Raw genomic sequence first — 71,360 nt, forward strand, 5'->3', positions numbered from 1 at the left:
AGTATTATAGGTGCTTTGTTTATAAAAGGTGCATTTTTCCATTTAAATACGAGTTTATAATCGTGCACAATTGTTTGTCAGAATTCAAAACACAAGAAAAGTTTTATGTGAACAATGACTTATAGAATTAGTATCGTTCAAATATTAAGAACAGTGCAGCAAAAATATGAGTTATGTTTTGTATTGTACCATTTATCCTCATTGCATTATCCCAAAAAACAACAAATAGTTTCTTCCTAACAATTTCTGCCTTGAAGCTGTCATCCTTCTGTTTATTTAACTACATAAGTCATGTGATTAAGACATTTGGTTCTATTTTCTCTCCAGATAATCCCACATCCGAGTTTATCAGATTGAGACAGCTGGAACAAAGGTAGAATGCTGCTTCTAGCAATGAACTGGTTCGTCCGTTAACGGTGAATGCAGTCTGTAGAAAAGGTTATGTAATAGATTCTTCAAGAAAACCAGGTCCTGTCAAATCTGATATGTGGATAAAGATGGTCGTTAGGCTGATGCATAGATACCGATACGCAGTCCTCAACGATTTGGCAATTATAATGTATCAATGGGGTGATAAAACAATCGTATAATAACACTTCCAGCACATAAAGGAACTCCATTAATCTTCCTATAAATCTTGTAATTCATTAAAATAACACCAAATTATGTATATATGTCATTTTACGTATCTGTCGTCACATTTTCGTATCTAAAAATGTACTGAAAGTTCCGTATGCATTGTGTAATATTTGTTTGGAGCATTGCTTATTGAATTAAAACCATAATGATTTTTTTAATAACTGATTTTAATTTTTTGTTCTGTTGGTTGGTTGATAAATATCGTGATAACAGCTAAGGTCATATAAGGACAGCTAAGGTCATATAAGGACAGCCAAGGTCATATAAGGACGCTCTCTCCTGTATGCGGTGTGTACTTGTAGTGTGATTTTGTACTATGTGAATATGTCTACTGGTAATAGGAGAATGAACTCTGGAGAGCAAACCATGCCACACTGCCTTTTCATGTTTAGAGATTCACACCAATTATCGCAGCAAACAAACACATTTGTAAGGAAGAGTTTTCAAAGACATGTATTGAAGGGTTGATAGATGAAGAGAACGGTGAAATTCGTGATGATGATGATGATGATAATGATGATGGTGATAATAATTAAGACTTAAACTGTTGCTCTCTCTTGTTCGTCACATTTCATATAATATCCACATCATGAGTTACATTATATACACTTACAAGCTATCTGGTAAACCAAACACTACCCCCGAAGTCGGAGATCTAAACCAAACACTACCCCCGGGGTCGGAGATCTAAACCAAACACTACCCCCGGGGTCGGAGATCTAAACCGAACACTATCCTTGGGGTCGGAGATCTAAACCAAACACTATCCCCGGGGTCGGAGATCTAAACCAAACACTACCCCCAGGGTCGGAGATCTAAACCGAACACTACCCCCGGGGTCGGAGATCTAAACCGAACACTATCTCTGGGGTCGGAGATCTAAACCAAACACTACCCCCGGGGTCGGAGATCTAAACCGAACACTATCCCTGTGGTCGGAGATGTGACTCGGACGGCCAAATGTATCGTGACTATTCTCTCCAAAATATAAACTTAATGTTGGTCAATGTGTTAAATCCGTCAATTGATAACATGTGCATACCTTTGGAATGTTCATAAATTTTATAAACATATGTTGCTTACAGCTTACTTTGCATTGATAGGTTTCTACAATAAAATCAAATTGCTCGTCAGGGCGGGTGTCACTTGAAAACGGTCACAAATGAAAATGCCACACGGGCACTCGACAACGTGGAAGCTCATTCTGACTACATCAAAATTATCACACGTCGATTGTTAGTTTGATGAGTAACACAACTCGAAATTCAAATACTGTATAGATAATAACATGTTCGCTTCAAATTAATCGTAAATCATGCCCTACAGAATTTTACACCTGCACGTGTAATGTTCATAAATAAGGCATGTGACTTTTCTGAACGGAATCTGAATACATGATAGTTACAAAATATAGACAGCCCACAGCTGCCGAGTCAGATGCATAATTCAAATATGATACGAAGCAGAATACATCAAAATATTAAATATTAAACAACAGAATATGTTAAAAGGTAGATTGTTAACATTGACGGTTGAAAGTCTGTATAGGCCATACATATGTATGACTCTATGTAAGGCCATGGTTGTGTTATTTTCAGTTTTATGTCTCGTTGGTTTTCTGAAACCTATTAGCCAGCAAGGAAAAAACACATACACCAAATTCATTTTCACAAAAAAAAAATTCATAGCACATTTTTTTTCTATTAGTTCAATTGCAAAATGTTACAGAATACAATGTATGTGTACATTGTTTTCCAAAAATAGTTGATTTCAAATTGCGATTTATCATATTCAGAGAAAAAAATATTTTCCCTGTTGCACATTGTCTTTTATTGTTTACTTCCTAAAACAATATTTCGTTTTTTAACCTAGGCCCTTAAACATAAGCACACGGACACAAAAACACACAAATGGTTATATTTTATGAACATGTGTTACGATCGATTTACATTCAACGAGGCAAACTGGTGGCTTAAATAACTGTATATCATATGATACAATTTGTAAACAATTATCTTTGATTTAAATGTTTATATATATTTTCATAATAGGGTAATAATCCCTTCGTAGTATCACTTGCTGTTTAAAGGCGTTGTTTGATAATCATTGGGCATTCATGGTGCTATAAATGCAGGTAATCCTGGGCTGATAGGTATATTGATCCGCTAGTTAGGCCAATACAGTCAGGATCAAACACAACTGACTATCGACACACAATGAACACAAAACAAAACATATTTAAAATTGAATAATCCATTAGCCCATTAGACATTTCGTGTCCAAACAAATGTTGGCGAAGTTTCCGCCAAGATTTTAAATGTGACGAAGACTAAAGCCTTTGGAACATTTACCGGTAATCGGGCAGGTGTTGACGTCATATTAAATGGATAAGGTACCCCCTACCAATATTCACAGCGCGCGGCGAATCTGTGTCAGTGTGGGGCGAGTATATACACATGTACCTACATGATGTAAGCGATATGCCACCTAGTTCATAATACACATATGTGCACCCCCTACCTGACGTGTATGTGTACTAACGTACAAACCAGAAAAAGAAACAGTCAGATCTCGGCTACACACACCACCACACGTGCCTGACTTGGAGACTATGCACACTCAGGCTGTGGTTTTATCTGTTGATAGCCAAAACAACTAACCCTAGGACGGTGTGAACTCTACAACGTGTGTTTAAAGCTTAGCGGTGGGATTCACATTTAACATTGAAATGAATATTTCATAAAAAACTATTCAGCATTATGCAAAATCAAAATGCACTCATCTGAATAGAACATTAGTCAAACACTTCCATATAACCTTGAATTACAACAGAAGGTTACAAAACCAAATGTCACCAATGAAAAGAGCATTTCAGTTTACGTATTTGGCATAGCTGTGTATTGGAAGCCGGAGTGTGTTCCAGAAGTCATTAATATCCGGTGTAGAGGGACGTTCGGATAAAGGAATATTTTCGGCGGATGTATACTACGGTTTAACGGTGGCTTCCCTAGGCGACCTTGAAAGACTGTTCGGTCGTGAATTGGAAAGTCTAAATATAAGTGTTGTGAATAGACCTTCCCAGCCAGTGGATACATCTCGAGATTGGATTACCTCCCCTCAAAGTCCCTCCCGCCAAATGTCTAACTCCCATTTCACCATTTCCCCCCGGGATGCCGGGCGCTTGGTGCAGTCTCATCGGAAAACAGAGGACGAACAACACTGCTTTCTACTTCAAATATCATTCCAAACAGTCTACAGTGATGCAGATATTCCAAACAGTGTCATCAAAAAGCTGCCCCGCCTTGTGAACGGTATTCCCCTTGGAGCAGGACTCATGGCTCGGGACCAGCTGGGCAGCATCCGCTGGCGGTATATCGAAGGTGGGCGTAAGATGCATACGTTTGTGTCAAAACCAATTTGTCAAGAAGATGCAGAGGAAACGAAAAGAGCTTTAAAAGACAGGCTTGTGAAACAATCGCATGCGATATTTGGTGACATTACGGTAAAAGCTACCGTCATTTTATCTCAGTGTTTAAACTTTGATGACGATTTTATCATTAATGATATAGCTATACCTTTAGACGAGGGTCTACACTTTCGAGATTAGCTTATCTGTTATGCTATTTATAATGTTAGATGTTTTTAGTCGAGGGTTAATTTATAATGTGTAGAGTTGAATCAGTTTGAGTATTGCTAGTCATGAATCATTAATATGAATCTCAATGAAAACGGAGAAAAGGTTATTTATCTTGGATAGTAATGATATACAGTTGTGTGTGTGTGTTATCACGAACATATGTGTTGGGCGCGTGTAAGATGTGTGCGTTTGCGTGAAAGTGTCTTTGTTGTTTGGCGTGCGTATGTGTCGAGGAAGTCCGAGATCCGTAACTGCGTTAGTTGTACAAGTATATATTTATTATGAAATTCTATACAGTATACAAAATACTTACAAGACGTTGTAGTTCATTGTTTCTTTGAAGAGGGCAAATGTCCAATAGGGGATTTGGTTTCATGCACGTGCGTGGGAGAGCGTTTCTCTTCACAAACATATGCAAAATGTATTGTTATCTGTAACATATTTGTCTACCAAGTCTTTCATGACCTAAATATAATCCGTTACCTGTACGGCGTTGTATATCACCTAATTACTATTGATTGTTTCCTGGTGTGCGTTGGTGTGTGTTTGTGATTACCGTTAATACACGTGCATCTGGCACACGAAACATAACTACGTGTTTGTGTTATTAGTAGAGGACGCGGAGAAGGTTGTGTTTACATCTCTGGCGTGGATCATAATACACCATCCCACACAATATTTACATACATGGCGGCGCGAACATAGAACATACGGTACCTCTACACAGGGACCTGTTGTCTGACAGTTCATTGTATTATCTTTGGATTAATTTATTGATTTATGGGTTAAAGCCAGAACCCTCGAAGAAAACCATCTACCAACTCTTACTCTCATTAACTGGAAACTTGGGTCTACATGGCTTTCGAACCCACATTTGACACAGGTGTTAAACATCTCACATCGATCCTGAAGATCTAAAGTTACACAACAATATACTAGATAAACGATATAAGAATATAATTCGATTGAAAGATAAATCGAATAACACAGGGAATGATACTCAGTATCCCAGATGATCCTGACTGTTGATATGACGTAAATATAATAAACTAAACTAAACCCTGTGATTGCAACCAATAAGCTTCAAGTGACGAGGCTGAGGTCCATTTTGGTACAGTTACAAAGTTCAGGGTCGATTTTTTTCCCGTGAACTTTCGCAATTCAAACATGTCATGTTTCTCATAACCATAGGTAATGTTAGCTTATAAACATCGACCGATTATCAAAGAAACCTCAGCAAATGTATTGAATTACATGATAATGTATTATTCGTGCGTGCATTGAAGCCATGCTATTGAGATAAAACTAATAAGATGATTTGTCCATAACTATACACCTGAGTTTGCCACATTTAAGATGACACAAGTGGAACATTGTACTCGTACTGGGCTCGATTGAGAGCCACTTAGAGAACGTCGGTACCGATCGTTCAACGATTGCCTTTGTGTACCCATTGAAATCGGCCGCTAGAAGGCACACAATGTCATTTATTTCAAGGTCAAGGGCGACTTTTGTTAGACTTATCTCAACCTTTGAATATACAGTGGAATTAGTCGACACAGAGACACATATATGGCTGTCTGTTGTAGCTAGATCTGTGGTCTGAATATATATATACAGAATGTCAATAACACAGTACATCGTTTAAAAGTAATCTATAACATAAACGTACTGACGTGTATACACGGGATTAAAAGTATTCTGATGTCTATGAGGACAATATTTCGTTTTGTTATAATAAAATGTACATTCTATTTCCCGTGGTTCGAATACGTATCAACAGAAGAAATCCAAGATTATTGGTTTTTTTTTTATTTGCCCTCATATTGAAGATTTAATACATAATAAAAAAGCGTACATTAAATAGCAAAATACAGGTACAAATTACAACACATTAGCTGAGGACAAAATAAATCCATCCTCGGTTAATTAGATAATACTACTACTAATAATAATTAATAAATCAAATTATACAAATAATAGAAAAGGATACGCATTAACCACAAACTCAAAGAAATATAAGACACCTAATATGATAATTTGGAAAAGATCCGTTTCATGTAACTACCTCTAATGTACATGAGTATATTACAGTTTACTAAAATTATGTACTATCGTTCATCTTATTTATAAAATATAAAGAACACTCAGTTAACTTCATTCTATCAGTAGAATTCAACTGGAAGTGTAGAGTTCCTCCTAGAAGTATATGAATAGGGTTAAAATCTGGTTCAAAATCCGTACAAACAAGAACAATATTTTTAAGTTATCATATCCTTACGATGCGCCCATGTTATTTAGCCAAGGATATTCAGTACGATACTTTCTCGTTTTAGTTTGGTGTTCAGTATGATACTTTTAGGGGTAGCTTTTTGAACCACGAGTTTTCAGTACAGTACTTGTCTGTTAAGTATATTTACTTCTCTGATTAGATTATTTAGTCATTATGGTGGCTGATTACGGCCATCTCGTGTTGTTGTGTTGTCGCCTTGTCGTGTTGTCGCCTTGTCGAGTTGTCGCGGTCTCAAACTGCGACAAACCGAGATTTAACAGTTAAAATGTCGACTTGTCGCGTTTTCGAACCGCGACAAGTCGACAACACGACAACACGACAAGTCGACAACACGACAAGTCGACATTTCAAACACGCTAATTAGCGCGTACAGAATCTCGTGTTGTCGCGGTAAAATGTCGACTTGTCGTGTTGTCGAGTTGTCGACTTGTCGTGTTGTCGCCTTGTCGTGTTGTCGACTTGTCGTGTTGTCGAGTTGTCGACTTGTCGCCTTCCTGTTACACATGCGCAAATCATATGAAATAGCCACTATCTTTGAATATAGAAAACTGAAGTCAATGCTTGTGAATATTTGGTGTGTTTGTAATATATTCGATGTACAAAATTGTTTAAAAATTATATTTTCCCCATTGTTAACTCTTTTGAAAAGTATTATACTTAACGGAAATTATAATATTAAATTAAATAAATATTAACAAAACAAAGGATGTTGTCAGAACACAGAACAAAAATGTTTGTATAATGAACAGTGACAGAGACGACAAATGTATATCAACTTAATATTGCAAAATATCCTTTTAAAATATTGTGTTATTAATCGGTTAAGACTTATTATTCAATTTGAAGAATTGAAGAGAACACGGCTGATAAGACGAAATATTATCTATTATTACTAATTACTGTACTAGGTTATGTGTGTAGTACATCAAACAATAACCTTGATTTAAAGGGTTTGTGACACAAAAAGTGATAAGTTGTCTATAGATTGGCTAATAAAGAATTTGATGCAAAACGATTAGAAAAAAAATCATAAAAACTTTCATTTAGTCCAAAGCGTTATAGAACAGATAAGGTGCTGTGCCCCATCTTTCTGGTAATTAGTTCATGTATTTTGATCATCAGCATGCATTACAATGTACATAATGTAAGTATTTTTTATAGAATTTATATATTGTACAGTTAAACAGTAAGATTTACCCTGGAAAGTTTGAATGTGTAACTCGACTGCAGTAATTCATACAATAGTATACAAATGCTGGAGCATAGATACTTCCAGGGGATATCAATTTAATGGAACTCTGCATGCAAAAGAAAAGTACACAATTAGTATTTCTGGGTCTAGAAATTCCTAATACACAAAACATGTGTTCATTTTACGAAGTGAATATCATAATTATATAATAATCTTTCTCAAAGCGATCAATTTGTGGTTAAGAGAGGCTTGGCTAATTATGATACATTCAAGTGTAATTGACCTGTGTTAATATGGTCCGAATATGCTAAGTCAATAACAGCAACTCAAGTTACATTACGCAAACATTGCGTTCTTCAGGGTGGTGTCCTATGGTCAATGCTTTTTCTTGTAACTAACATGCACATTAGAGATACATATCTAGTACAAAAAATAAGGACCTCAGTTTCGGTTCATATGGTGTTATACCGCCCTGGTATAATTTAAAATAATGACATCGGGCTACGTACGGCCTGGGTTATTATTTATTCTACCAGGGCGGGATAATAACATATATACAGCCTTATACACTGTACATGTATATCTTATTATCTGCATTGCTTTTATCTTTATATTCAGAAATTCCGTTGTTATTTTCGATACATTTACCATTATTCTCCGTCATTATATCGAGATATTCGATGCATTTTCCTTTATAATATGTAGCTAAAATTAAACTTTATATTCGGTACAATTTCTTTTAATTTTGGACACACTTCTTTATATGATGTGCAACCTTCTTTATATAATGTGCAAACATTTATATGATGAAGATCAAAGCCGGCTTATAATATATGCATAATTTTTCGGCAGCTTTCGTCTTAGTGACAGCACTTTGTATAGTTGTGTAGGATTTTGAAAAGAAAATTATTGCTCTTACCAACGGTAGTAACCTTTTTTGTGAAGACTTACTAGGAATATGATTTTAACCGTTAAAACTACATGTAGATGGACTAATTTCCGTTTGTCTCGGGATCTATCCATTCCTTCTCACAATATATCACCATGTAGATTACGATTTTACCGATTTTTGTATTTAAACTCATAAAACGTCTAAAATGGTCTATACATGACACTCCGATGGGTCCAAATTATTGAATCGCCATCTACATGTAGACAATTAATCCTGTGTCTTCATTGGATAATCAGTATAAGAAAAAAATGATTTTGTTTTAATTTTTGATGTGCTACTATTTTGTTAATTCATATTATGAAAATGAAAACAATTAAGAAGCAAATGCTAATTGAATTTTTCGTTTCGGAAAGGTACATGTAGTGGGTCTTTAAAGCATTATATACATGTATGTGCCGTAATTTTCATACTCACGAATCAAGAGCTTTTTGATATTTTATTCACCATCAACCTTTTGAAAATTACATTTACTAGTATGAATAAGTACTGAAAATGATTTTGACATTACGTATGCGGTCAGGCTATGAAGCCAAGATGTGGTCGACAATTTCATTTTAACATTTTTATAAAATAATAAGAAAATAAAAAAATGATTACTGCAGGTATGCATTCATATTAACATACATAAGGCATAAATTCTGACTTGTAAATAATGTTTACAAGGCATCGTATATGGTTTTCTGACCATTTGAATGATTATCACACCTTAAAACAACCTGATGGTTTTCAATAGTTCCTGAAGAAAAAAATACATGCCCAGTTACGGCACATATAGCTTAACCAATCAATAAATAAAATCGGGTAATTAATAAAACAAAATGTTCCCAGCCGCCATACAACATCTATGATATAGGTACATGTATATATTATCCGAATAGCGTATATTGAACTTTGATTCCTAGGCGTGGCAACATTATAAGATTTTTCAAATATCTACATATATATGTAGATCTGCTACCCTGTTGAGATCAGCCGCTTGATTTTTACACTTTACCTTATCCTAAACATGTTTCCTAACAGGTTTAGTTGAATTCGGACCAGTTGAGAAGATTATGGAATTGTTATGTTTATGGTGATAGAAGACAAATGAAAATGATGTCGATAGGTCACCTGCCTGGGTGACCACCTTGTCCTTAAGGCTTAATAGTCCGAAGGCCCGTTAATCTGAACGTCCCGAACGACCGTTAGTCCTAAGGCCCATTAGTCCGAACGTCTGATAGTCCGATAACCGATATAAATGTACAGGACTCAGTAATAAACTTGCTAAGATATGTGTAACTCTAGATTGACACCATCTTCAGTGACCCACGGATGATGGCACTACTCTACGCTACATTTATCACAAATGTAGCGTAGGGTCATCGACAAAAAGCGAAATGTGACTAATTTTAACAATTGTGAAAAAAACATAATCTTGCAATACATGTATGTAAACGTATCCGATATGAAAGAGTGTATATGTACACTGCAATCCTGGCTATTAGTTTCCCAGAAATTACCATTATGCGAACCATTTTCATCATTGAAAAAGGGGAGAATAAACAAGTAAAAGGAAGAAGAAGGAAACACAAAAATAAGTCGCTAAATACATATTTCATACATGTATGGAGGTTAGAATGGGTGATATATCTCATCCATTCATGCAGCCATGTTATCCCTATGACCATAGGACACCGCCCTGAAGAACGCAATGTTTGCGTAATGTAACTTGAGTTGCTGTTATTGACTTAGCATATTCGGACCATATTAACACAGGTCAATTACACTTGAATGTATCATAATTAGCCAAGCCTCTCTTAACCACAAATTGATCGCTTTGAGAAAGATTATTATATAATTATGATATTCACTTCGTAAAATGAACACATGTTTTGTGTATTAGGAATTTCTAGACCCAGAAATACTAATTGTGTACTTTTCTTTTGCATGCAGAGTTCCATTAAATTGATATCCCCTGGAAGTATCTATGCTCCAGCATTTGTATACTATTGTATGAATTACTGCAGTCGAGTTACACATTCAAACTTTCCAGGGTAAATCTTACTGTTTAACTGTACAATATATAAATTCTATAAAAAATACTTACATTATGTACATTGTAATGCATGCTGATGATCAAAATACATGAACTAATTACCAGAAAGATGGGGCAAAACACCTTATCTGTTCTATAACGCTTTGGACTAAATGAAAGTTTTTATGATTTTTTTTTCTAATCGTTTTACATCAAATTCTTTATTAGATCTTAATCAAGGTTATTGTTTGATGTACTACACACATAACCTAGTACAGTAATTAGTAATAATAGATACTATTTCGTCTTATCAGCCGTGTTCTCTTCAATTCTTCAAATTGAATAATAAGTCTTAACCGATTGATAACATGTAATATTTTAAAAGGATATTTTACAATATTAAGTTGATATACATTTGTCGTCTCTGTCACTGTTCATTATACAAACCTTTTTGTTCTGTGTTCTGACAACATCCTTTGTTTTGTTAATATTTATTTAATTTAATATTATAATTTCCGTTAAGTATAATACTTTTCAAAAGAGTTAACAATGGGGAAAATATGATTTTTAAACAATTTTGTACATCGAATATATTACAAACACACCAAATATTCACAAGCACTGACTTCAGTTTTCTATATTCAAAGATAGTGGCTATTTCATATGATTTTGCGCATGTGTAACAGGAAGGCGACAAGTCGACAACTCGACAACACGACAAGTCGACAACACGACAAGGCGACAACACGACAAGTCGACAACTCGACAACACGACAAGTCGACATTTTACCGCGACAACACGAGATTCTGTACGCGCTAATTAGCGTGTTTGAAATGTCGACTTGTCGTGTTGTCGACTTGTCGTGTTGTCGTGTTGTCGACTTGTCGCGGTTCAAAAACGCGACAAGTCGACATTTTAACTGTTAAATCTCGGGTTGTCGCAGTTTGAGACCGCGACAACTCGACAAGGCGACAACACGACAAGGCGACAACACAACAACACGAGATGATCAGCCACCATAAGTCATGGATATTTATTACGATACTCCCTCGGTCTAGCTTATTTAGCCAAAGGTGTTCAATACGATACCCTCTATTTAGCTTATTTAGTCAAGGGTATAGTACGATACTCTTTTCGTTTAACGTATTTAGTCAAGATATCTGGCTTATTTAGCCAATTTATTTCAGTAAGATACTCTCTATTCAGTACGATACTCTCATTAGTTAACTTACTTACCGAAAGTTATTCGATACTGTATCAAGGAGAATATCGATTGTACTGAATAGCCTTGGCTAGTACAGTTGGGCGAATATTATCTTAGTTTTGTTCAATTTATACTGCCAGTTGTTATACTGAAATACAAATTTATTGGATCTGTTTGTCGGTACTAGTAAACTCGAGCTCAATTTTAAAAAAAAAAAACCTATTTAAAAACGTATGAACGTCAAGTTTCAATTGTCTTCTTATTATATGCATTGTAAATAATCTTTTTCGGTTCATTATAAAAAACGTTTTTAAGATAATTTTGCTTACATGCAATGAGATGCAAAATCACGATGTATGGAAGCCCAGTCTGCGTTAGTGCCACTTGGAGTAAAAATATATCTCGTAATTCCGATAAAGTATGCCGTAATTACGACTTAGGTATCTCGTATTTACAACAAAGTTATCTCGTAATTATGACAAAGTTATTCGTAATCATGAGATTTTTGTTAATTCCACGTTGCATTAACAGATTTCCGTAACGATGAGATCTACATATTTACTGAATACAGCCTCAGTACCAAAATCATGCTGGTATAATATGTTACAACAATTCATTGTAAGCACTAGCAAGTCGTGGATTTTCTGTTATGTGGTTAGTTCTTGTGAAAGATCCAATACGCTTAAAATTGTTCATAATTTACGTAAGAAAACATCTGGATTTATACATTTTTTGTACATATAGATTTATGCCACACACATATGGAGTTATGTCACACATGCAAATGGAGTTATGCTACACACATATGGAGTCATGCCACGACACATATGGATTTATTTCATATACATATGGAGTTATGTCACACACATATGGAGTTATGTCACATACGCATTGAGTTAATATTATGTCATACACTTATGAAGTACATAATTGGGATATGTCGCAAAAATATAATGTTATGCTACACATGCACTCGTGGAGTTATGCCACATACATATGGAGATATGTCATTATGCTGCACGCAAACACTCGATATATGTTACACATACTATGTATACGGCAACCCTGGTCAATACTAGCCACGATATACCAGAGCCAGAAGTCCTCAAGTTTGATCCCTAGCCAGGGGCGTAGGAACCGGGGGGATATAAACAAGTCTTTTTGCCCCCCCCCCCTTTTCGCCGAGTGAAATGTTATAAAAATGCACATTTGAAAGAAAAAAAGGGTCGTCATGCACATTTTACGTACTTCATTTTAGAAAATTTTCCGCTACACAGCGCGTTTCCTAAAACGTTCAAGCACTTAATGTTCAAACCTTAATAATATAATAAAATTCAATGCACACCAACTAAACTATCCATCAAAGGATTATACTATTTCAAAAAATGTCTCTTAAAATATTAATTTGTATATATGACTTAGTAAGAAAAATAATTTATTATGATTTTGATTTATATATAACAATGTGTCTATGGTGTGGATCCGGTATGTTCAGATCGAGCTGGGTTGGATAATGGTATGACAACATTCACAGTTATCATTTCTAAATGCATGTAACTTTAAATTGAAAAATCACCATGTTAAGAAAGTTTTTAAATAATTAAATTACATGGTAAAAAATCATCTCAGCCATTCCAAATCGTAAAATTTTCCCGGACCCCCAAACACCAAATTCATCAAAATACATGTACATTGTAAAACTCATCTCAGCCTTTCTTATTCGTAATATTTTTCTCCGGAGGGGACCCCGGACCCTCCAAAAAACAAAATCTCGCGCCTTTGGCGCTTGCAAATTCACCAAAATGCATCGTAATATTTTCCGGGAGGGGGGGATCCCGGACCATCAAACATCTAAACTCTCGAGACTTCGGCGCTGGCACGCTAAGTTGCGTATTCATTAATTTCCTTTTAGCGACGCCACCGTCTATAGATGTGTACAATGATCTAAAAATATAATATGTAGGCCTAATGATATATGAAAAAGTATATATTTATATTATATAAAGTATCTCCTGTGGGTGCAGGGCGCGCGGGGGATCCGGAATAATACTCCATGATTCTTGCAATGAATGCAATGAAATCGCTGTGAACCCTGGAAACTCGATGACGAATATATTGTCAGTTTTCGACATTAAAATGAAAACATTTCAGATCAGAGAAATTGGTTTAGTGTAAACAACTTTTAACCAAATTTCTTAAACATGTTTTGTTTGTTGTCCGGATGTAAATAACCATTTAATATTATTTTACAATGAAATTTATTTTGGTTTTATATTTGCTACATGTACTGTAGAAGTATAATTCTGTATGTCAAACAAAGCGGCGTAACTCTTGTAAGAAAAGTTCCATGTACTCAGTACTTACCAGTTCATAATCCATCCTGGAATCATTGTTGGCTAAACATATAGTCCTACATAATACATGTTTCTGGTCTGTGTAAAAAGTCGGTGACTTCGAATACTTTTTGTCATATAATTTATTATTGCAATCATTTGTTTATTATTGTTTCACGACAGCTCAGACAGCGGGTCAGGTACGGGAACGGCATACGAGACCCATCTTAATTACTGCCCTTTATAGGAACTCTTCTGTGTGTCCTTCACTTTCCACAGGACGACCGGTGAAGCTCCGACAATGGCATACGTTTTGAGACAGAGCTCCAAAAGGGTAGATATATGTGGACAATTGATATTTTGGACAACAAATTCTTTTGAAACGAATCTTTCTGTTCTGTAATTATTCTGCATAGGTACAATTGCTTGAAAATACTATGTAATAGATTTGAAATTCTGACCTCAAATTTCATTAGACGTAAACCAGGTTTAAATATGTATGATTCAAGCTTTAAATTTCCTGGCATTATAAAGTGAATTGAATATTATTCAAACACGTGAAATTTTATTCCTATTTATTATCCTTCATTTCATGTTTTGATATTTTCCCCAAATCTTTCGGCTAGTCTCATTTTCCCAAGTTCAAAACCTCATTCCCAAAATAGTGAAAAAAGTCCTGCTCTCAAAAAGATACTTTTAAGACCACTGATGTTGTTGTTTGAAGACATGATTTCATATATTTTATTTGAAAATAGTAAACTTGCCTATTCAATATGCATTTTAGGTTAAAATAAATGTATAGAATTGTGAACTGTTTGAACATTGACTTTTTCTAAACGCTGGTCAGTTAGCTACAGTCTACAACTTAATTACATATTACTCTATAATATGGCCCTGCGGGTAGGGTGTCAAAATTATAACTGTTGCACTTATTGCATGATTGTAAAGGGTACATCTCTTCTTCCTAACACCTCCCTTGACACTGCCTCACTTTTGGCCTTCAGTAGAGCGCTCGCCCCTGTGATGAAGGCATGCTTCCAAGGGATATCATTATAAAAAGTGCAGCAGTTCCTCTATTACAAGAAGACACAACACAAATATACCAAAATCTCCCAAAACATGCACCACTCATGTTCACACGCATTTGCAACACACCACATACTTGGGAGGGAGTAAGTCCTTGAATGACCCTGGCTGTTTATAGGACATATAAAACAAATGATACTCAATATTGCTATGATAACAGAATTTAACCAAAAATATTCACATTACTGGTCACATTAAAACTTACAAAATTGATATAAGTTCCCACAATATTATGTTGCCAAAATCTGCTGTTGATTAAGTCTTAAAGGCAATATATATAATTAACAATTTTAATTTTATACATTTGTCTAATAGTGCTTACCTGTTTCAGGATTTAATATGGTATGTGTTGTCATGATTTTAAAATCTTGTGTTTGATTTCAGGCCTTTGGCCTTTTTGGACAAGCAAGATTTATTCACACATCACCAGCAGCTTCACAGGTAAAACAAATAAAGTTAAAATTTCCTCACACTTCAACTTTCAATATTTAAGTCTGTTAAAGTTATGTGTGTCATAACTGGGCGAAAATTTGAGAATTCTAATTTTTTTCTTCAGTTATCCTCACTTTTTTAAGCAGTGAAAATATTTCAAAATACAAAAATGTTTGATGCCTTATAATAAGTTGCAACACAGAATGTTTGCACTGGAATGTTTCCTGTTTTTATTCTAAATAATAATAATATGTATGTTTAGATGAAAACATATCTGCATAAGTTACATTAAAATTACTGATTAAAGACACTCCACCACTGACACATTATAAATGATACTCATCATTTGAACAATGATTGGTATTAAATTGTGTGTATATATGTCTAATTAACACAAAAAGTAATATAAGATGAATCATTGATTTTACTTATGATGTATGCACTATCAGCACAATTTATTTCATATAGGATATAGATATAGTGCTATGGAATCTTTTCAGAATGCTATAAATTATTTTTGATATTTTTATCTTGAAGTAAAATTAGAAGTTCATATTTTTCAATGGTGGTAATGGTGTAGAGTAAGTAACTTTTGTAACCAAAGAAAAAAATACTAATTTTTCTGCTCCTGTTTTTGATAGAGGAAAAATACCATTTGTCAGCGGTGGAGCATCTTTAACACTATAAAATATGAGATTTTAATATAATGACTTGTAACTTGGCTTCATGGTTTGACCGTATGTACTCATTTCACTGCAATGTAGATGTACATGTATATAATGATTTTTGGCAGAATGGTCCAAATTACATTGGACATTACGGCACATATAACCTTTACAGGTTTAGTCATTTGTGATATTTATAAAAAAAACATATCTGCTGCTTTAATGACATGAAATCTTAGATAATTATAAGGATTTTGTCTAAATTGTATTGTTACAGGTTGCGATGAGCAAGTTCGAGCAAGACAAATTCATTGATTATGACAAAATGGATTTCAATATGAATACAGTAAAAACAAGGTAAGTGTTTTTGTATTGCCTGCAACAATAATTCACAAAGACAATAAACATTACTTTTCCAGCGGCGGCTTATTCGTCAACATTTCACTTTAAAGTTTTGCGTTTAGCGCTGTTTCTCAAACTTTAAACACAGCTAATGACATCATTATCACCTCAATACACCTAATTGTTACAGGATTCATTTCAGGGTGTAGGATTCATGCAAACCAACACATGAATGAAATATTCTGTATAAACACACCCTGACACATATTTAAATTCAATTTAGAAAAATTTAATCAGACTTATGCATACTTGCCAACTTTCCCGATTCTGTCGGGAAATTTCTTATTTTAGACTCCCTATCCTGTTTCCCGATCGTATTCTTCAAAAAGACAGTAATCTCCCGATTTTGAAAGTCGACCTATCAAAACCCAGTATGAAACCCCTAATACTTGTCCGCTAAGCACATGTTCAGTTAGTTGTCCGCTAATGACCTGTTCACTGGAACCTAACGATACCTGACACTTCATTTACTGTAGGTATGACAATACCCTGGCTAATAAAAACACATTAATTTTAACCCAATGAGGCTCTGTTATCGATAAAGCAAAGCAGTCGGCTGTCGAGGGAAAGGTCAGTCATGGTTATGTTAAGGCTTTATGGCTTCCCATTCAAGTTCTTTGAAGTAACTGGCATAATCGACAGTGATTTACACAGGGGAATTTTGGACAGAGAAAACATCAATAATGCCAATTAAAACAGACTGATCTGATACAGATTTGCTGGTCAACTAATGGGGTCAGTGGATTGTTTGTAGATGAGATAAAAGTGAACAGTATCTGTTTAATTTAAAAAATTTATGTATGGTCTGTGTAACATTTTTTCCTAGACTAACGATTGTGAGTCCCAATGCAATCACGACAAGCTGTCAATCGTCCGCGTGATGCTAGCTATAGGGCTATGCATGATTCAAAAGAAGCATCATCAATTCTAAATTGATATAAGAGATTACAGATATTTTCCGGTTTTTACTCTTGAGTTGTTTCATCATTTTCTGTTGTGAATTAATTTGATTTTGTGTTCATATAGTCAGGATTAAACACTAAACATGCATTAGTAATTGGTTAATAATAATAGATACATTGTATGAGCTTACTCTGGAATTTGATCTAAAGTTCATGCAGGATTTAATTACATATAAATTTCAAAAAAAAAAACTGAAATATTTGTACCATTAATATTGTACTATGCAGCTGGATTAACTAATCCGATGTATATGTATTTAACATTTAATAAAAAAAATCAATTTATAAAATAAATTGGACCATGGACCATAATTACAACTGATTCTTTAATAAAATGATACAATTTTTTAGTTAAATTGTTTTGACTGCTTAATTTCTAGCTTATATTTGGCAGACTAATATTTTCAAATAAAAAGACAGTACAGAATAACATATGTATTTGCATACACTGAATTAGATAGAAAAAAGAAACAAAAATGTTTTCTTTAATAATTAATATTATCTCCCCTTGATTTATGCTAAATTTGTACCGCGCACAACGCATGATTTGGTTGGAAAATGTCGTTCATGCACTTTCTACCCCATGAGAAGTTGGCAAGTATGCTTATGGAATGTACTGTTACAAAATTCATTTCAGCCTGTGATATTAGATACTGAAGGACATTATTCTATCAAATCTTTTCAGATGCTGTAGGACATAATTATGCTGCATTTTGCTTTTCCTTCATTTTGTTTTACTTTCAGGTGTTTTTAAATATTCCTTTATAGTTATGTAATAAATAAACAGTGTGGTACGGACGATACTTATGATTATGTGTAATTCTTGTTATACTGTATATGATTAAGATAGACAAATTTATAGCTGTACTTACGATTTAACTTGAACTATAGATATTTACAACAATTTCATTTGCCTGAGATGAAGAAAATGTTTTATGAATTAAAGCAAGAAAAACGTGAAAAATATAATTTAAAAAAAAAATGTATATATTTCAACATGAATTTGTGACCATCTTATTTCCTTTTTTTTTTTAGACTTGGTCGTCCCCTCACACTCTCTGAAAAAATCCTCTACAGTCATTTGGATGACCCCAAAAATGAGGTATGTCTAGAAATTAAAATTTGAGGGAAATAATGTCATTTAGTATTTGCCCTTGATATTTGTAAACTTCTTTGTAACCATATTGTATCTACAGATGATCTAATGAATACTTTTTAGATAAATATGAACAACATTATAGATATTTTGAACAAATACATATCTTATGTAGGTGATGCAATTTTGTGTAATTTTACCAATTTTTAGGTGATGCAAAGGATCTTATAAAGTTTTTGATCCTTTACAAATGCTGCCCAGCAAAAGGTGACTAAATTTGGGACTTTTCTTCTTTGCCAACACACCGAGAAGAAAGGCGACTAAATTTGCATCCTATACCAATGCACACTATATATATAAATTTCGCCACACATTTGACGTCACACGTGGTACACTTTCCAGTCATCGCTCATATTTTAGCGTTCTTCCGAACAGCATGGATACATTTTTGTAGATCCAGCCTTGGGCTGCCATTTGCCGAAGGGTAAATTGCGCTTCATTGTGCTGTATAGTTTAATATTTGGCCACTTTGTCACGCATTACTGTTCCTATCCTATTATGTAATCGTGTTCGTTTTGTATGTCTTGATAAAGGGGCAGATCGCCTCGAAAATTTGACAATTTTGTTTTGTCCACACGGTTGGAATTACTTCCTTGTCCTTTATTTTGTAGGTGATAGAGAGAGGTGAAAGCTACTTGAAACTTCGCCCAGACCGAGTGGCTATGCAGGATGCCACAGCACAGGTATGGCTGAGTTCAATCTCCTGTCATGAATCAGCATTTAAGTTTTCCACTGATAAATTACTCAGATTTCTAATTATTCTGCCGAAAGAAGATGTATCAGATTTTGTCCAGAATGCTTCAGCAGAGTGTTTTTATCTGATCTATCATCCTTTGATGGAGGGTCGGTCCTAGTTATAAAGTATACAGATTTTTTATATCCATCCCATAACATCACTGTGGTCAAAACTGATCTCATCAGATTTTGATTGCCAATTTTCATAAGAATAAATGGCAAATACATAAATGTCCTTTTCTATTTAAAAGAAAATTCTAATGTGCAAGGCAATTAGGAAAAAGGTCGGACAGGTTTGTTTTGTTGAGGAATTGTTTTGTTGCTGTGATTGAGAAGCAGGTGCTGGTAATATAACCTATAAGTGGTCCAAGCTTGACTATGTATCCATTTCTCCACAGATGGCTATGCTTCAGTTTATATCCAGTTTATATCCAGTTTGACTATGTATCCATTTCTCCATAGATGGCTATGCTTCAGTTTATATCCAGTTTATATCCAGTTTGACTATGTATCCATTTCTCCACAGATGGCTATGCTTCAGTTTATATCCAGTGGACTACCAAAAGTAGCGGTGCCCTCAACCATCCATTGTGACCATTTAATTGAGGCTCAACAGGGAGGTGACAAAGACTTGTCTCGTGCTAAGGTAACACATCACTAGTCAGAATTAGCAGGTCCTGTTACGATTGTCTGAGCAAAGTTTTCTATTGTAACCAAAAGTGCTATTTTGATATCATGTGACATTTTGACATGTTCATTAAAAGTCTGGTGAATTAATGATTTTATTAACATTTAAATGAACCTAAATTTTAGTACTTTGTACATGTATATTGAATTCATGAACAAGGACTTATCTAACTAAGACCTAGCACACAAATGTTATGCTTAGTTTAACATTTTGCTGTAACTTGATTTAACCACATTTTACTGTGTTTGATTGTCTCGTGTAAGTCAATTGATGCTTCTCTACTACAGGATATCAACAAAGAGGTGTATAACTTTCTGTCCTCGGCCGGAGCTAAGTATGGAGTTGGATTTTGGAAACCTGGCAGTGGTATTATTCACCAGGTAAGTTTTGGCAGGAGATGTTAGGTATCAAAAGTATATTGAAGAATTATTTCCACATTTATGTCTTTGTTAAATGTTGTTAATGTTGTCACTGTTTTCAAAAGTCAAAAACTAATTTGATGTTGCTCTGAAAATTGTCTTCTTCACATGGAGTAAATAAGGTGCGAGATGTATCGATGGCTATGATGATGGTACATGATACCGTAAACCAAATTTTTTTTTGTGTCATTTGCTTTCGTGAATTTCGCCATCCAAGAAAATTCACAAAATTTAGCTTTATGAATTGATTTCTACATTATTGAAATATTCATAGTGAGAATTTCAATTAAAATTTAAAATCTGCGAATGTTAATTTTCACAAATTTGTTTTGAAATGGAAATCACAAAATAGTAGTAGCGACAGAAAGTTGGTTTACAGTATATGTCAGTCTGGTACTGACTAGTGGACGGGCTGTATATCTTACAGCTCCCTGCCCTTCGAAATTAAAGATGTCCACCACTAGTCAGACCTACAGAAACAAATCTGCAGTTTAATGGTGTGGGCTGGCTCAAGTTGCCATGTCCATGTATGACACTGCATACAGACTTATAGCCAAATACAATATAATGTTGTTTGAATGGTTTAAAATACTTAAATGATAAAAAATGACAACTTTGCATTATAAAAGGTCTAAATGCCCACCCTAAGATTTTTATTATCATGCATATCACTTCATTAAAATGGGTTGATTGATGATCTTAGTCTCGCATATAATGGTTTGATTTTTGTCAAGCATCTTGCATTATTTTTCAACTTTATCATTTCAATATATATATATATTACATAATACAGTGGAACCTCCCGAAACCGATCATGGTCGGTGCATATAATTTCGGCCGGTTTAGAGAGGGTTCGGTTTGGAGAAGTGAACCGAATACTGATCATCACGATCCGGATTTAATCGATTGGAAGTCGTTTTTTACATTAGTGCACCGCATGTATGCCTAGTGTTCGTTAAAACCGACCGGTATTGATTGTTAATGTGAATGTTATCACAAAAGAGAGAATCATACGTTTAAAAGGAATGGATAACAGCAAACTTGACTTTGTTACCGCTTATAAAACGTAGTTTAGTGAGTTAGTTGCGTGAATGTTCTTGGGGATGTTCTCGTCTGCAACCTACATACGGCCGATCGCTTCCGGTTACGTCAAGAATCAAATTACATGTATATGGTCTAATTACACGATGATCAGTCGATGCCGGTCATTATATGACATGGTCATTTTCTAAAACAATACATGGCTTTGGCTTCTTCATACAGATAATTTACGTTATCCGACAGCTAGGCCTACATATGTAAATAAAAAAAACCTGTGTGATTTGAATACGAAACTTTCTCTTTATTACTAGCTCTGCTTGTTTTCCTACAGTAAACAAACCGCATGCACATGGTAGACCTTCGTTAGATATCTAAACAATAGGCATGAGTAAATAATTACACCACCATCTCGGGTATAATTACTGTGTACCTATAGCCTTCCCATCGGTATACATGCCCAAGGACATGGCATGCAACAACTATGGTACAGGTATGTGTGTATTTCACGGTCGGTTGATCAGACCTCAATGCAATCTATCGGTATCGCTCAGGTAAGGCCGGTTTTCAGAAGTGTATTTTAGTTACATTTGACTATTCCGATCTCAAAATCGGTCCGGTATTCGGAATTGGGAGGGATCGGTTTTGGGAAGTTTTATATACTATTACTAAAGAGGAATTCATTCCGTACATGACATCCATGTTCGGTTTCTAGAGGAGATCGGTTTTGAGAAGGTTCGGTTGGGAGGTTCCACTGTATATGTCAGAATATCAGTCTTAAAGTCACTTTGCCATGGAAACATTCATACTTGAGGATGTGGCTGTGGCATAGTGATGTAAGCTGTATGTATGTTTGGCTATGCAGTTGGTGCCATATACTGTGAGTTCAAGGACCAGAAAAGGATACATATTAATTATGTTAGGTAATATGTATCAAGAGGCATCATTACTACCATATTATTCTGGATGTCCTTAGGTGTCTTGAATTTAAGGTGGTAGATGTTTCTTACTTTGATACATGTACAAGTTCACAATTGTTTAACTAAGTGTGTCATGGACATAATGTTTTGTCCTCTCACAGATCGTACTTGAGAACTATGCCTTCCCTGGCCTGCTACTGATAGGAACAGACAGTCACACACCCAATGGAGGTAGGGCACTATGCTTCTTATTGTAGGAAATAAAAAACTGCAATCTTCACTGCATCTGACTTAAAATATATCTATTGTTTTTTCTTCCAAAGTAGTCATTCAATTAGCTGCTTGAAGTTGATTAACTTGAGACTGTTCCTAAGATTTGTTATATAATCATCCTACCCATAACAAAATAGATAAACTCATGATCATCTTTGACTTGATGTAATGCACATTAACAAAACAAATTTAAGTTGATATTGAAGAAATTTCAAAGAGTAATGTGAAACATCTCCCCTGTTTGTGACTCCTTTTAGTGAATCTTGAATCTAAGATGAATTGTAACTCTTGTTACTCAGTATTAGAAAAAGGTTTGTCCTTTATCAGTATATTGTGACCAGCTTGAGTGTAAGTAGTATACTTTAAAGTTTTCATAAATATTGAATCTCTCTAAACACACAAAACACAGACTTGTATATTGTGGTACATATTGTACTGGGTATGAATTTTATGATCATGTAACCAATCGATGATCGATTGAAATCAATTATATTTTTCTTTGGTCCCAATGAAGACTGCATATGTTTTTCCAGGAAAATAGAAAAAAACTTTCTTCTACATATATTGCCATGCTCATGTTTTCCCAACTAAAATCATTCTCCTCTCAATGTTTACATTACTATATATGTGTATGCGCTCTTCAATTCATTTAGACGCTTGATATTTGAAATGATATGAGCGAAAACACACAGAAGTGATTGATTACAATAAGTTTTCTACGACATTCTTGCATGTTTTACTGGTCGGCTGATTATACCCTTTCGTTTATCATGATGTCCGATAATTCTGACAAAACTCGATTACAGATTTCGTCTACTCGTTTAATTGGTCAAACACCTCAAACTAACAATACTCAAAGAAATTGAATAATCATAACACCACTGGTGATCATAACTGTTTTTAGGACATTCACAAACAACAATAGAAATCAAACCAAATTGTCTTCTGAATGCTGTACTTACCACTCATTACTGCTGTTTATAGGTGGACTCGGTGGAGCCTGTATCGGTGTAGGAGGAGCTGATGCTGTAGATGTGATGGCTGGCTTACCATGGGAACTCAAATGTCCAAAGGTACATTTTTAAACTCTTTATCATTTTGTTGTGAGTTGATTTCATTATTCTTATGATTTGACATGAAATTGCAAGACCTTGGTGCGTGAAAATTCAATATCATTTCAAGATTTATAATAACAAACCGCTATGATGGTCAGCTTAATTATCGTGTGATATTTTTTTACAGGTGATTGGTGTGAAATTGACTGGAAAACTGAATGGCTGGACATCCCCTAAGGATGTTATCCTTAAAGTGGCCGGAATCCTGACGGTCAAGGGTGGTACTGGAGCTATAGTAGAGTACTTCGGACCTGGTGTTGACTCAATTTCATGTACAGGTAGGTAGAAACATACATCTGTCTGACCATATGACAATTAAAATACTGATACATAAATTGCTTCTATCATCATGAATTTTCTTTCTTTTTCTTATTTGATATAACTTACCATTTAAATTCTCATGGTGGGATGGATAGTATAACCAAATAAATCCAAATATGTTAAATTCAATAGTTTTAACTAGAAATTAAGTATTAAGATATTCAAATACCTAAGAAGTGTGAGGATGATTTCTGTTTAGGAATGGGAACAATTTGTAACATGGGAGCAGAAATTGGAGCTACAACATCAGTGTTCCCATACAATCACCGCATGCAAGATTACCTCAGAGCTACAAACAGGGGAGGTAAGTAGAGAGGAAATTAAATTAGACTTTCTTTTTCAATATCCCCATAATAAGTTTTCAGGCTAACATATGATGACAATGTGATTTTGATTCAATTTTGATGATATGTGAGCATGGAAAAAGTCATTTTCACCTCAAATTTTTGTTATGGTGATATTTAAGTAAATTACATAAGTACAATCTTTTTATACAATTTTAATTTGAATTTGAAATCTTCAGTATCATATGCCTACAGTGCAGTAAATGACCTTTATGTAAAATTTGAACACCACAACGTTATTTTTGTGCTGCCATAGATTTGTCAGCTGATGATTGTTGATGTATATTGTAACATATCAGTTTGTACTGTTGATAGATATTGCTGACCTCGCCAACAACTACAAAGGACTGCTGTCTGCTGATTCTAATGCTCATTATGACCAAGTCATTGAAATTAACCTGGATACAGTATATATACTACTACTAAATCAGGCTGCAAAATCTATTTATTTCTAGCTATGTCCATTTTGATAGTTGAAAAGTTGTAATAATATTTGAAAAGATTATATTTCATAGTTGAAGAGTTGTAATAATATTTGAAAAGATTATATATCAAATACAGAAATAAAGATGCAGGCTATATATATACTTGAACTTATTTAGCAATGTAAGAAATGTGACACAAGAGCTTATTGGCTTTGTATCAATAACCTGATAGGAAAACCTTAAGCATTAAAATTAATCTTAATTGTCTTTGAGCATTACCTTTGATGTTCTAAGAAAACTTAAGATCACCGAATCAACTGTAAAATAATTGAACAAGATTTTTTTTGTCATGCTTGCCTCCATATGATACTAAATAGATGTGTTGTTTTGTTATGATTTGGTTCTATCTGTTACAATTTTATCCTCTATGTGTTACAGCTGGAGCCACATGTTAACGGGCCATTTACTCCAGACTTGGCCCATCCCATATCAAAGCTGGGAGATATCGCCAAACAAAACGACTGGCCCAATGAAATCAAAGTGGGTATGTATGGGATTACCAGGATACATTTTGTTCTGCCATCATCATTTCCTGACGTCACATGGCCATATTACAATACATTATTAACATATCAAAATATTACGGTACATGGCAAACTAGTAGACATTAATGGAGTTGATTATCAAAATCATAGGTTTTATCAAATAAAGGAAATGGCAGTTTTGGTGCAGTACAAATCTGGTGTAATTAGTTTGTTTTATGATCAATTTGACATTTCTGTTGTTAGGATTGATTGGCAGTTGTACTAACAGTAGTTACGAGGACATGAGCCGAGCTGCTAGTATTGCTAAACAAGCCCTGGACAAGGGAATCAAAGCCAAGAGTGCTTTCACTATTACTCCTGGATCAGAACAAATCAGGGCCACCATTGAACGTGACGGACAGGTAAAATGTTTGAATTATAAAGGAACTTTGTGGTGTATTTAAGACTAGTAAAATTAATTGTAATGATAGAAAGCATGAAGTATTGATTCTTTATAAAGTATCACTGGCCTTTCTAAGTCACTATATGTCTGTCTGAAAAAAACTTGTGATGTTGCTGTTTCTAGAGATATTAAGGTTTTCATTCAACAATGGCTGATCAACCAGATATAAGATTGATGAACATCATGTTCATGATATATCACAATACATGTCAGACGATGTGATTCCTTCTATAGTAGAACACTCGGGTAAGGATGAAGCTACTACTAGACAAAACAAGATCACGTCTTGATAAAATGGCGAGTTACAAAACATGGTATGAAATCGCAACATCTAGACCAGATCTATCTCTCAAAGTCGTTACAAAAACAGGGTATCACTTGGGTCGGAAATATCTAACCATAGGTACTCATCTGTTTTTGTTATCTCTTTGTGAAAACAGCACGGTGGATTTCATCGGTCTGCTTAAGTTAAACATGACATGTTTGTATTGTTTTGTGATTTATTCATTATTAAGTATATCCACATTTAAGCTTTTTGAGACTTCTTGAATGAAAAACTGAAAAACGATTCAAGATTGTTTCAGAAACGTTTGTGTTATTTCTGCTTCATATGCGTTCAAATAAAATCTTGATACATCATTGAATGTAAAGGTAACGATACATTAGACCTTTCGTAAGGTATTAGATATGTATATACATTGTAACATGACAATACTATCATATAATCTGAAACTTGATATTTGTTTTAATAAACCTGTGCCAGGATTAAAAAAAAAAAAACCAAACAATTCTAACGTCCTACCTGCAATTTTAACGGGTTGTCTATTGGGCATTGGGAAATATTCAAGTATGAACATTTAGAATATGTCATCTTACTTAGTGGCTTATATTTCAATATATTTCAATATATGCAATGCGTCACAAAATGCCATGTTAACACAAATGTTGAAAATTCTCTCAAATGTAATTTTCGGAACGGCAGGTATGTAAACACAAACAAAGCTTTTATCATAACGCTCACATTCATTGGTAATAACTTAATTTTGTATCAATCATTCGTTAATAGTTTATTTTAGTATGAGTTTATTGTTTAGTTGCATCTTAATGTGCAGACTGTCTAGTAAATTCGACTATTATGTTTACATGGTTAGAATTACTTCCTAGCCTCATATTTTCTATTAGAAGTAATTTGTATATATTCGTTTGTTTGGATCTTGTATTTCCCAGAACATACAGTAGATATTACTTCTTAGACCCAAAAATGAAGTCCAGTTATTAGGCAAAAAAAAGGGGGGGTTTTCATTCAACATTCAAAGAGTAAATGAATAATGTCTATTGCAAACAAAATGACACAGTATAGCTATAATGATACATGGCCCTATTAACCTTTTGCTTGTAAATAATAAGTAAGAACAACCATTTGTTCTATGAAACACCACCAAACTCACAGTTCAAAAATCGAGTAATTTTTGCTTCACTTTAAATAATGCCAAGCGTGGAGCTATTTTTCACTGACATATTCCTGGTCTTTGGAGTGTTTGTATACTCACTGTATTGCTGTAGGCTGCTGTTCTGAGTGATATTGGAGGTGTTGTGTTGGCCAATGCCTGTGGACCTTGTATCGGACAGTGGGACAGACAGGATGTAAAGAAGGGTGAGAAAAACACCATCGTTACATCATACAACAGGAACTTCACTGGTCGTAACGATGCCAATCCCGCTACACACGCGTTTGTTACTTCTCCTGAGTTAGTTACAGCATTATCCATCGCAGGAGAGCTCAGCTTTAACCCAGAGACAGACAGCCTTACAGCCGCTGATGGTGAGTTAATGTACTTGTGAAAATTAGAGTCTATATCAATATAAATAATGACAGCGAATGTGAATTCCCAATGCTGTTTTGTGATATAAATTTAAATTGTGTATGAATATTTGTTTTGGATTTTATTTCTATCTAAATCAATCAAAGTGAAGAAGAAGAAAGCAGAAGAATTATGTGAAACTTTTCTATGTTTGTCCACATAATAGCATAATAACTTTTTGAACCACTCTGTGAAAGACATACACTTGCTTAACTTGTGATATTGGTTCTCTAGGTGGTTGATGACTCATCTATTATATTCTTGTATAACAACCAGAAATCTATAAATACACTCTACTTTCAGAAGGAAATTTTCAGCAGATGTTATTGGGTATCCTGTTTGATTGTAACCTGTTTTGGCTTTTAAAAGTTCAGAGCTCTGTAAGATGATTATGAACTTTGTGTTGTTTTTCAGGGTCAAAGTTTAAGTTTGAGAGCCCCTTTGGTGATGAACTGCCATCCAAGGGATTCGACCCTGGTATGGACACTTTCCAGCCTCCACCCGCTGATGGCTCCAACCTCACAGTGGACGTTGACCCAAACAGTAACCGTCTCCAGTTATTATCTCCCTTTGACAAGTGGAACGGCCAGGACTATCTTGATATGCCAATCCTTATCAAGGTAAGACTGTTTACTTCAATAATCCTTACGATAAATGTACAGCACAAGGCAGAACAATACTAGATATTCCAGTAGCAGGTAGTCAAAGAAATACATGGTACTATCTACAGATACTGAAATGCAGGATACCAAACACACTATTGTGAAAAAACAACATCATAGAATAAGATAAAAACCAAGAATTAAAAAAATCATATGACAAAGTTTGCATTGCTAAACCAAAATGGAAATATAGGGAATCAGTTGCTTAAATCCCAAGATTATATTATATTCCCGAACCATTTTTGAAACAATTTCAGGTGAAAGGAAAGTGTACAACTGACCACATCAGTGCTGCCGGTCAGTGGCTTAAATACAGAGGTCACTTGGACAATATCTCCAACAACCTTTTAATAGGGTAAGTATTTCAGATTGTCATGACAATTTGAAAATTGTTTGAATAGGAGTATGATACAGGCATTAAATGACTGTCATTGTTTGTCGAATTTATATCATTGAACATCAATTTAGCTACTATGCTGACCCAGTTGTTATTTACAGCAAGCTCATTCTACTTATTAGGTCACCTTAGACAAAGTCCCAGGCGACCTATTCTAATCACCTTCTGTCGTATGTCGGTAAACAATTTACATTTTTGACTTCTTTTCCACTCATAGATGTGGTAGAATCAAATATTCTTCATAGATAGAAAGGTCTTAAGGTCCTTTACAAAAATTGTGAATTATATGACCCTGGGGTCTCAAATTACCCCCTTGGGAGGGGTTTAATTTTACTATAGATTATGGAAAACACATATTTGAGCATTATTTGGTCAGTCGAAATAGAAAATGAGTCAAATGTTAGAATTATCAGTATTAGATGACCATTGGATCCTATCAAATACACTTCATAGTTGAAAAGGCCTTAAGGCCCTTTACAAAAATTATGAATTATATGACCATAGGGTCTTGCGTTTCCCCCTTGGGAGGGGGTCAAGTATATTATAGTTTATGTTGGAAAAACACCTTTATGAGAATTATTTGCTCAATTTTCTTAGGAAATGAGTCAAACTTGGTTTAGAATTAGAAGCCTGAGATAGTATTATAACATCATATCCATATTGGTCATGGCCTACTTCTAGGGGCAAAATGGCGGGGTCAAAAGGGGTCAGAATGGCTAAAATTTCAAAAATCCTCGGAATTCACAGATTTGATGGAACCAAATACTCTTCATAGATTAAAAAGTCAAATTTATAAAATCACTAGCTAACTTCAAGGGCCTTATGAGCCAATATTTAGTGTTTATATTATATCTTTGTTTAATTTTGTGTCCGAACTCAGGTGACTGTTAAGGCCAATGGGCCTTTTTTATTTTATTATTGTTGTTTTGGCTAATTAATGTTCTATACCCTAAACTGAAGTAAACTGGGATGGTATGGAAAACAAAATGTAATGAGAACTTCTTCAAAGCAAATTATACTCATTTACCGTTTATGATCTTTTCAAGTGAATGATCTTGATTTTCAATGAAATTAAATCAGACAGTGGTTTTGTAAATCGATGATTATTTTGTCTGCAGTTTCTGACAAAAATGTAATCAACGCATTTCTTTCAGTGCCACAAATGTAGAAAATGGTGAAATCAACAGTGTGAAGAACTGCATCACAGGAGAGTACGGAAGTGTACCTGATACTGCTAGATATTACAAGGTCAGTGTGATTATAAAAATAAGGATCATAATTAAATCAAATCGGATTCACCAATGAAAAAAAAAAATAAACAAGTCTTGACCTGATATTGCAAAAGGAATACTAGAAATAAAAATATTTAGATTCTAATGTGTAGCACAAAGGAATAAAATTAGAGAGAGCTCGTTGTGTAAGAGTTATCTCCCTTCCTGCTTTATTAATCTAACGTTCAGTTCTTGCTAATGGTAGGTCTATATTTCAAAAATTGCAACAAAATATTCCTGAATTCAAAAGTTAATATGGTCCATCAAAAATACTACAACCTCTTTATGATATCATTGCTTTGGTGATTGTCATAATGTCCAGACGGCCTCATGTAGTGAATTTTAATTTTTCAGTTGAAAAATAGTATATAATTTCCTAACTATACTGAAATTAGTGTAGGTTTTTTTTTTAATTTTCAATAAGGAAATTTACTATGATCTTATCATCCACTATAAGTTTTATTGGCATTGTTTTGATACAGGCCCAGAACCTGCCCTGGGTAGTTGTTGGTGATGAGAATTATGGAGAGGGAAGTAGTAGAGAGCACGCTGCCCTGGAGCCTCGTCATCTCGGTGGTCGTGCTATCATTGTCAGGAGCTTTGCCCGTATACACGGTAATTTTCTGAAAACCAGTATAGACAATATTAAGTTATCGTCTCTAGAAGGATGAATGGAGTTTTTGGTCAATGTTAAATGTTCAGAGTTTAAAACTGGACACATGTTCTGTGAGATTGCATGTACACATCTAACACAGTTTTGTTTCTTCTACCTACTTACCATACTTTCAGCCAATAAATATTGGTATAACAACAGGAACTCTATAACCTGAGGTGTATTTTAAATTTCTACTTAAATACTTTTATGAAGCTTGTTTTTATCTGAGAAATTGTTTCATTTTTTTCAGAAACTAATCTGAAGAAGCAGGGTATGCTTCCCCTAACCTTTGCGGATCCAGCTGATTATGACAAGATTAAACCTGATGACAGAATTTCTCTTGTTGGACTCAAAGATTTAGCACCAGGAAAGGTAAGCTTATGTGGAAAAAACGCCATCTTTAAACAGGAGAATTCAGAGCACAAGCTTTTACACTACTGTAAAACCAACTTTCTTTTGTGGCAAGTAAATTTCACAATTTCCATTTAAAAACAGACTTGTTTTTGAATGATGATTCCTATGAATATAGAGGATATAGATATTAATTTGGGGAGATTTACTTGGATTACAAAATCGCACAGGACTGAAAGTTTGTTTACAGTGTCTTTGAAAATTTGATATTTTATGAATGGGAAATCTTTGAAAAATATTTAAGTTTGATGTTGAATTAGTAATTCGATGATGCTGAATGAAATATCTCTAGCTAGATATGAAATTGAATAAATTTTCCTTTCTTTGCAGCAAGTAAACTGTGAAATTAAACATTCTGATGGATCACAGTGGATTCTATAAAGTTGAACCAGTCAATGAACGAAGGACAGATCGCATGGTTCAAGGCAGGCAGTGCTCTTAACAGGATGGCGGAGTTAAAATAGAACTAAGTCAATGCATACTCTCCCATTAGTGCTAATTAAATACCAAAGTCATCACCAGGACTTAATTAAGACTGAACATTGATGGCATAATAAATATGATAATGTTGCCATATATATCTATTAAACTTACTGTTGTTCTCCGGATTCACAAAGATGGAATGGATTCTGAAGGAATATCGGAAATTGAATAATAGTTACTGATATAAGTCTAATGAAATAGTCAGGGTTGTTCTGATTTTGTTTTTCTGTGTACATGGAAGTCTCATCTGAATCCTGCTGTGATCAATGTGTTGCGATATTCAGAGCAATGTTAAATGTTAATTTATAAATTTCAACTGCAGTACCATATAACCAGTGGGTTTAGGTTTTGTTAAGAGGAAACTATTAATCAACAACAAACTTTACATGCATGTACACTGTATATTACTTGAGAGAGTTGTTCCCCATTACCTCATTTTCCTCATCAAATGCTTAATTTACAATTTAAACAAAAATATTTTTCATATGATAGATGTGGATATACATGATTTAGTGATTAAAAGCTTTGTGCTATGATTCACATTGTGATAAGTTTTATGATAAGGTAGATTGTATATATAGGTTTGCCATATAGCTTGATGTTTCTTACTGAGTAACAAATTAATTTATAAATTGTCACCACCAAGTCAGTTATAATAAACTGATATATACAAAATTTACCGTATGCGAGTTGTTTTTGAATGTCAGGGATAGTTTTCAATCAATCTATATCTGCAAATCTAGTTCTTAGTTAATAGAACGTACAAGGCCTACTGTACTTTTCGACAACAACAATATCCACCTAAAAGTCTTCAGAGCTAAAATATTTTTTGGATGATAAATAATAACGCATGCATCAATCCACTTTTAGCTTGGTTTGATATCTTTTTTAATTAAAAGATACCATAGAAAACACAAAGGGAAAGACTATCAACACACACGAGTCTTTTTGTATCCGGAATGTCATTTTAAAAGGGATAAATATATGTTTACTCCTTCTACTTGACGCCCACCATGAAATAGATTTAACATCCGTGTAATCTACAGAAACTGGTGTACATATAAATCACATCCTTTCATCAAAATTAAAAGCATCCAAATCTGGCGCCAGAACCGACAGTGTTTGACCAAACAGTCCACGACGCTGTTCTTTGGCCCGACATTCGTTTTCACGTAGTATTTCCGACCGTCGCCTCTCCAACACCTTATCCTTTCTTTCCTGCCCAGACAAAGCCGCCACTTTGCCAGCTTTACTGAAATGGAGATCTTTGATTTCGTTTGAATCTGATTTTTCACGCGTGTGGATGATCTTGGCCATGGCTTGGTCCCTGTGGCATGTTTAGGATAGTGTTTAGAGGTTTACGTTTGAACCTCCTTGCTGCTGTCACCACTTTGGCCGCGCGTCTGAACGTGGCCAACATGTTGGCGGTCTTGCCTACCATCGCTTGACCTTTGCCCTCTCCTTTTTTGCCACCTGTAAGAGACGCCCAAGCATCCCCGGTGGCTTTATTTGAAACTTTAGCTGCATCATCTGTAAATAGATGATTAACAATATGTGACCAGCTAATACTGTTAACGTACACGTACATATCGCCGCGGTTACTTTACTGTCTTCAGCGCATTTTTTTAGACATATGTTGTGGGTTTTTTTGCGATAAGATATGGTTGTGCTAGTTGCTTTCTTTGCGATATTTTTTGGATTGCGCTAATAAATTATCAAGTAGGCCTATAGCAGTGATTCAATACACATTTCTTTAAAACGTTAATAGTCACCATGTCAAATGCTTTATGAAAAGGTGCAAAAGACATTCCATGAAAAATGTGAGTCAATGATTAAATATTGAGACAAAGACTGAAACTAATACTGTATACCAAGTCCGAGCTGCTGACTAAGCTTCCTTCCTATTGGTCCTGCTACTCCCGTTACCATAGCAACAGTTGATGCCTTATCTTTGGGAATCGATACTTTCGTTAGATCAACTGAACTGGTTCCCGAGCTGTAAAATAAAAAAATAACAGAAAATGCGTTAGGGAATTAATTCATTTTACATTTTTAGACCTAGGATTTTCGGGTCCTTCCGAAAACGATTTTTTTTGCATTTTTTTCATAATTTGACAAACAAAAGGAAACAATAAAAGACATTCATATATTGGAATTCAAAGTAGGGACGCTTTTTGAGAAGTCCTACCTGTGATTTTCAGCGACAGTACGTAAGACGTCCGTAACTCGGGTTCCTTTGTAGACATCGTCGTGGAGATTACATGAAAAACCGTGTTCGGCGAATGGGTCGTAATCTGAATGGGGGCCGTGTGTGTCTGTCACTGAAAAAATGATTGCTGAAAGTTAGTATATTAGATCTTATTCGATACATGTGTGATCTTAGTTATTTTAGAATGGTTCGTTGTACCTACCGGCTGCCACCGACATTGATGGACATGGAAGAATCTCCAGTAAGCGGCTTACACATCCAGTTCATCTTGACTATGGCGCTGATGGCAGGTCTATCCCAGGGGTCATAGGAAAGTAAAGACCGGACCAGATGTTCTCGGCGGTCTGTTGGGGAAAAATGTATGCATTGAAAATAGGATAGCAGGTTTACTTATTGACAAAGACATCGCCAGAGAGGGCGGACCAAAAGCTACGTTATCAATGATTAGGTGCAAAAGGACTCGGTAATTTTGTAAGTGTACATGAACATATGTATATATTTAAGGCAGTATGTTTTCAGCGGGGTTGGCATGTCAACGTTGGACGAGGTGTTTCGAAGTAAAGTGTGAATTGGCAAGAATGGGAGAACATTTCAGTCTTCCAATACTGATGTCGTCCAATAGAGAACGCGCGAAGTGTTCTGACAGCGCGCGATATCTAACTGAGGTGAAAGTACTTTAAGAATTTATGGAAATGCTGACGCCATGAGGACGATAGATATTACGGGGACATCATGAGATATTCTGACGCTAATAACTGGGACCCAAAGAACAGCTAGAAATGTTAAAATGCTCTTGACGTTAATGCTCTCAGGTTTTTGCTCTGTAGTGATATATTTATACGTCCTTTCTGTCTATGCTATCACCCAAACTTCCTCTTGTTGACAGGATACTTTTACCCTTTGAGACAGTATTTCCGGAATAGTGAGCTTTTCTTGCATGGCGAATCGCATTACTGCCAAAATCGTCAGTCCCGGTAAGGCAGACGGCCGCACAGCATAGCATATAGACATTATACCTACAGTAAAGAGACAAATGAGATGCGTCAAGATGACACTTTTAACATTTTCTATCTATAAAAATTAATTTACTAAAATGCGAAATAACATGGATTACTGTTACATGAAACATACGATGGTCCCCTGAAACCAATTCACGTCTGATCGGAAAATCGAACTCACTCGTCTGTTTATGTAAGCAAGGTTATGTGTGGGGGGTAGAATTGTCGACCGACACTCCAATTATTATATGTTAGTACCCATACTCTAGTATATAAAGAATACTTTGTTAATATGCTACAAATGCAATATCCGATGTTCCTTGTGTAGAATTACCCATGCTCCATATATCAGCCTTGACTGCATCATATTTCGGTTCTGTAAGTATTTCCGGTGCGACGAGTAGACATAGGAGCCCACATCTGGTGCTCACCATGTGGTTCTTGGGAAACATGCGCGCAAATCCGAAATCTGAAAGCATTTAGTAAATCCATTATATGAAACTCAACTGTATAATTATGATTCCCCGAAAACCACAAAAAGTAGCTAAAACTAGAGTTTTTTTCCTGCTAATAAGTTCCCATTGTCCTATGAGTTAGTTTTGAAATAAGTCTTTTCAATGCAATACACCTTATAGTAACATCTTTATTTTGTGCAACAAATATTCTAAATATACTAAAAATAAAGCCATGGATCAGGAGGAGCTTTATTTTCACAGCGCCAACTTGATGTTGTAATGCTGAGATCCAGATGGATGTTGTTTTCACACTTGATGTCGGCGCGGTGGCAGACGGTCATTCTCGTGAAGATAGCTGACAAATATCGCCAACAGTTGTTTAAATATACTGGCGGGCCGTCTGGTTCCGATAAAGGTGACCAAGTCATGTTGACGAAGCCCAGGAGGATCATCCGATTCGGGGCGTACTTCTAAGTTCAGTACCATGTAATAGCAAGAATCACTTGCTGTTAGACCGAGTTAGAGATCCTGCTGAAAAACAAACATTCAACGAAGATTGTTTTAAATTTTTAAGATTTGCTTTTCGCAGGAATTGACGATTTTTATATTTTCAAGATAGAACTCCTACCAAATTTTATTCTAATGAGTTTCTCGAATAAATAAATTAGCTAAATGATATAAATGGAAAAAAAAGATGAACGAACTTATCTCGCGACTAGCCTTTCGATGATTTCAATGATTGACAAACGACGAAGAATAAAACAACAAGTATGGCTTTTCACTACTGCATACCACTCAACTCTCGAGTTGGCGTGTTGACCAGAATTTGTTTTCATGCGTGCACAGGTCGCGTCCGAACACAATAATCTGGTTGGTATTTAGAATACATGTAATAAAATCTTATGTTCTAATCTAGTCCAGTAAAAAACTTCATCGATTTAGGGATACAAGAACGAACTCTTTAGTTTACCCAGACATTTGTTTGCATAATCAACGGCAATAGAACACAGCATCACACGCACATAGTCCTCTCGAATGATCGAACACTGTTATCCCCTCCGACCAAGATTGAACACTCACATATACAATCGGATATTTTACTACAAACTTCAAAGTCTGATAATTTACATCGTTTACATTGAATTCATATATATGATGGATTACATACATCATCAGAATGAACGGGAAAATCTAACTAAAAAAGACTCCTAGTCTACTCACCTATTGGAATGCACTCATAATACTCTGCCACAACGCGCCAACCCAAATCTTCCCCAAAAAACCCTCGAAACAGCCCTGGTTATCGCGTCCTTCTTCTAAGAAAAGTCTATATTTACAATATTGAAATATAACAAATAATTAAGAAAGAAAAGTAAAACAAAGTGCGCAAATACCCTTGGGTTCAGCAATCTCATTCGTAATTATGCATTTTTCTGTCTACTCAGCCACCGGACTTATATCAACATGACGGACAAATACAGTCCTTATCGGTTCCGGTGTAGCTACTGTTTAATAATCTCAAGCAAACAATTTACATTTTTGAAGTTACAACACACGTTACTTCGGTTCATCACCACTAACCCCCACAGCACCATTGCGAAAAGGCCCATTGATATGGCTTCTACATTTTCACTATCCCAAAAAAAAAATATAAATAATTCTTGCATGACAAAAACTTCATTCCCTAGGACTGTACCCCCCCCTATGGAGGCTATCAAACGTTTTCAGTTACTCATTGGCACATGCATATTTTCAAATTGGGAACAAAACATGATTTTGATTTTATAACACGAATTTTTATTAGGTTAATAAGTGGAAACTTACAGTGGAAATGTACATAAATACTAGGGGCATTAATGTACTAATGAAGGTTGTTGTAACAAATGATTATAGGAATCAAATGATATAGGTTTAGGCTCCACAACCTACGTACTGCATCTTTAATGTTTTATACTTAAGGTTGACCACTAGATAATTCGATTTAAACACGCCTGACCTAATTGTGGCCTAACATTGTTATATTATTCATTTGATACCAGTCTAATTGACCATGGTAAAAAAATTTCATTTTCAAAAACTTCATATTTCAATTGAGCCGACGAAGTAGATTGGGTGGAGTATATTTTTTCAACTGTGGCACGCCTAAGTTTAAAGAACCGAATTGGTAACAAGGATGTTTAGAATTTTGTAATCATCGTGCGCATATTTATTGGGGGGGACTTTGTTTAACAATTTTGTTGGCCACGACAAACCGTAGGGAACACTTTTTTTTTTTTAAGGTTTTAATTGTTTTAGGTAACCTTATGGTAATCTGGGCCCATTTGGTAGGGGTTTTATTTGTAAGTGATTGGTAAATTAGTAAGGATTTGCAGAGAAGTGTATGAAAGAATGATAATTGGATTGTGTTATTTGTGATGTTATTTTGTAAACTATTACCAATGTTTTTGTGTTGACGGGCCACGATGTGTTCTGATAGTTTTGTTATTGGTTGTGGTTAATTTTTAATTGTACGGAGCCATCGATCTGAAGCTATTGAGGTAGAACACCCAGCAGCTAAAGATTCTGGTTAGAGCTCGCTGAACTACAGGACCAGGAGGTTGGCGATGGTACGACTTCTGTGGTGAGTATTGACTTCCTTCACTTCAGGTCTAGTTACAAACTATCTGAACTTCAAGCGTACAAGGCAGAGGTTTCATAATTATCTTTCAGGAGAGGCTGTACAATTTTCAGTTTCAATTGCAATTTCAGGGGGTACTTTTCGTTACCATCTGTATGCTATCTAATGTAATTTAGCCCAAATCAGACAGACTATTGATATTGATAAAACCCTGAAAAGGTATCTAGATTCAAGGTCTATGTAAAAGTTCCATTTCTAATTGCAATTTTTAATGGAAATAATTCATGTACCATGTGATACCTGATAACGTTTGTGCGGGACTATCTCCAGTGGTGATGGAACATAACTCTTTGTATTTTTGTTGCTGAAATGACGTTAGTGTGGAGTATCATATTTTAGCATCATTTGATCACCAATAGAAACATTAGTCTCAGACAAACTTATCAGGTGTCATGTGGTATGTAAGTTAGTCCCATTAGCATTCAAGCAAACAAAATATTAAGGAAATGAGCAATTTGACTATTTTATCAGTGATTATAAATAGGACACATTGCTTGGGAACTTGAGGTTTGATTAATTTGTACAAGCAACTTTTGTTAAGAAATATCACTTTCTACTGCAATGACTAATCTTTTGTCTTTGATATACAGGTTATAATTGCTGCTGAACTGTTAAAGAACGCCGATGACTTGGGTAAAATGTAAAATACACCCTACGTCCATAATCAGTGGCTACAGATTAGCATGCAAGTAAGTAATAAAAAAAGTCCAGATCTATAGATCTCACAATTTTGTCGTATGATCTGTAAGACTAAATACCTAGAAACCAATTTTCCAAAAATATTTGTGTTATGGATAATTCCCATTCATCTTCTTTCCTGTTTCTGTGAGCTGGAGGTGCAGTTGTTAAGATCTATAGATTTCACAAGTTTGATGTAATGTAGCCTGTAGGACTAGAAACCTACTAACATTGTGAATAATTCCCATTCAACTTCCCTCCTGTTCCTGTGAGTTGGAGGTGTAGTTGTTCCTGTGAGCTGGAGGTGTAGTTGTTCCTGTGAGCTGGAGGTGTAGTTGTTCCTGTGAGCTGGGGGTGTAGTTGTTAGATCTATAGATTTTACAAGTTTGATATGATACATTCCCATTCAACTTCCCTCCTGTTCCTGTGAGTTGGAGGTGTAGTTGTTCCTGTGAGCTGGAGGTGTAGTTGTTAGATCTATAGATTTCACAAGTTTGATATATGTAGACTGTAAGACTAGAAACCAAATTATGTTTGTGAATACATTCCCATTCAACTTCCCTCCTTCCTGTGATCTGGAGGTATATACAGTGGGAGATATAAAATCTGGGTCCGATTAAAAATTTGATCTCATTGTTATTAAGCTAGCTCGTTAATCAGACTAGGACAGCCAAATCAACTTTATTGTTGATCAGGCTAGGACAGACAGAAAAAAATGTTTATAATAGAAGAGTGAATTTCCATTTAAAAAGTGAAATATGGCAATTAGCAAGAATAGTTTTGTTACATATGATATATCGGCAGTAATTATCGCCCTCACATCATAATTCCATTAGATATTGGATTTTTATATAGAATCATGTTCCTTATTATTAAAATAAAAAATTGTACTATATCAGATCATAATATGGAAAGAATTGTGTGTTTGGTGTCTTTCTAGAGAAGCCTGTAAATATGTCCAGGAGCACCTCACCATCAACGTAGAAGAACTCGGCCGAGAGTGTATCATAAACGCAGCCAAGACCAGCATGTCCAGCAAAATCATTGGATCGTATCCTTCATACACTCCAGGATTTATATCAGTCTATAAAAGTTGTAGTTTCTGCTCCTACTTAGCACTCAGCATAACAGGGAGTGGGACGACTGGTTTGCCCGTTGTCAGTATAATGTGACCAGGTGTGGTGTGTTGCTTGGTGTCCTTTGGCGGCATGCTTCAGTGGTATAGCACTATAAAAAGGGCAACAATTCCACTATACAAGAAGACACAACACGAACATACCGCAGTCTCCCAAACCACGCACCTCACACAATACACAGACAACACACTGCATACATGGGAGGCCGTCCTTACATGACCATAGCTGTTAATAGGACATTTAATTAATCAAACAAACAAACGATATCTATTTTTTTTTTTTTTTTTTGGCAGCATAATTTCGATTTTAGCTGAAATGTAGTCTTGAACCAAAATAGTACAGACAAAAACATTTAATTGTCACAGCAAGGATATCTACGATTATAAGGAACCTCTGAGAACCAAAGATGCACTGTTTGGTCTACACATATCAAATTCACCTTTAAGAAACCATATTGGGCGATGAAAATTTATAGGACTGAAACGATTAGTAAATTTTGTATTCAATTATTCAATCACATGTAATCGATTACTAATCGATTAATCACTTGAATTGAAGGCAACTAGATAAAGTCTATATTGTCTCACTACTGACTACTGAAAACGTCCGCCATGTTTTGGTATCGAAATGACAGAGCACATGCCTTACATAATATAAGCCTACCAATAAATAAGGATGGATTTAATGACAAAATAAACATATTTTATCCCAAATAAGTCCCAAATTCCGTTCCTGTATCATCTTCTGTAACATTGTTTAAATCCAGTCTGCTAACACCGCTGCTTTGACGTGACCTTCACACGTACGACTAATCAACCAAATCAGGATCGCCACGGAGCGACATCACCAAATTTTTGTCAATGAACTTTTATATTTCCATGATCAAAAAAATGAAATAAATCAACAACTCTTATCTTCTATGGAATATGAGCAAAAATATTCCTTTTTTATGAAAAACACATGCAACAGTAAAATTAAAATGTTCATGACTACTGCTCCTTCCACTCCCGAGCGTCCCGGCGGCAATTAGTCCTCCCTGACGTAACAACATGGAGCATTTGCTAGTGTAAAATTGTCAAAACAGCGTGTTGTCAAGCTTTCTTCCTCATGAAAATTTTAAAAAACATTCACTTTCTCATTTTAAACTTTCAGCAGAGACTAATTTCTCACATCAAAATGCATTATATGCTTTGTTGGAGTTTCACAACGTGTACATAAACAGATGAAACTACAGCTGGATGGCTACCTCAGAAATCCATGATCTTCAGCTTACAATGCACTTGCTATGCATGTAACCGATTAATAAAATCTTAATCGATTACAGCAATATAGTTTCATTAATCTAAGTCGCCTCCGATTAATTCGACTAATCGTTTCAGCCTAATGAAAAAAACTTCAGTAATAACCATAAATATGTATGTATGCATGTTTGTTATATATATTTTATCATAGCACGTCATTTTCAAAAAGATGAGAATGAAATATATATTGAGTTTATGAACCTTGACACACTTCTCAGCCAATCAGATTTCTTCTCCAACATGGTGGTAGATGCTGCTTATTGCCATAAAGAACTGTCTGATGGAAAGGGAGGTTATAATATCCAATCAAGGCAGTTAATGTGCTGAAAGCTCAATGGCCGTAGCTCCAGTATAAAGAACACACATGATTCAAGGGTTACGCTCTCAACTGCACAGTTGCTTCTCAAAGGTAAGAGGAATGCTCAAATAATGTTTTTACGTATTACATAAAATATTTTACAATACATGTATTGATTCAGTTTGTATTGGTTTTATTGAAGGACAAATAGTAATATATGTAGTGAGAAGTTTCGACCATTGATGGTAGATTTCTAGTTTTCGTCAGTTGATCAAGTGAATTACGGTACCATGATAACTTTCTAATATGATTTTGTGATTTTGGTACCCTGACAATGACATGCTGAGTTAAACTTTACAATAATCTCTATTGCATTTAAAATTTGCTCTTAAGCTTTGTCTGAAAAATAGATTTTAGCCTTAAAAGCAAAGAAAAAACATCTTAAATAGTGGGCATTTATTAAATATTATGGAATTCTATTTCTTTTTCTCAGCCATGCCAAAGAAGATCACAAATGCAAAGATAGCTTGTTTAGACTTTGGTTTGATGAAAGCCAAGATGAAGATGGGAGTACAAATACTTATAGAGAAATCCAGAAGACCTCGACGGTGTTTCGACAGAAAGTAAGTGTTTGTGGTCATATCGGAGAATATCTGGGTCTGCATGGATGAGGTGTGATTGAGACTTCTGCATACTTATTTTAGGATTACATTTAGTTTTCTTTAGTACTTTCCATGCTGTCTTTGAAGTGCTAATTTATGTTACAGCACTAAAAAATTTTTAAAGGGTATTTCCTGTTATGACCAAACCGGAGCATGCTGGTTTCATATCTGCACTAATAAATTATAATCTAAATTTCTTTTCCGTGTAAAGTTTTTGTCGCATTTGTGCTAAAAGATCAGTACGTTTACCTTATTCACATTCAATTAAATATAGACAAACCCCTATGAAGAATTTATTCACATTTCAATCAAAATACAGACAAACCAGTTAACCTCTGTGAAGATTGGATGTGGAGGATGGTTAATCCTTTAATTACAATGCAATTTGTGTTAAAAAAAACTTGCTAAATGTTCAAAGATGTACAGGTTTAAATCGTGGTAAATTATTCCAATAGTAAATGAGATTACCTCATTAGTTTGGTTTTGTTTTTATTGCTTGCGTTACAGAGAATCTGATATTACCCAAGACAGAATAACAGAAGATCAAATGGCCTCAGGAGCTAATGTTATCTCTAACCACGGAGGAATTGATGACCTCTGCCTGAAGTTACTTTGTGGAGGCCGGAGTGCCATGGCCGAACGTATGTGTAAAAAGGTGGATCTTTAGGAGGATATGCTAAAGGCCACAGTGAGGTAAGAGAGCTAAAAGATATTAATATTATTATTATTTAGATCTTGATTTGTTCAACGACTTTAAAAAAATAACGTTAATCAAACCCATAATGTAAAAAATTGGCGTCCACCTGTTTATAACGTTGCCTTTGATTGGTTGATACAGCAGGTATGATACATTTCTAAGATGGTAAAAGAGTCCAACCAATAAAGAGAGGAATACATATAAAAAATGTTTTATTAGGATTGTAATTTATATATATAGAGTACCACACCAATTATGATATATCCGATAACACTCAAGTTTATCCGTAATTGTTTTTCAACATCAAATTTTAGATAAAAATTATATTCTGAACAGGTCAATTGTCTTACCTGTATCCAGGCCATAATTAATTAAACAAAAATTGGACGGGAATTTAAAAAAGTGAATTGAATTGAATTTATGTTTGCTGTTACTTTTATGACAACTTGTGCTAACATTGGCCAAACTTAGAAGTACGAAGAGAATCTTTTTGATGCCAAGCATGCGTTGGACCAGAGCTGAAAGAGGTGATTCAGGATAAGGTATCAGATGACGACCTCATTCTTATCAAGGGGTAAGTTTCTTATACTGATGCCTTATGAGGAAATGCGTAATAAAGTGTCTTCTTCCAAATCTATAAAAAATTCCATAGCAGGTTTTAAATTTCATGTAATTTTAATCTTTCACAATTTTGTTTTGAAAATGGAAATTCTCGATAGAAATAAGCCTTGTGTCTTATTACTGAAGATTACAAGCTTTGTCCTTACAATTTTACATTATATAAAAGATTTCAGATCAGCAATAGGTTTCTTGTATTAAAATTGACAACTACTATATCTATAGGCCAAGTTGAAAAAGATTCCAAGCTAATTACTAATACAAAATCAACATAAATGGAATTTTTTTTTTTAATGGAAATAGTTTGTTTTTTACTACTTTATTGAAGAAAAATGGGCTTGCTATTCATTTAAGATGATAAACAGTTTATTTGGTAATAACCAGATTACATTCATCCATGTTATCTAATCCAGAAACAAGGCCAGATCTGCAGGCGTCATCAAAAATCCCCCTTCGTTGTGAGCCAATGACTTTCATGTGTGACGAGATGGAAACGATCCGTCCATGATCCCTTGTGTGTAGTGTTAAGCGTGTCCTCGAGCTCCAAATCAGTTTGTCCCAGGGGGTGGAGCTGTGGAGGCCGCACTGTCTACTTTATCTTGTAAGATGTATGCTACCTCACTGGTAAGTGTTAAGAATAAGAAGAATCTAAAATAAAAAAGGATCGAATAAAGTTAATGTCGAACCCTGTATGTATTGGATAGCATATTTGTATGGTATTCTATAGCGTCATTATATGGTTGGAAATCAAAATTGAACAAATTAAGGGGTCAATTTTGCTATTTTTTTCTAATTGTAAGAGAGTCTTCTTAATAATTACTAAAAAAAAAAAAAAAAGGTGCACGATAAGGCGCCTTTGGGTTCCTCTTGTGTTAATTGGAATAGGTCCAGATGAGCATCATTCAAGTTGCATTACTCTTAAAAAATAGGCACCCAACTTGTGAAAGGTATCTTAAAGTGTGTAAACATGACTTGAATTTTCACTTAATGTCCTTGAAAATAACTTAGAAAAACCTTGAATTCTGGTCCAAAAAATCATAGTGGGAACCCTGTTAAATATGAATCATTTAAATGAATATCTTGACTCCACAAATGTAGTAAGGCTGTGTTGAGTTTACTAACCAATGTGATGTTGTATGTGAGATAACCCAGCCTACACCATTAATGTATTAGAGAGTATTCCCTTTTCAAACTCAAGGCAGTTAAATATTTTAGTATTTTAATCCCTCCATCAAAAGATTTGCAATTAATTTATTGTCAGCATACAGTTTGTATAACGCACCTGGCTATGTATATTTGTCCTGTGATGAGAATGAAATAGGAAAAACATTAGAAGATTGTAACATCAAACCACTCTAATTTTTTTCAGAGGGACAAATACATATGCCTTTCGCAAAACATACACATAAATCAAAGTCGATGATATCTTAAGGTGTTAGGTCTCACTTTCCCAAAAATATTCCTGTCCGTTCAATATATTTTCATATTTTGATTTATGAATTAAATAAAGTTTTAATGCATCTTCTGTCAAAGTTTCGAAGAAATTGAACCATCTATTTTTTCTAAATAAATATTCAAATTTGTCATTTTTGATGTAGAATCTGCACATGAAAAAAACAGCATTAGTCTGTACTAAATCGCGTCCCGTTAATGAGAAATAATTAACAAAATGTTCTACAATATATATATTGTTTAATTGACGTGATATAATCAATCCTTTTTTTTTTTTAAATGCTTTACTTCTCGTCATAATTAATTTCTAGTGATCATTTTTGGAGGAAATTAGGTAAAAAGACGCAAGTAAATTATCTAAAAACATTCTCACGCAAAATGAAAATAAATCAAAATTGTGATGTTCAATTTTTATAGAAAAATAACAGACTAAAAAAGTGACAAAGTTGCTTATAATCAGTCAATTTTCAAAAAAATTGACCCACAATTTGTCCAATATAGAGCATTTTTTTTTAGCACCAAAAACCCTTCATTTTTTCATTGAAAAAGACGGGATTCACAATATAGTTTAATCTCCCCTATTATATATACTTTTTATACATTCACTGCAGAAGTTTCTGTTACAATATAGCCTAGATGTCAATAGTTTTAGTTTTAAAATAATTAACAATGTTTAATCAATATATATTTACCATAAAATAGCAAATTAAAGATTAATAGGATTATTTGTGTTCTTATTTTTAAAACTAATAAAATAATTTAGATTCATTAAATTCAAATTCAGAGAAGGGGGTATTAATCAAATCGCGGTCATTTCAAATGCTTGGAAGAGCTTGGGGCACTGTCATAACTCAAGCGTCCTGTATGAAAAAATCAATGATCTGTCTCCCTTACCATGAAACTACATTCGTTCACATACAAAATATAATTTTGATCATCAATTTCATTATTTGACTTTCTTGTACCTAAAGATCTTTTGACACCATCTTAATTTAATTGCCTGAGGAATGCTGTAATTACTTGTTCTCTATAATACTCAGGCCAACCCATATCTTGATCTCTTCAAAAGATAGTTGGTTTGGTAATTAACTGATTTAGAAAACTTCAAATGTTTGGACAGATATCATTAAAATGCTGGGATGTCCTCTAGCACTCTTGGTTCCAGTTTTCATGAACATTCTTAACTTAAGGAAAACTTTTGGAATGCATTACAGAAGTAAGGCAAAATTCTTTAGTTTAAGCGGCCTTCCTTTACACATGTAATGATTTCCTATGTGGAATCTTAATTAAGTTTAAGAAATATGGTTTTTATTAATTACTTTTCATGTATGAAAAACTTGTGCAACTTTTGCGATTTAAGTTTCCTGCCTTCCTCATGTGGCAAAAAACATATATCTTTAGGTTTACTCTGGCAAATTTTTTATTTACAACCTATGTTTTTTTTTTTAACATGCTCGTTTCCTTCATTTAATGGAACCCCAATGATGCCACGTAAAATCTTGTAAGACCTCAATTTAGAAATGAATAGAACATGATTCTTAAGCTTGTATATGAAGAACAACTAGACAAACTGAGACAATATGTTAAAACATAAAGGGCGAAATCTTTTCTACTTGTAAAGTATATGTTCCTGTGAAGAGAATGAAAATGAGCACTATTTATGCATTGTAACTATTCAAACACTCTAATTTTTTTTCTGAGGACAATTGGACATAAAAATACACTCTATTATAGTGATTTAAGTGTATAACACTCCCCTGGAATTTCATAATGAAAAATGGTCTTAGTTTTGGACAAAGAAGAGTCTAAAAGTGTCTAGTACAAAAAATACACACAGTAAAATATCATTAAAATCTATTCGAAAATACACAGTCAAATATCATTAAAAATATGGTCCCACAAATACACACAGTTAAAATATCACTTTTTACACCGTTTTCTCCGAAAAAATTTGACAGTTAAGGCTCGCAAACACATGACGTCACAATCGATACCTACCCGCAAGGGCAGATAACTCTGTACTATGCAAATACAGAATAATATGATTAAAATCTTTTTAAAATGCACTTCTAAGCGTCCTGTCTGAATGAAATGAGATCTTAATTATGAATGTTAAAATAATGATTGTAATTAACATTTCACTCTAAGTTTATTTTTCTGGAAGACAGACTGAAAGTAGATAATATACACGTAACTCCCATACTTAGTCATATATATGCGTTTACTCTCATACAATTTAATGGTACTAACTCAACAATATTCAGTCATAAACCCCGTGTTTTAAAATTATTATTTAAAACAAATACTGACAAGGTTTGAAGCATCTCTCACGAATATTTCGAAGACAAGACCTACATAGGACATTCCTTCCATAAATCATGGAGATGCTTTAGTGACTTGTCGAAATAAAAGTGAGGAAGGCAAGGGAAAAAAGCTTGTCTGAACTATCAATGATTGATTATAATGAATAATGAAAGATATTAATGTAGGCAATGAGTAATTTGTATGTACATTTATGTATAGTCCTGGTTTTTGTCCGATTAAATTTAAGACTTCTAAGCATAGAGTTGTGAATCCTAAAAAGAATATGAAACCAAACTAAATTATTTGGCATTGTTAAAACCGTTTAAGAAACGCTGTGATGGAGAAATGAATTATGAAAGTTTTGAGATGATTGTGACACACTCAACCCACTCTAATTTTTATTTTTTTCTGAGGTCAATATCTGCCATTATACACAAAATCTATTCTTAGATCAATGACCATGACCGAATAGAACAAACTACTGTATTTCCTGTTTAATAAAATGATTGCACCCAAGTTACATACAGACTTTAAAACTACAACTTAAAGTTTTGTAAGTCATTCAAACCCTAAAGACGCATTTAAGGCTAGCGCTCTTCTAAATCAACGACTAGACTCATTTCCATTATGGAACTTTTAGGGGTATTGGTGCGATAACATTACTGTAGTACTTAAAAAAAATTAGTGCCTGTTTGAAATAACTTTCAGAATGGTTGATCATCTACCAGTGTGCATTGAGCTGAAATTAACGAACGCTGCGTTGATCTGAAATATAAAGATGGTCTCAGTCTTGAAAACATTTTAAACTTCTTCTACCAGTTCCACCAATACAAATGAGCTGAAGTTAACCTATATGTTTTGGCCACTATGGTCAAAAATCTTGTCTGAAAAGCTGTTTATTACAGAAGGTTTATGCTTTGCTGCTACTGTCCTGTGATGGTGAAAATTAGTTATGAAATGTTGATCGTTTGTAACATTTAAACCACTCTAATTTTTTTCTGAGGACCAATGTATTATGGTGTAACTCCTGTGTATGAGCTGTTGTTTACATAGACAACAGACCTTTAGTTGCAAGCAACCTTCATAATTGGCGCTAGAACATTATGAAATGGTTATGATCAGACTATTTAAAGTTGCTCCACCGCTGATAAATGGTATTTTTTATCACTATCAAAAAGAGGAGCATTCGATTTGTGGATTTTCGTTCAGTTTACAAAATTACTTACTTCACACTGTTACCACCATTGAAAAAGTTTGAGCTTCTAATTTTACTCAAAGTTTAAAAAATATAAAAAATGATTAATTGCATCCCGAAAAATTCCGTGAAACTAAATTTATATGGAATGAATTACTGATTGTGCATGCACCAAAAGCAAAACAAATTAATTTTATATAAGGTTTTGTGTTAATTAGGCATATATATACACTCGATTTAACACCAATTGATTTTTCAAATGATGAATATCATTTATGCTCTGTCGGTGGTGGAATGCATCTTTAAGGAACTCCTTTAGGTTATGTTAGGGATTTCCAGGGATGGAAATCCCTATTGTAATTTATGTTTTTTTAGGGATTTCCATTGAGGATGGAAATCCCTATTGTTATTGTTCTGTTTTTTCTTCTTATTATTATTTTTTTTTTTTCCTTCTTATTTCCACAAATCTTGTTAGCAGGATATCTCAGGAACGGAATAAGGTACGACGCTCAACTTTGGACACGTTATGAAATGTACATAAGATCTTGAAATGTACGTTCGATTTTTTACAAAAATGTTCAAGGTCAAGGTCATAGACGTAAAAAACAATTTTTTGGAACGAAGTTTAAGCGCTCATAACTTCATTACCGTACGGTGTACATCGTTCACGTTTTGTTATTCAGATAGATCTTGACATTGCGCGTGCTTTTCCCATGCCATGTTATCAGAGATTATGTCAAGGTCAAGAGTTCGCTACGGGGTCAAACAAAGGTCAAAAACGAAATTTAACACAGAAAAGTTTTGAAAGTTGGATATGAAAGGGTCATGCCCTCAGAAATATATAATGACAAGTTTTAAGGTCATGAGATCCAAAATGGCGGAGATATAGGCCTTTGAAAAAAGGCTATTTTGGCGTTTTCCCGCCAAAAATTTTTAAAGGTTTCAGCGCCTTTAATACTTAACATACATGCTTGATTTTTTGTATAGATATAGCATGGACGAATGTCTACAGAACTTATTCCTTTTTATTGACCTTGACATTCATTCAAGGTCACAGGGTTCAAAAAGCTTTAAATCTTTAAACGACTTCTTCGTAATAAATAAGAGGTGTAGAGCGCTGAAATTTGGAGACGTTATGTACGTACATGAGTTCTTAAAATGTACTCTCGATTTTGGAGGATAACGTTCAAGGTCAAGGTCACAGACGTAAAAAACTGCTTTTTTCGAACGAACTTTAAACGCTCATAATTTCATAACCATACGCTACACAACATGCACGTTTCATTCTCCATGTAGATCACGATAATTCACGTTTTTTTCTCATTACATGTTATCAGAAATTATGTCAGGGTCACGAGTTCACTAGGGGGTCAAATGAGGTCAAAACAAAGGTCAAAAATGAACTTTACCATAGAAATGTTTCGAAGGGCGCATATGAAAGAGCATGTTCTCAGGCACATAAAATGACCAAATTCAAGGTCATATGATCCAAAATGGCGGAGATATAGGACATCAAAAATCGAAATTTTAGTTTATATTTGCCCCTGCCCGAGACGTTTCAGCGCCTTAATACCTGTATGTACGGTGTTGATTTTTCATACCGCTGTTGTATGAACTTTTGTCTTCAAAAGTATTTATGGTTTTTAAGGGATTATATAGAAAAATGGCGGAAATATAGCTCTCCAAATATGGCAATTTGTTTCATTTTCTTATTTTTTTTTCCGTTATTTTGTGAGCTCGTAGGGCCTTTATCATCTCATATAGGGTGTTGATTTTTTGTAAATGTTAGCTTTAGCCTATTGTCTGTACAGGTTTTTAATTTCAAAGACATGAATTTGAAAATGGCGGAAATATAGACCTCCGAATATGGCGTTTCGTTCATTTTTTAACGTAAATTTTAGGGTAATTCATGAAAATTCAAAGGTGAAATGTTTTGAATTGGATGTGAAAGATCATGCTTTCAGACACATAAAATGACCAATTTCAAGGTCATATGATTCAAAATGGCGGAGATATAGGACATCGAAAATCGAAATTTTAGTTTATATTTGCCCCTGCCCGAGACGTTTCAGCGCCTTAATACCTGTATGTACAGTGTTGATTTTTCATACCTGTGTTGTATGAACTTTTGTCTTCAAAAGTTATTTATTTTTAAGGGGTTATATAGAAAAATGGCGAAATATAGCTCTCCAAATATGGCAATTTGTTTCATTTTCTTATTTTTTTCCGTTATTTGTGAGCTCGTAGGGCCTTTATCATCTCATGTAGAGTGTTGAATTTTTTGTAAATGTTAGCTTTAGCCTATTGTCTGTACAGGTTTTTAATTTCAAAGACATGAATTTGAAAATGGCGGAAATATAGACCTCCGAATATGGCGTTTCGTTCATTTTTTAACGTAAATTTTAGCGTAATTCATGAAAATTCAAAGGTGAAATGTTTTGAATTGGATGTGAAAGATCATGCTTTCAGACACATAAAATGACCAATTTCAATGTCATATGATTCAAAATGGCGGAGGTATAGAACTTTCAGCGATTTTGAGTTGTGATTACATGATGTGGCATGTGGCCAAAGGGAGATAATCGGTATCTAATACTAAAACTCTAATCGTACGTGTTATTCCGCATTGGTCCAAGATCTTCATAAGATAAGGAGAATTTTTGCACTTTTAAAAAACCTGAAATTCTAATGTGTTTACCTATTCATTATCAAAATTGATATTTTGAACCTAAATCTCAATCGGAATTTCCAAATTCATATCACGGTTATCAAGGAATAATTACCTGTCAGAAAACATTTTTAATTTTGAAATTCATAATAAGCCAGCCAATCAGCGGCCGGGTTAAAATTCTGTCCTGGGCTCAATCTTCGTTACACACGGGCCGTTTCGAAGGTATTTTTTCATTTAGTTTTCAATACTTTTCGGGATGTTTTAAGTGCTACTGTAATAGGGAGGGTTTTCCACAAGAGACCCGGAGGGGCGATCCGACTGTAGCTCCCGTTATATGTATAAGTCCCAAATCGTGATCGTATAGTATTTTTAGTATACAACAGAGTCCACAGTCGTCACAAATCCTCTCCGGATCCCGTTTCCTCCACAGGTTACAGGCCTGTATCTCAACAGGTTCGATCTCTAGGATGTAGCGGAAGCACTGACACTAATCCAATAACTCAACTAGGTAAATACAGGTACAAATAACTATTTATTATATAAAAGAAAAGAGAAGTAGATTAATTATTACATAGAAGATTCACAATAGTGCCCGTTAAGACAGATAACAATAAGAGATATATAAGTGCCGAAGCAGTTACAATGTATCCAAGATTAACTATAGCCAAACTTTAGGCCTAATTAGCTAAGTCCTGTGTGATTACCACGTTCCCTAAACAAAGCCTAACACCCTACGGAGCCAACTAACCACCTACAAGTGTTCCTAACTCTAGAGGTATATAAAACCAACGGTGTAAACTAGGATACCTTAGGATGCCTAAGCCCTAAGCCCCTGACAACCCCTAATTATACACAAACCCTACGTTAGCTATAGATACACTCTAAGTAAAGACCCATCAGCCCCTTTTTATAACAACTCATCAACCCAGTAGCCCAAAGTGACCACTGATTGGTCAATGTCCGGACAGAGCACCATATTTAGGTGAAACCGTTGCTACAACAACCCACCTACACACAATAAATATAACTTCCGCTTAAATACAGACAAGACTCAACTGACTGATAAACACCTCCCACGTGTACCACACGTGTACTCCGGCCAGCGGTCATCATCGGGGTGATCATGAGGACAACTAGGTTGATGAATGTGACTGCTAAACAGCAAACACACCCTAGATAAGACCTGTTCTCACGGTGTTCCCCTGAATTTGGGTCCAAGATACATAAACAGATCACTGAAGTGAAGACTTAGAAGAGTGCAATAACAAATATACATACTGTAGAAATAAATGCAACAATGATAGAAACCCGTTCTATCACACTACATATACACGTATATATGAACAATGTACACGTGTTTGCGTAAATACACGTACATGTGTAACTACACCGCATACATGGGAGGCCGTCCTTACGTGACCCTAGCTGTTAATAGGACGTACATTTGAACAAACAAACAATAAAAGTAATGCACAAACACAATAACTGACAGGTTTAAAAGCCTTTTATGTGTGTGGCAGAGCCGTCACCTGTGACACCGGATGTTCAAACACAACCGGTGCTATTTTGAGAAACTATCCGGCCGTTTTGAGATCACAGAACCAAATAAATTCCCATAGAGGACCGTGTTAACGTTTGCTACTATTCAGGTTAATTGAAGTTATCAAAATTCTTTACAAAATTTACATCTACATGTATTGTTCCGACCCACACATATATCCAATCAGCAGGCTCCTATATATTCACCTCTCTATGAAATCTTGTGCCCAAAGGGGGATTCCCCTAAATCTGTTTTTCGGTTGGACCAGACTACTTTCGTAAGAAACGCTTTCTGATTAATATTGAGTGAGATCGTCCGTTCGTTCAAGCAATCGTCTGTTCGCTAACATTACTTATGTCATTACATAGGTGGAAATCCCGTGTTTTGATCGCGATCAAATCTAGTTTCTTATTATTCTTATTATTTCCACGAAACCTTCTTAACACTTTTTCTCAAGAACGGAACAAGGTACGACGTTCAAATTTGGACATGTTATGTAGGTACATGAGTGCTTGAAACGTACGTTCGATTTTGTACGATAAAGGTCAAGGTCAAGGTCACAGACATAAAAAACTACTTTTTTCGAACGAAGTTTAAATGCTCATAACTTCATAACTATACGCTGTACATCGTCCATGTTTAGTTATTCAGGTAGATCGCGATATTGAAAGTTTTTTTCTCATTACATGTTATCAGAGATTATGTCTAGGTCATGAGTTCGCTAGAGGGTCAAATGAGGTCAAACAAAGGTCAAATATGAACTTTACCGTAGAAATGTTCTGAAGGGCGCATATGAAAGACCATGTTCTCAGGAACATAAAATGACCTATTTCAAGGTCATATGATCAAAAATGGCGGAGATATAGGACATCAAAAATCGAAATTTTAGTTTATATTTGTCCTTGCCCGAGACGTTTCAGCGCCTTTAAACCTGTATGTACAGTGTTGATTTTTCATACCTATGTTGTATGAACTTTTGTCTTCAAAAGTTATTTATTTTTAAGGGGTTATATAGAAAAATGGCGGAAATATAGCTCTCCAAATATGGCAATTTGTTTCTTTTTCTTATTTTTGTCCGTTATTTGTGAGCTCGTAGGGCCTTTATCATCTCATGTAGAGTGTTGATTTTTTGTAAATGTAAGCTTTAGCCTATTGTCTGTACAGGTTTTTAATTTCAAAGACATGAATTTGAAAATGGCGGAAATATAGACCTCCGAATATGGCGTTTCGTTCATTTTTTTAACGTAAATTTTAGCGTAATTCATGAAAATTCAAAGGTGAAATGTTTTGAATTGGATGTGAAAGATCATGCTTTCAGACACATAAAATGACCAAGTTCAAGGTCATAAGATTCAAAATGGCGGAGATATAGGACATCGAAAATCGAAATTTTAGTTTATATTTGTCCTTGCACGAGACGTTTCAGCGCCTTTAAACCTGTATGTACAGTGTTGATTTTTCATACCGATGTTGTATGAACTTTTGTCTTCAAAAGTTTTTTATTTTTAAGGGGTTATATAGAAAAATGGCGGAAATATAGCTCTCCAAATATGGCAATTTGTTTCATTTTCTTATTTTTGTCCGTTATTTGTGAGCTCGTAGGGCCTTTATCATCTCATGTAGAGTGTTGATTTTTTGTAAATGTAAGCTTTAGCCTATTGTCTGTACAGGTTTTTAATTTCAAAGACATGAATTTGAAAATGGCGGAAATATAGACCTCCGAATATGGCGTTTCGTTCATTTTTTAACGTAAATTTTAGCGTAATTCATGAAAATTCAAAGGTGAAATGTTTTGAATTGGATGTGAAAGATCATGCTTTCAGACACATAAAATGACCAAGTTCAAGGTCATAAGATTCAAAATGGCGGAGATATAGGACATCGAAAATCGAAATTTTAGTTTATATTTGTCCTTGCACGAGACGTTTCAGCGCCTTTAAACCTGTATGTACAGTGTTGATTTTTCATACCTATGTTGTATGAACTTTTGTCTTCAAAAGTTATTTATTTTTAAGGGGTTATATAGAAAAATGGCGGAAATATAGCTCTCCAAATATGGCAATTTGTTTCTTTTTCTTATTTTTGTCCGTTATTTGTGAGCTCGTAGGGCCTTTATCATCTCATGTAGAGTGTTGAATTTTTGTAAATGTAAGCTTTAGCCTATTGTCTGTACAGGTTTTTAATTTCAAAGACATGAATTTGAAAATGGCGGAAATATAGACCTCCGAATATGGCGTTTCGTTCATTTTTTAACGTAAATTTTAGCGTAATTCATGAAAATTCAAAGGTGAAATGTTTTGAATTGGATGTGAAAGATCATGCTTTCAGACACATAAAATGACCAAGTTCAAGGTCATAAGATTCAAAATGGCGGAGATATAGGACATCGAAAATCGAAATTTTAGTTTATATTTGTCCTTGCACGAGACGTTTCAGCGCCTTTAAACCTGTATGTACAGTGTTGATTTTTCATACCTATGTTGTATGAACTTTTGTCTTCAAAAGTTATTTATTTTTAAGGGGTTATATAGAAAAATGGCGGAAATATAGCTCTCCAAATATGGCAATTTGTTTCATTTTCTTATTTTTTTCCGTTATTTGTGAGCTCGTAGGGCCTTTATCATCTCATGTAGAGTGTTGAATTTTTGTAAATGTTAGCTTTAGCCTATTGTCTGTACAGGTTTTTAATTTCAAAGACATGAATTTGAAAATGGCGGAAATATAGACCTCCGAATATGGCGTTTCGTTCATTTTTTAACGTAAATTTTAGCGTAATTCATGAAAATTCAAAGGTGAAATGTTTTGAATTGGATGTGAAAGATCATGCTTTCAGACACATAAAATGACCAATTTCAATGTCATATGATTCAAAATGGCGGAGGTATAGAACTTTCAGCGATTTTGAGTTGTGATTACATGATGTGGCCTGTGGCCAAAGGGAGATAATCCATATCTAATACTAAAACTCTAATCGTACGTGTTATTCCGCATTGGTCCAAGATCTTCATAAGAAAAGGAGAATTTTTGCACTTTAAAAAAACCTGAAATTCTAATGTGTTTACCTATTCATTATCAAAATTGATATTTTGAACCTAAATCTCAATCGGAATTTCCAAATTCATATCACGGTTATCAAGGAATAATTACCTGTCAGAAAACATTTTTAATTTTGAAATTCATAATAAGCCAGCCAATCAGCGGCCGGGTTAAAATTCTGTCCTGGGCTCAATCTTCGTTACACACGGGCCGTTTCGAAGGTATTTTTACATTTAGTTTTCAATACTTTTCGGGATGTTTTAAGTGCTACTGTAATAGGGAGGGTTTTCCACAAGAGACCCGGAGGGGCGATCCGACTGTAGCTCCCGTTATATGTATAAGTCCCAAATCGTGATCGTATAGTATTTTTAGTATACAACAGAGTCCACAGTCGTCACAAATCCTCTCCGGATCCCGTTTCCTCCACAGGTTACAGGCCTGTATCTCAACAGGTTCGATCTCTAGGATGTAGCGGAAGCACTGACACTAATCCAATAACTCAACTAGGTAAATACAGGTACAAATAACTATTTATTATATAAAAGACAAGTAGATTAAGTATTACATAGAAGATTCACAAAAGTATGGAGCTACCTTAAGACAGATAACAATAAGAGATATATAAGTGCCGAAGCAGTTACAATGTATCCAAGATTAACTATAGCCAAACTTTAGGCCTAATTAGCTAAGTCCTGTGTGATTACCACGTTCCCTAAACAAAGCCTAACACCCTACGGAGCCAACTAACCACCTACAAGTGTTCTTAACTCTAGAGGTATATAAAACCAACGGTGTAAACTAGGATACCTTAGGATGCCTAAGCCCTAAGCCCCTGACAACCCCTAATTATACACAAACCCTACGTTAGCTATAGATACACTCTAAGTAAAGACCCATCAGCCCCTTTTATAACAACTCATCAACCCAGTACCCCAAAGTGACCACTGATTGGTCAATGTCCGGACAGAGCACCATATTTAGGTGAAACCGTTGCTACAACAACCCACCTACACACTAAATATATCTTCCGCTTAAAACAGACAAGGCTCAACTGACTGATAAAAACCTCCCACGTGTACCACACGTGTACTCCGGCCAGCGGTCATCATCGGGGTGATCATGAGGACAACTAGGTTGATGAATGTGACTGCTAAACAGCAAACACACCCTAGATAAGACCTGTTCTCACGGTGTTCCCCTGAATTTGGGTCCAAGATACATAAACAGATCACTGAAGTGAAGACTTAGAAGAGTGCAATAACAAATATACATACTGTAGAAATAAATGCAACAATGATAGAAACCCGTTCTATCACACTACATATACACGTATATATGAACAATGTACACGTGTTTGCGTAAATACACGTACATGTGTAACTACTACACCGCATACATGGGAGGCCGTCCTTACGTGACCCTAGCTGTTAATAGGACGTACATTTGAACAAACAAACAATAAAAGTAATGCACAAACACAATAACTGACAGGTTTAAAAACCTTTTATGTGTGTGGCAGAGCCGTCACCTGTGACACCGGATGTTCAAACACAACCGGTGCTATTTTGAGAAACTATCCGGCCGTTTTGAGATCACAGAACCAAATAAATTCCCATAGAGGACCGTGTTAACGTTTGCTACTATTCAGGTTAATTGAAGTTATCAAAATTCTTTACAAAATTTACATCTACATGTATTGTTCCGACCCACACATATATCCAATCAGCAGGCTCCTATATATTCACCTCTCTATGAAATCTTGTGCCCAAAGGGGGATTCCCCCTAAATCTGTTTTTCGGTTGGACCAGACTACTTTCGTAAGAAACGCTTTCTGATTAATATTGAGTGAGATCGTCCGTTCGTTCAAGCAATCGTCTGTTCGCTAACATTACTTATATCATTACATAGGTGGAAATCCCGTGTTTTGATCGCGATCAAATCTAGTTTATTATTATTATTATTCTTATTATTTCCACGAAACCTTCTTAACACTTTTTCTCAAGAACGGAACAAGGTACGACGTTCAAATTTGGACATGTTATGTAGGTACATGAGTGCTTGAAACGTACGTTCGATTTTGTACGATAAAGGTCAAGGTCAAGGTCACAGACATAAAAAACTACTTTTTTCGAACGAAGTTTAAATGCTCATAACTTCATAACTATACGCTGTACATCGTCCATGTTTAGTTATTCAGGTAGATCGCGATATTGAAAGTTTTTTTCTCATTACATGTTATCAGAGATTATGTCTAGGTCATGAGTTCGCTAGAGGGTCAAATGAGGTCAAACAAAGGTCAAATATGAACTTTACCGTAGAAATGTAATGAAGGGCGCATATGAAAGACCATGTTCTCAGGAACATAAAATGACCTATTTCAAGGTCATATGATCAAAAATGGCGGAGATATAGGACATCAAAAATCGAATTTTTAGTTTATATTTGTCCTTGCACGAGACGTTTCAGCGCCTTTAAACCTGTATGTACAGTGTTGATTTTTCATACCTATGTTGTATGAACTTTTGTCTTCAAAAGTTTAATTATTTTTAAGGGGTTATATAGAAAAATGGCGAAAATATAGCTCTCCAAATATGGCAATTTGTTTCATTTTCTTATTTTTGTCCGTTATTTGTGAGCTCGTAGGGCCTTTATCGTCTCATGTAGGTGTTGATTTTTTGTAAATGTTAGCTTTAGCCTATTGTCTGTACAGGTTTTTAATTTCAAAGACATGAATTCGAAAATGGCGGAAATATAGACCTCCGAATATGGCGTTTCGTTCATTTTTTTAACGTAAATTTTAGCGTAATTCATGAAAATTCAAAGGTGAAATGTTTTGAATTGGATGTGAAAGATCATGCTTTCAGACACATAAAATGACCAAGTTCAAGGTCATAAGATTCAAAATGGCGGAGATATAGGACATCGAAAATCGAATTTTTAGTTTATATTTGTCCTTGCCCGAGACGTTTCAGCGCCTTTAAACCTGTATGTACAGTGTTGATTTCTCATACCTATGTTGTATGAACTTTTGTCTTCAAAAGTTAATTATTTTTAAGGGGTTATATAGAAAAATGGCGAAAATATAGCTCTCCAAATATGGCAATTTGTTTCATTTTCTTATTTTTGTCCGTTATTTGTGAGCTCGTAGGGCCTTTATCATCTCATGTAGAGTGTTGATTTTTTGTAAATGTAAGCTTTAGCCTATTGTCTGTACAGGTTTTTAATTTCAAAGACATGAATTTGAAAATGGCGGAAATATAGACCTCCGAATATGGCGTTTCGTTCATTTTTTAACGTAAATTTTAGCGTAATTCATGAAAATTCAAAGGTGAAATGTTTTGAATTGGATGTGAAAGATCATGCTTTCAGACACATAAAATGACCAAGTTCAAGGTCATAAGATTCAAAATGGCGGAGATATAGGACATCGAAAATCGAAATTTTAGTTTATATTTGTCCTTGCACGAGACGTTTCAGCGCCTTTAAACCTGTATGTACAGTGTTGATTTTTCATACCTGTGTTGTATGAACTTTTGTCTTCAAAAGTTATTTATTTTTAAGGGGTTATATAGAAAAATGGCGAATATATAGCTCTCCAAATATGGCAATTTGTTTCATTTTCTTATTTTTGTCCGTTATTTGTGAGCTCGTAGGGCCTTTATCGTCTCATATAGGGTGTTGATTTTTTGTAAATGTTAGCTTTAGCCTATTGTCTGTACAGGTTTTTAATTTCAAAGACATGAATTTGAAAATGGCGGAAATATAGACCTCCGAATATGGCGTTTCGTTCATTTTTTAACGTAAATTTTAGGGTAATTCATGAAAATTCAAAGGTGAAATGTTTTGAATTGGATGTGAAAGATCATGCTTTCAGACACATAAAATGACCAATTTCAAGGTCATAAGATTCAAAATGGCGGAGATATAGGACATCGAAAATCGAAATTTTAGTTTTTATTTGTCCTTGCACGAGACGTTTCAGCGCCTTTAAACCTGTATGTACAGTGTTGATTTTTCATACCTGTGTTGTATGAACTTTTGTCTTCAAAAGTTATTTATTTTTAAGGGGTTATATAGAAAAATGGCGGAAATATAGCTCTCCAAATATGGCAATTTGTTTCATTTTCTTATTTTTTTTTCCGTTATTTGTGAGCTCGTAGGGCCTTTATCATCTCATGTAGAGTGTTGAATTTTTGTAAATGTTAGCTTTAGCCTATTGTCTGTACAGGTTTTTAATTTCAAAGACATGAATTTGAAAATGGCGGAAATATAGACCTCCGAATATGGCGTTTCGTTCATTTTTTAACGTAAATTTTAGCGTAATTCATGAAAATTCAAAGGTGAAATGTTTTGAATTGGATGTGAAAGATCATGCTTTCAGACACATAAAATGACCAATTTCAATGTCATATGATTCAAAATGGCGGAGGTATAGAACTTTCAGCGATTTTGAGGTGTGATTACATGATGTGGCATGTGGCCAAAGGGAGATAATCGGTATCTAATACTAAAACTCTAATCGTACTTGTTATTCCGCATTGGTCCAAGATCTTCATAAGATAAGGAGAATTTTTGCACTTTTAAAAAACCTGAAATTCTAATGTGTTTACCTATTCATTATCAAAATTGATATTTTGAACCTAAATCTCAATCGGAATTTCCAAATTCATATCACGGTTATCAAGGAATAATTACCTGTCAGAAAACATTTTTAATTTTGAAATTCATAATTAAGCCAGCCAATCAGCGGCCGGGTTGAAATTCTGTCCTGGGCTCAATCTTCGTTACACACGGGCCGTTTCGAAGGTATTTTTACATTTAGTTTTCAATACTTTTCGGGATGTTTTAAGTGCTACTGTAATAGGGAGGGTTTTCCACAAGAGACCCGGAGGGGCGATCCGACTGTAGCTCCCGTTATATGTATAAGTCCCAAATCGTGATCGTATAGTATTTTTAGTATACAACAGAGTCCACAGTCGTCACAAATCCTCTCCGGATCCCGTTTCCTCCACAGGTTACAGGCCTGTATCTCAACAGGTTCGATCTCTAGGATGTAGCGGAAGCACTGACACTAATCCAATAACTCAACTAGGTAAATACAGGTACAAATAACTATTTATTATATAAAAGACAAGTAGATTAATTATTACATAGAAGATTCACAATAGTGCCCGTTAAGACAGATAACAATAAGAGATATATAAGTGCCGAAGCAGTTACAATGTATCCAAGATTAACTATAGCCAAACTTTAGGCCTAATTAGCTAAGTCCTGTGTGATTACCACGTTCCCTAAACAAAGCCTAACACCCTACGGAGCCAACTAACCACCTACAAGTGTTCTTAACTCTAGAGGTATATAAAACCAACGGTGTAAACTAGGATACCTTAGGATGCCTAAGCCCTAAGCCCCTGACAACCCCTAATTATACACAAACCCTGCGTTAGCTATAGATACACTCTAAGTAAAGACCCATCAGCCTTTTTTATAACAACTCATCAACCCAGTACCCCAAAGTGACCACTGATTGGTCAATGTCCGGACAGAGCACCATATTTAGGTGAAACCGTTGCTACAACAACCCACCTACACACTAAATATATCTTCCGCTTAAAACAGACAAGGCTCAACTGACTGATAAAAACCTCCCACGTGTACCACACGTGTACTCCGGCCAGCGGTCATCATCGGGGTGATCATGAGGACAACTAGGTTGATGAATGTGACTGCTAAACAGCAAACACACCCTAGATAAGACCTGTTCTCACGGTGTTCCCCTGAATTTGGGTCCAAGATACATAAACAGATCACTGAAGTGAAGACTTAGAAGAGTGCAATAACAAATATACATACTGTAGAAATAAATGCAACAATGATAGAAACCCGTTCTATCACACTACATATACACGTACATGTATATATGAACAATGTACACGTGTTTGCGTAAATACACGTACATGTGTAACTACACCGCATACATGGGAGGCCGTCCTTACGTGACCCTAGCTGTTAATAGGACGTACATTTGAACAAACAAACAATAAAAGTAATGCACAAACACAATAACTGACAGGTTTAAAAGCCTTTTATGTGTGTGGCAGAGCCGTCACCTGTGACACCGGATGTTCAAACACAACCGGTGCTATTTTGAGAAACTATCCGGCCGTTTTGAGATCACAGAACCAAATAAATTCCCATAGAGGACCGTGTTAACGTTTGCTACTATTCAGGTTAATTGAAGTTATCAAAATTCTTTACAAAATTTACATCTACATGTATTGTTCCGACCCACACATATATCCAATCAGCAGGCTCCTATATATTCACCTCTCTATGAAATCTTCTGCCCAAAGGGGGATTCCCCTAAATCTGTTTTTCGGTTGAACCAGACTACTTTCGTAAGAAACGCTTTGTGATTAATATTGAGTGAGATCGTTCGTTCGTTCAAGCAATCGTCTGTTCGCTAACATTACTTATATCATTACATAGGTGGAAATCCCGTGTTTTGATCGCGATCAAATCTAGTTATTTATTATTATTTGTTGTAAAAAAATGTCAAATTTACTTGACTCTAATATGGAACAATTTATTTTGTTGTGCAGCTTAAATACTTAGAGAATTTGTTTCTTGCCTATAAACCAATTCACAGGACTTTTCAGATAATATCTATATAAAAGCTATGTTACTCCATTAAGGATATGGTTAGCATAAATATTGAAGTAGAAACACAACCCCTTATTATGTTTATCTATATATTATTTACACGTGTAATCGTTGTTACACCCTGTAAGGCCTTTGAACACCTACTGTTACCGCCACCTGAACAGATTTATGGTGTTAACGATGTGGTTGATATACCTGCTCCGATTACACGTCCTAATTACACCCCAGATCTCCACGGTATGGGCCACATCTGGTCAAATCACAGCGGAATATGATTCCCATAGTGTTATATTTTACTTGCACGCTATCGAGGCTGTCTAGTATACATTGCAATGTCGTACATGGATGATTTCTGTAAAAAAATGTTTTATCAAGTATTATAGGTGCTTTGTTTATAAAAGGTGCATTTTTCCATTTAAATACGAGTTTATAATCGTGCACAATTGTTTATCAGAATTCAAAACACAAGAAAAGTTTTATGTGAACAATGACTTATAGAATTAGTATCGTTCAAATATTAAGAACAGTGCAGCAAAAATATGAGTTATGTTTTGTATTGTACCATTTATCCTCATTGCATTAACCCAAAAAACAACAAATAGTTTCTTCCTAAGTCATGTGATTAAGACATTTGGTTCTATTTTCTCTCCAGATAATCCCACATCCGAGTTTATCAGATTGAGACAGCTGGAACAAAGGTAGAATGCTGCTTCTAGCAATGAACTGGTTCGTCCGTTAACGGTGAATGCAGTCTGTAGAAAAGGTTATGTAATAGATTCTTCAAGAAAACCAGGTCCTGTCAAATCTGATATGTGGATAAAGATGGTCGTTAGGCTGATGCATAGATACCGATACGCAGTCCTCAACGATTTGGCAATTATAATGTATCAATGGGGTGATAAAACAATCGTATAATAACACTTCCAGCACATAAAGGAACTCCATTAATCTTCCTTTAAATCTTGCAATTCATTAAAATAACACCAAATTATGTATATATGTCATTTTACGTATCTGTCGTCACATTTTCGTATCTAAAAATGTACTGAAAGTTCCGTATGCATTGTGTAATATTTGTTTGGAGCATTGCTTATTGAATTAAAACCATAATGATTTTTTTAATAACTGATTTTAATTTTTTGTTCTGTTGGTTGGTTGATAAATATCGTGATAACAGCTAAGGTCATATAAGGACAGCTAAGGTCATATAAGGACAGCCAAGGTCATATAAGGACGCTCTCTCCTGTATGCGGTGTGTACTTGTAGTGTGATTTTGTACTATGTGAATGTGTCTACTGGTAATAGGAGAATGAACACTGGAGAGCAAACCATGCCACACTGCCTTTTCATGTTTAGAGATTCACACCAATTACCGCAGCAAACAAACACATTTGTAAGGAAGAGTTTTCAAAGACATGTATTGAAGGGTTGATAGATGAAGAGAACGGTGAAATTCGTGACGATAATGATAATGATGATGATAATGATGATGGTGATAATAATTAAGACTTAAACTGTTGCTCTCTCTTGTTCGTCACATTTAATATAACATCCACATCATAAGTTACATTATATACAATTACAAGCTATCCGGTAAACCAAACACTACCCCCGGAGTCGGAGATCTAAACCAAACACTACCCCCGGGGTCGGAGATCTAAACCAAACACTACCCCCGGGGTCGGAGATCTAAACCGAACACTATCCTTGGGGTCGGAGATCTAAACCAAACACTATCCCCGGGGTCGGAGATCTAAACCAAACACTACCCCCAGGGTCGGAGATCTAAACCGAACACTACCCCCGGGGTCGGAGATCTAAACCGAACACTATCTCTGGGGTCGGAGATCTAAACCAAACACTACCCCCGGGGTCGGAGATCTAAACCGAAAACTATCCCTGTGGTCGGAGATGTGACTCGGACGGCCAAATGCATCGTGACTATTCTCTCCAAAATATAAACTTAATGTTGGTCAATGTGTTAAATCCGTCAATTGATAACATGTGCATACCTTTGGAATGTTCATAAATTTTATAAACATATGTTGCTTACAGCTTACTTTGCATTGATAGGTTTCTACAATAAAATCAAATTGCTCGTCAGGGCGGGTGTCACTTGAAAACGGTCACAAATGAAAATGCCACACGGGCACTCGACAACGTGGAAGCTCATTCTGACTACATCAAAATTATCACACGTCGATTGTTAGTTTGATGAGTAACACAACTCGAAATTCAAATACTGTATAGAAAATAACATGTTCGCTTCAAATTAATCGTAAATCATGCCCTACAGAATTTTACACCTGCACGTGTAATGTTCATAAATAAGGCATGTGACTTTTCTGAACGGAATCTGAATACATGATAGTTACAAAATATAGACAGCCCACAGCTGCCGAGTCAGATGCATAATTCAAATATGATACGAAGCAGAATACATCAAAATATTAAATATTAAACAACAGAATATGTTAAAAGGTAGATTGTTAACATTGACGGTTGAAAGTCTGTATAGGCCATACATATGTATGACTCTATGTAAGGCCATGGTTGTGTTATTTTCAGTTTTATGTCTCGTTGGTTTTCTGAAACCTATTAGCCAGCAAGGAAAAAACACATACACCAAATTCATTTTCACAAAAAAAAAATTCATAGCACATTTTTTTTCTATTAGTTCAATTGCAAAATGTTACAAAATACAATGTATGTGTACATTGTTTTCCAAAAATAGTTGATTTCAAATTGCGATTTATCATATTCAGAGAAAAAAATATTTTCCCTGTTGCACATTGTCTTTTATTGTTTACTTCCTAAAACAATATTTCGTTTTTTAACCTAGGCCCTTAAACATAAGCACACGGACACAAAAACACACAAATGGTTATATTTTATGAACATGTGTTACGATCGATTTACATTCAACGAGGCAAACTGGTGGCTTAAATAACTGTATATCATATGATACAATTTGTATACAATTATCTTTGATTAAAATGTTTATATATATTTTCATAATAGGGTAATAATCCCTTCGTAGTATCATTTGCTGTTTAAAGGCGTTGTTTGATAATCATTGGGCATTCATGGTGCTATAAATGCAAGGTAATCCTGGGCTGATAGGTATATTGATCCGCTAGTTAGGCCAATACAGTCAGGATCAAACACAACTGACTATCGACACACAATGAACACAAAACAAAACATATTTAAAATTGAATAATCCATTAGCCCATTAGACATTTCGTGTCCAAACAAATGTTGGCGAAGTTTCCGCCAAGATTTTAAATGTGACGAAGACTAAAGCCTTTGGAACATTTACCGGTAATCGGGCAGGTGTTGACGTCATATTAAATGGATAAGGTACCCCCTACCAATATTCACAGCGCGCGGCGAATCTGTGTCAGTGTGGGGCGAGTATATACACATGTACCTACATGATGTAAGCGATATGCCACCTAGTTCATAATACACATATGTGCACCCCCTACCTGACGTGTATGTGTACTAACGTACAAACCAGAAAAAGAAACAGTCAGATCTCGGCTACACACCACCACACGTGCCTGACTTGGAGACTATGCACACTCAGGCTGTGGTTTTATCTGTTGATAGCCAAAACAACTAACCCTAGGACGGTGTGAACTCTACAACGTGTGTTTAAAGCTTAGCGGTGGGATTCACATTTAACATTGAAATGAATATTTCATAAAAAACTATTCAGCATTATGCAAAATCAAAATGCACTCATCTGAATAGATCATTTGTCAAACACTTCCATATAACCTTGAATTACAACAGAAGGTTACAAAACCAAATGTCACCAATGAAAAGAGCATTTCAGTTTACGTATTTGGCATAGCTGTGTATTGGAAGCCGGAGTGTGTTCCAGAAGTCATTCATATCCGGTGTAGAGGGACGTTCGGATAAAGGAATATTTTCGGCGGATGTATACTACGGTTTAACGGTGGCTTCCCTAGGCGACCTTGAAAGACTGTTCGGTCGTGAATTGGAAAGTCTAAATATAAGTGTTGTGAATAGACCTTCCCAGCCAGTGGATACATCTCGAGATTGGATTACCTCCCCTCAAAGTCCCTCCCGCCAAATGTCTAACTCCCATTTCACCATTTCCCCCCGGGATGCCGGGCGCTTGGTGCAGTCTCATCGGAAAACAGAGGACGAACAACACTGCTTTCTACTTCAAATATCATTCCAAACAGTCTACAGTGATGCAGATATTCCAAACAGTGTCATCAAAAAGCTGCCCCGCCTTGTGAACGGTATTCCCCTTGGAGCAGGACTCATGGCTCGGGACCAGCTGGGCAGCATCCGCTGGCGGTATATCGAAGGTGGGCGTAAGATGCATACGTTTGTGTCAAAACCAATTTGTCAAGAAGATGCAGAGGAAACGAAAAGAGCTTTAAAAGACAGGCTTGTGAAACAATCGCATGCGATATTTGGTGACATTACGGTAAAAGCTACCGTCATTTTATCTCAGTGTTTAAACTTTGATGACGATTTTATCATTAATGATATAGCTATACCTTTAGACGAGGGTCTACACTTTCGAGATTAGCTTATCTGTTATGCTATTTATAATGTTAGATGTTTTTAGTCGAGGGTTAATTTATAATGTGTAGAGTTGAATCAGTTTGAGTATTGCTAGTCATGAATCATTAATATGAATCTCAATGAAAACGGAGAAAAGGTTATTTATCTTGGATAGTAATGATATACAGTTGTGTGTGTGTGTTATCACGAACATATGTGTTGGGCGCGTGTAAGATGTGTGCGTTTGCGTGAAAGTGTCTTTGTTGTTTGTATCCGTGCACAATAGGTGGTTATATTTGGCGTGCGTATGTGTCGAGGAAGTCCGAGATCCGTAACTGCGTTAGTTGTACAAGTATATATTTATTATGAAATTCTATACAGTATACAAAATACTTACAAGACGTTGTAGTTCATTGTTTCTTTGAAGAGGGCAAATGTCCAATAGGGGATTTGGTTTCATGCACGTGCGTGGGAGAGCGTTTCTCTTCACAAACATATGCAAAATGTATTGTTATCTGTAACATATTTGTCTACCAAGTCTTTCATGACCTAAATATAATCCGTTACCTGTACGGCGTTGTATATCACCTAATTACTATTGATTGTTTCCTGGTGTGCGTTGGTGTGTGTTTGTGATTACCGTTAATACACGTGCATCTGGCACACGAAACATAACTACGTGTTTGTGTTATTAGTAGAGGACGCGGAGAAGGTTGTGTTTACATCTCTGGCGTGGATCATAATACACCATCCCACACAATATTTACATACATGGCGGCGCGAACATAGAACATACGGTACCTCTACACAGGGACCTGTTGTCTGACAGTTCATTGTATTATCTTTGGATTAATTTATTGATTTATGGGTTAAAGCCAGAACCCTCGAAGAAAACCATCTACCAACTCTTACTCTCATTAACTGGAAACTTGGGTCTACATGGCTTTCGAACCCACATTTGACACAGGTGTTAAACATCTCACATCGATCCTGAAGATCTAAAGTTACACAACAATATACTAGATAAACGATATAAGAATATAATTCGATTGAAAGATAAATCGAATAACACAGGGAATGATACTCAGTATCCCAGATGATCCTGACTGTTGATATGACGTAAATATAATAAACTAAACTAAACCCTGTGATTGCAACCAATAAGCTTCAAGTGACGAGGCTGAGGTCCATTTTGGTACAGTTACAAAGTTCAGGGTCGATTTTTTTCCCGTGAACTTTCGCAATTCAAACATGTCATGTTTCTCATAACCATAGGTAATGTTAGCTTATAAACATCGACCGATTATCAAAGAAACCTCAGCAAATGTATTGAATTACATGATAATGTATTATTCGTGCGTGCATTGAAGCCATGCTATTGAGATAAAACTAATAAGATGATTTGTCCATAACTATACACCTGAGTTTGCCACATTTAAGATGACACAAGTGGAACATTGTACTCGTACTGGGCTCGATTGAGAACCACTTAGAGAACGTCGGTACCGATCGTTCAACGATTGTTGCCTTTGTGTACCCATTGAAATCGGCCGCTAGAAGGCACACAATGTCATTTATTTCAAGGTCAAGGGCGACTTTTGTTAGACTTATCTCAACCTTTGAATATACAGTGGAATTAGTCGACACAGAGACACATATATGGCTGTCTGTTGTAGCTAGATCTGTGGTCTGAATATATATATACAGAATGTCAATAACACAGTACATCGTTTAAAAGTAATCTATAACATAAACGTACTGACGTGTATACACGGGATTAAAAGTATTCTGATGTCTATGAGGACAATATTTCGTTTTGTTATAATAAAATGTACATTCTATTTCCCGTGGTTCGAATACGTATCAACAGAAGAAATCCAAGATTATTGGTTTTTTTTTTTTATTTGCCCTCATATTGAAGATTTAATACATAATAATAAAGCGTACATTAAATAACAAAATACAGGTACAAATTACAACACATTAGCTGAGGACAAAATAAATCCATCCTCGGTTAATTAGATAATACTACTACTAATAATAATTAATAAATCAAATTATACAAATAATAGAAAAGGATACGCATTAACCACAAACTCAAAGAAATATAAGACACCTAATATGATAATTTGGAAAAGATCCGTTTCATGTAACTACCTCTAATGTATATGATTATATTACAGTTTACTAAAATTATGTACTATCGTTCATCTTATTTATAAAATATAAAGAACACTCAGTTAACTTCATTCTATCAGTAGAATTCAACTGGAAGTGTAGAGTTCCTCCTAGAAGTATATGAATAGGGTTAAAATCTGGTTCAAAATCCGTACAAACAAGAACAATATTTTTAAGTTATTAATCCTTACGATGCGCCCATGTTTAGCTTAGCTAGCTGAGGGTATTATTTAGCCAAGGATATTCAGTACGATACTTTCTCGTTTTAGTTTGGTGTTCAGTATGATACTTTTAGGGGTAGCTTTTTGAACCAAGAGTTTTCAGTACAGTACTTGTCTGTTAAGTATATTTACTTCTCTGTTTAGATTATTTAGTCATGGATATTCATTACGATACTCCCTCGGTCTAGCTTATTTAGCCAAAGGTGTTCAATACGATACCCTCTATTTAGCTTATTTAGTCAAGGGTATAGTACGATACTCTTTTCGTTTAACGTATTTAGTCAAGATATCTGGCTTATTTAGCCAATTTATTTCAGTAAGATACTCTCTATTCAGTACGATACTCTCATTAGTTAACTTACTTACCGAAAGTTATTCGATACTGTATCAAGCTTAAGGAGAATATCGATTTTACTGAATAGCCTTGGCTAGTACAGTTGGCGAATATTATCTTTGTTTGTTCAATTTATACTGCCAGTTGTTATACTGAAATACAAATTTATTGGATCTGTTGTCGGTACTAGTAAACTCGAGCTCAATTTAAAAAAAAAAAACTATTTAAACGTATGAACGTCAAGTTTCAATTGTCTTCTTATTATATGCATTGTAAATAATCTTTTTCGGTTCATTATAAAAAACGTTTTTAGATAATTTTGCTTACATGCAATGAGATGCAAAATCACGATGTATGGAAGCCCAGTCTGCGTTAGTGCCACTTGGAGTAAAAATATATCTCGTAATTCCGATAAAGTATGCCGTAATTACGACTTAGGTATCTCGTATTTACAACAAAGTTATCTCGTAATTATGACAAAGCTATTCGTAATCATGAGATTTTTGTTAATTCCACGTTGCATTAACAGATTTCCGTAACGATGAGATGTACATATTTGCTGAATACAGCCTCAGTACCAAAATCATGCTGGTATAATATGTTACAACAATTCATTGTAAGCACTAGCAAGTCGTGGATTTTCTGTTATGTGGTTAGTTCTTGTGAAAGATCCAATACGCTTGAAATTGTTCATAATTTATAAGAAACATCAGGATTTATACATTTGTACATATAGATTTATGCCACACACATATGGAGTTATGTCACACATGTATATGGAGTTATGCTACACATATATGGAGTCATGCCACGCACATATGGATTTATTTCATATACATATGGAGTTATGTCACACACATATGGAGTTATGTCACATACGCATGGAGTTATTATGTCATACACTTATGAAGTACATATTGGGATATGTCGCACAAATATAGAGTTATGCTACACATGCACTCATGGAGTTATGCCACATACATATGGAGATACGCATTATGTTGCACGCAAACACTCATATGTTACACATACTATGTATACGGCAACCCTGGTCAATACTAGCCACGATATACCAGAGCCAGAAGTCCTCAAGTTTGATCCCTAGCCAGGGGCGTAGGAACCGGGGGGGGGGGGGGGGGATATAAACAAGTCTTTTTGCCCCCCCCCCCTTTTCGCCGAGTGAAATGTAATAAAAATGCACAATTGAAAGAAAAAAAGGGGTCGTCATGCACATTTTACGTACTTCATTTTAGAAAATTTTCCGCTACACAGCGCGTTTCCTAAAACGTTCAAGCACTTAATGTTCAAACCTTAATAATATAATAAAATTCAATACACACGAACTAAACTATCCATCAAAGGATTATACTATTTCAAAATATGTCTCTTAAAATATTAATTTGTATATATGACTTACTAAGAAAAATAATTTATTATGATTTTGATTTATATAACAATGTGTCTATGGTGTGGATCCGGTATGTTCAGATCGAGCTGGGTTGCATAATGGTA

General features: G+C 35.1%; 3 protein-coding genes and 2 pseudogenes across 3 annotated transcripts; 4 read left to right on the plus strand and 1 right to left on the minus strand.

Moving 5' to 3' along the window:
- Positions 1-3,203: 3,203 nt before the first annotated feature.
- On the plus strand, positions 3,204-4,867 carry LOC138323222 (uncharacterized). The gene has a single exon (XM_069267648.1). The coding sequence runs from the start codon at positions 3,776-3,778 to the stop codon at positions 4,244-4,246; it is 471 nt and encodes a 156-aa protein (XP_069123749.1). The 5' UTR covers positions 3,204-3,775; the 3' UTR covers positions 4,247-4,867.
- A 9,589-nt stretch (positions 4,868-14,456) lies between these two features.
- On the plus strand, positions 14,457-32,649 carry LOC138323223 (aconitate hydratase, mitochondrial-like). Its single transcript, XM_069267649.1, is given in 22 exon segments — positions 14,457-14,599; positions 15,736-15,792; positions 16,726-16,805; positions 18,848-18,914; positions 19,580-19,651; positions 20,230-20,349; positions 20,679-20,771; positions 22,930-22,999; positions 24,026-24,114; positions 24,284-24,434; positions 24,677-24,781; positions 25,137-25,228; positions 25,685-25,790; positions 26,035-26,192; positions 27,797-28,055; positions 28,510-28,715; positions 29,015-29,112; positions 30,309-30,402; positions 30,908-31,040; positions 31,331-31,452; positions 31,822-31,860; positions 31,863-32,649. Coding segments are annotated over 22 exon segments (2,337 nt in total). The 5' UTR covers positions 14,457-14,566; the 3' UTR covers positions 31,956-32,649.
- A 38-nt stretch (positions 32,650-32,687) lies between these two features.
- On the minus strand, positions 32,688-36,122 carry LOC138324322 (uncharacterized; annotated as a pseudogene).
- Positions 36,123-37,100: 978 nt separating this feature from the next.
- Positions 37,101-44,211, plus strand: LOC138324323 (T-complex protein 1 subunit alpha-like; annotated as a pseudogene).
- A 21,273-nt stretch (positions 44,212-65,484) lies between these two features.
- Positions 65,485-67,790, plus strand: LOC138323224 (uncharacterized). Its single transcript, XM_069267650.1, has one exon. It carries the CDS (start codon positions 66,670-66,672, stop codon positions 67,138-67,140), a length of 471 nt encoding a protein of 156 aa, XP_069123751.1. The 5' UTR covers positions 65,485-66,669; the 3' UTR covers positions 67,141-67,790.
- Positions 67,791-71,360: the final 3,570 nt, after the last annotated feature.

This window comes from Argopecten irradians, chromosome 5, assembly GCF_041381155.1.
Source record: "Argopecten irradians isolate NY chromosome 5, Ai_NY, whole genome shotgun sequence".
In the NCBI taxonomy this organism is placed as follows: Eukaryota; Metazoa; Mollusca; class Bivalvia; order Pectinida; family Pectinidae; genus Argopecten; species Argopecten irradians.

What these genes read in the sequence shown, in the direction of transcription:
- LOC138323222 (XM_069267648.1), top strand. Translation starts at nt 3,776, where the DNA reads ATGTCTAACTCCCATTTCACCATTTCCCCCCGGGATGCCGGGCGCTTG.
- LOC138323224 (XM_069267650.1), top strand. Translation starts at nt 66,670, where the DNA reads ATGTCTAACTCCCATTTCACCATTTCCCCCCGGGATGCCGGGCGCTTG.